This window comes from Giraffa tippelskirchi, chromosome 9 (assembly GCF_054371585.1).
Source record: "Giraffa tippelskirchi isolate mGirTip1 chromosome 9, T2T-mGirTip1v1.2.pri, whole genome shotgun sequence".
NCBI lineage: Eukaryota > Metazoa > Chordata > Mammalia > Artiodactyla > Giraffidae > Giraffa > Giraffa tippelskirchi.
The window spans coordinates 119,989,297-120,061,385 of NC_137283.1; the positions used below are offsets into that span (position 1 = coordinate 119,989,297).

At 35.7% G+C, this 72,089-nt stretch overlaps 1 long non-coding RNA gene across 1 annotated transcript; it reads left to right on the forward strand.

Annotated features, from left to right (window-relative positions):
* Positions 1 to 8,348: 8,348 nt before the first annotated feature.
* LOC145521825 (uncharacterized) lies at positions 8,349 to 49,269 on the forward strand. The gene is made up of 3 exons (XR_014065719.1): positions 8,349 to 8,494; positions 31,719 to 31,955; positions 47,503 to 49,269. It is a non-coding gene; the product is annotated as an uncharacterized LOC145521825 (long non-coding RNA).
* Positions 49,270 to 72,089: the final 22,820 nt, after the last annotated feature.

Consider the following 72,089-nt stretch of genomic DNA (forward strand, 5'->3'; position numbering starts at 1 on the left):
GAAATATGTGGTAGTTAAAAGAACAAACTACTGATAGACTCTACATGAATGAAATACATAATTAAAAAAAAAAACTCTGCTGGGTGAAAGAAGTCAGGAACAAAAAATTCATCCTATTATAATGATTCCTGTTGAATGAAATTCTAGGAAATGCAAAACTAATTTATATAGTCAGAAATCTCTTCAGTGTTTGGGAGGACAGAGCTTGAGGGATTGGTTGGGAAGAGGGACCAAGGGACTTTTTGTGGTGATGAGACTATACTTAATTGTACTGGTGCTTATATTTGTCAAAACTTACTGAACACGATACTTAAAAATGGCAATTTTTTTTTTTTTTTTTTTTTTATAAATTTATTTATTTTAGTTGGGGGCCAATCACTTCACAACATTGCAATAGTTTTTGCCATACATTGACATGAATCAGCCATGGGTTTACATGTGTTCCCCCTCCTGGACCCCCCACCCACCTCCCTCCCCATCCCATCCTTCTGGGTCATCCCATTGCCCCGGCCCTGAGCCCTTGTCTCATGCATCGAACATGGAATGGTGTTCTGTTTCACATATGATAATATACATGTTTCAATGCTATTCTCCCAGAACGTCCCACCCTCACCTTCTCCCTCAGAGTCCATAAAATTGTTCCATGCATCTGTGTCTCTTATTCTGTCTCGCATATAGGGTTATCGTTACCATCTTTCAAATTCCATATATATGCATTAGTATACTGTATTGTTGTTTTTCTTTCTGGCTCACTTCACTCTGTATAATGGGCTCCAGTTTCATCCATCTCAGTAGAACCGATTCAAATGTATTTTTTTTAATGGCTGAGTAATATTCCATTGTGTATATGTACCACAGCTTCCTTATCCATTCGTCTGCTGATGGACATCTAGGTTGCTTCCATGTCCTGGCTATTGTAAACAGTGCTGCGATGAACATTGGGGTACACGCGTCTCTTTCAATTCTGGTTTCCTCGGTGTATATGCCCAGCAGTGGGATTGCTGGGTCATATGGCAGTTCTATTCCCAGTTTTTTAAGGAATCTCCACACTGTTCTCCATAGTGGCTGTACTAGTTTGCATTCCCACCAACAGTGTAAGAGGGTTCCCTTTTCTCCACACCCTCTCCAGCATTTATTGCTTGTAGACTTTTGGATAGCAGCCATTCTGACTGGTGTGAAATGATACCTCATTGTGGTTTTGATTTGCATTTCTCTAATAATGAGTGATGTTGAGCATCTTTTCATGTGTTTGTTAGCCATCTGTATGTCTTCTTTGGAGAAATGTCTGTTTAGTTCTTTGGCCCATTTTAAAAATGGCAATTTTTATTTTGGAAATTATACCTCAGTAAATTTGAGTTTTAAAACTGTATGGTTAGTAAAAAAAAAAGTTAAAAACACTTAAGATGAAAATGATACATATAGAACAATAGAAATTCCTTCTTTGATTTGAATTCTTAACATTATGGTGTTCATTTTCATAAACAGTGTAATAAAATGTCTAGCTATAGAGTCATTATTTTTTAATGGACATACTCAGGATTTCTGGCATTGTCTCAAAGCTGTCACTGAGAAGGTTGTTGGGTGTTTTGATAGTAAGCTAGAAAACTGGAAATTAGGTTGGAAATGAACTCAAGTATAATTGAAAAACACATTGCAGGGATTTGGATTATTGATAAGGGCTGCTTTTCACATAGAATTTAACAACAATGCACAGTATTTGCTATTTTTATGAAGTATTTTGCCTATCTAGATTTATACTTAAAATGGTAAGTTTAGGTGTGGCGTCTTACTTTCAAATTTCCATCCCCTTGGCTCTGTATATTTTTAGGAAAGTTGGATGAGGTAGATTATCTAAGAGCAACTTTCTGATCAACAGGGAAATTAACAGGGTTGAAAACCATTAAAAACTTAATTAGGTTTATATTCAGGTGCTGTCTGTTACAACGCTTTAGTATTCCCCAACTTGGTTACACATGCAATCACCTTAAAAAACCTACACCTGAATCTCATACCTATTTCTTTTTGATTGTCCATGAAGTAAAATTTTAAAAATAGTTCCAGTTGATTCACATGTGAAACCAATGTCCCTAAATGACTGGGTAACTTTCCATGGTTGCCATATGAATATATATGTATGTATGTATGTATGAATGTGTGGGCATTCAGTCGTGTCCAACTCTTGTGACCCCATGGACTGTAGCTCACCAGGCTCCTCTGCTCAGGTTCAAACCTGAGTCTCCTGCATTGGCAGGTAGATTCCTTACCACTAGCACCACCTGGGAAGCCTGACATATAATTGATAATCTGTAATAAATTGGGAAGTCATGGTTTCATGACTCTGGTTGACTCTAGTCTTCACCTGTGAATCAATTAGTTTCTGTGGATGAAGGACACCTTGAGTTTTCTGCTATTCAAATTACCACCTTTACAACACTTTGTCTGAAGCTTCTACTTTGAAGTTATAGAGATGTGGAAATGGTTACTTTAGAGATAAAGCATTACCAGTTAAAAAGTTAAAAGAAAGTATTCCAGTACTGTGAATTTCTAAACTACATTCTTGTTCAGTATAAAAGCCTCCAGTTCAATTTATCATAAAGGATTTAGAAGTGTGTAATAGAATTCATAGTTTTAAAAATTTTAGTTGTATGTTATCCATTCTTAACTAATCACTTTCTAGATTAGTTTTGTTATAGATTGGATTGTGTTTTTGCCAAATTCACATATTGACATCTTAAAACCCAGTACCTTAGAACATAACTCCATTTGGAGGTAGACACTTCTTCTTAACTTAATTAATTGGCTACGTGGAGTCTTATTTGCAGCTCTCAGGATCTTTCTTGTGTGAGTTCTTTTGTTGTGTCACACGGGCTCCAGAACACGCAGGCTCAGTAGTTACTGCACAGGTTTAGTTGCTCTGCAGCTTGTGGGATCTTAGTTCCCCAACCAGGGATGGAACTTGAGTTTTCGGCATTATAAGGTGATTTCTTTACTACTGGACCATCAGGGAAGGTCCTGGAGTGAGGTTGCCAGGGTGGGCCCTAATCTAGCATGAGTGGTCTTCTTATAAGAAGAGATAAGGACAGAGGTGCACAAAGGAAAGACCAGATGAAGGTATAGGGAGAAGATGATTAGCTACAAGCCAAGGAAAGAAACCTCAGAAAAAAAAGACTCGCTGACACCTTGATCTCAGACTTCTAGGGTAAGTATTTTGAGAACACACATGTTTGTTTAAGACATCTAGTCTGTGGTGCTTTGTTATGGAAGCCGTAGAAAACTAACACATTCCTTTTCAACATCAGCTGGTCAGCAGAACCACCTGTAGCTACAAGGAAAATTAAAAAATGATGTGCATACCAATTAAATTATAGTTAGAGGGGAGAAAATGTAGGGTGAGTGAACATAGATTTTTTTTTTTCGTAAGGTCTCCATGTGATGCTTTTGGTCACTGAGGACAGGTTTACATTTAACTAAGTTCTTTCGATAACAATCTGCTGCAAAGCTGCTTAGTAAGACTAACTTGAAACCTGATAAACAAGTCATAAATTTTTTACAGTCTACCCAGGTTCTATTTGTTATTTTGACAAGTATGTTCCTTAAATTATTTAGTATTTGTTCCTTGTGAGATATAAAGCAAAAGTAAATGAGTTTAAATTTTTGTTATCTGTAATGAAAATAAATTCCTTCTTGTGTGGCTTATGCAGAGAGATGTTATTTATTCTATTGTAATATTTCCCTTAAGATTCAGATCTCAATATGTTCCTGTTTTCTCTATGTGATATCATAACCCCATAGAAAATATAAATGCCAAGATTTTAAGCCATTTCATGAGTATTTTGAGGATAAATTTTTAAATTACAGCTTCTAAAATTCTTTGGTTTTATTTCTTCAGAGAGAATATGCTTTATCACAGGTAAAGAAAGGGAAAAAAATTCCTGAAACTGGAAAGAATACAAATAAGAAAACTGCAGTAAATAACCATTGCAGAAACTGTTTTCAGAAATGTCGCTTAAAATTTAGTTCTTTCCAGACTCTTTCCAAACAAGTTCTGTTGCTTACTAAGCTAAAAATAGTTACCACCTATTAATAATTATCTGCACATGGGGATTTTCCAGGAACTGACCTCTATAATTTGGGATAAAAATCACCTGGAGACCTCTGGTTGCTTCTGATAATCCGTTCTGACACAAAGTCAGAACTTAAGATTAGAAAATTAAGTGCTAGAATACATGGTCTGTACTCAAATCCTAGCTTTTCTCTTTCTTGGCTTTGTAACCTTGGGTAATTTTTTTTTTAATTTTTAATCTTTTTTTGGCTTATTTTGCCACAGAGACTTTGTGTGTGTGTGTGTGTCCATTTATTTAAGGCAGTACTAAACAATGTTAATTTATATCAGAAATCATCTATTACAATTATGTACAAATCCTTGCATCCTTCTCTATCTTCCTTCATACTTTAGTAGTTGATGAATATTTTTCTATTCTGTCTTATTTCTCTCTTCTCACTGTCTTTTACACTGGTAATTTATGTTCCATTTGTTGCTATTCTGTATCAACCACACAACAGTATGGTTCTATCTTAGTCTTCATGAGAAATTACTTCGTTGGTAATATCTTGAAAAGAAGCTCTTGCTATTGTCAATCACACTTATCTTACTTGTCATCCCCTACATCACCTTACAAGGAAAAGATAACTCTGAGATGATTGGTTGTTAAGGTAAAAGAGGAAAATTGAAGATGGTAGTGTCAAAATATCTCAATAGATCAGAGCAAAAAGTCCCTGCTTATTAAAGAAACTTCCTTTTTACTAACTTTACCCACTCAGGCAGTTCACCCTAATAAGCCTTCAGTTTTTCTCATTAGGTCATCACTTGATTCATCATCTCATGAAGCAGGGACACTAGAACCCTACCCTAGACTAACACCAATGCTGCTGCTGCTAAGTCACTTCAGTCGTGTCCGACTCTGTGCGATCCCATAGACGGCAGCCCACCAGGCTCTCCCGTCCCTGGGATTCTCCAGGCAAGAACACTGGAGTGGGTTGCCATTTCCTTCTCCAATGCATGAAAGTGAAAAGTGAAAGTGAAGTCGCTCAGTCGTGTCTGACTCTTTGCGACCTCATGGACTGCAGCCTACTGGGCTCCTCCATCCATGGGATTTTCCAGGCAAGAGTACTGGAGTGGGTTGCCATTGCCTTCTCCGACTAACACCAATGTCAGCTGCTTAATTGCTGTAAATCATAATCTCTCTTAGTTTTTAGCTCCTTTGACTATCTTGTTATTCATACTTGCTTCTGAACTTTAATATTCCTGACTTTCGATTATCCTTTTTAAAACCTGTAACATGCTTAACACTTGAGTATCTTACATGTGGAACATAATGTTATATAATCATTTGTTTTGCACACAGCTGTTGCAGTTATGTCTTTTATTTCTCAGTTTGTGTACTCTTGAGGGAAGAGACTATACTTTTTATATATCATTAAAAGTCATTTATGAATATTAAAACCATTAGATGAAAGATACTGGAGAGCAGAACATCCCTGTAGTGTTCATAAAACAATTGACCCTTGAATAACGTGGGGGTTAGGGGCACCACTGTCCTTTCAGCAGAAAGTCCTCACATGACTTGACAGTCAGCTCTCCAGATAAGCAGTTCCTCCATGAATGTGGTTTCAATTCTGTGGATTCAATCAACCACAGATCATGTAGTACTGTAACAGTACCTATTTAATGAAAAAAGTCTCTGTGTAAGTAGGTCCGAGCTGTTCAACCCCTGTTGTTCAAGGATCCACTCTAACTGAACAGGCAAAAAAACACATACTTTTACCATTAACAATTTGGGGAGGTTTCTACCTTAAATGATCAAAATTAACATTTAAAATAATGGAGCAATATGATATTGGGACATGTCATTTTGTGTCACCTGATTTGACCCAGAATGAAGTGTACAGCATCACCTACATACTATTACTGGAAAGAAATGTATGAATTTCATCAAGGAGATAGATGTAATTTCCAATTTACAGGAAATGTATGAGCTAGAGGAAATCATTAAATGATGCCACAAGGAAACATTCAACCAAGTGCAGAGTGTGTGACATTTTATAAAAATACTGACCTAATCTTTTAAAAAATCCAGTATCATGGGAGAAAATAAGGTAGGAGGATTGTCCTACACTAAGACTACAGACACATATTTAAAAGTAAGGCATAAATTTAGACTACTTTATGATTTTGAAAAGTAACAAGCATTTAAGCAGAATTGGAAAAATCTGATTATAATCTGGATGATATATAATATTAAGAAATTGTTAATTTTATTCAAAGTGTGTGTTATTATTGCAATATACATAAATGTCCTTATTCTAAGGATCTGTGCTCTAAAGGGTTTAGGAATAAAGCATCATGTTGTCTGTAACTTACTTTAATTGCTTATGAAATATTATTTTATTTATGTGTTTATATACATAGTAAGGAGAGAATGCATATTTGAAAAGTGCTAACATTTATACAATTTTTTGAATACTTCTTCACTGTATTGTACTTTCAAACTTCTGTTTATAATTTTTATAATAAAAATTGGAGAAATGTATAGTTTTGTAAAAAGGCAATTGCAGCTGTAAAAATGGTACAATTTTTTATTTCAATCTTTATTCATTAAACACTTACAAGAGTCACACAGATTCCAGCATTCAAACTATAGTCAACTATTGTACACTGTTAGTGGTAATGTAAATTGGTGCACCCACTGGGGGAAAATGGTATGATGGTTTGTTGAAAAACTAAAAACAGAATTCCAATATAACCCAGGAATTCCGTTTCTGGGTTTTCATCTGAAAGAAAAAGAAAAAACCTAAAAACACTAATTTGAAAAGGTACATGCACCCAAATAGTCATACCAGCATTATTTACAATTGCCAAGATATTGAATAAACCTGTGTCCATCAACAAATGAATGGATAAAGAAAATGTGGTACATGCATACACAATGGAATATTACTCAGCCATAAAAAGGAACAATATTTTGCCATTTGCAGCAAGATGTATGGACTTGGAGGGTATTGTGCTTATGAAGTAAGTCAGGCATAAAAAAACAAATACACTATGATTTCACTTATACATAGAATGTGAAAAATACAACAAACTCATGGATATAACAAAAAAGAAGCAGACTCACAGATATAGAGAATGCATTAGTGGTTATTACCAGCGAGAGGTATGCAATACAGGAATGGAGAAGTGGAAGGCCCAAACTATTGGGTGTAAGATAGGATCATGGAGGTATTGTACAATATGAGGAATCTAACCAAAATTTTCTAATAACTGCAAGTGGAAAGCAACTTTTAAAATTGTATAAAAATATTTTTAAAAGTTTTTGCAATACATTTTTTTAAGTTTGGTTAAATCCATGAAAATTGCATTAAAACAAGCAAATTACATCCCAGAGGAATAAAGAATGTAATATGACATAAAGTAATAAAGTATACATCTATAAAATAATATGGACTTCAAAGGAATACAAGATTATTTACCTTTAAGAAGCAAGTTTAAGGAAATCTTTCTATAGTAAGTAAGATTAATCTAAACACAGGAAAAAGTGAAAGTCTTTCAAGGTCACTAGAAATTCTATTTAAATAATAAAGAATATTTAATAATTAAGCAACTCCTAGAAGTGCTTCCTGTTTAGATATTGTTTTAGGCAGCCAGTACACTCTATAGTTTTTGTACAGCATAAAATTTTATGGTCTTGTTAAAGGGAAAAGAGGTGACATAAGAGCAGGAACTTGTAGTCAAAGGGATCTAGGCCATTTAACTTTTAGTAGTGGCAATTCCTTTCATTTTTATAGTGCTTTAGTTTTTTTCTAAAGGGCTTTGCCCCGCATTGTCTCAATTTTTGTTTCACAATACTCCTGTGGGTTAAAGGTGTGAATATCACGATTCTCTATACTATGCAAGGGGCTTCCCAGGTGGCGCTAGTGGTAAACAACCTGCCTGCCAATGCAGGAGACATGAGATGTGGGTTTGATCCCTGGCTCAGGAAGATTCCCTGGAGGAGGGCCTGGCAATCCACTCCAACATTCTTGCCTGGAGAATCCCATTGACAGAGGAGCCTGGTGGGTTATAGTGCATAGGGTCACAAAGAGTTGGACAAGACTGAAGCTACTTAGCACACAGGCACATACTAGCAAAAATCAAACAACTGAGAGATCTTTAGGTTGTGCCTTGCAGAAATATTAACTTCTTTTATGTAATGGAAATACTAAGAATAGTGCCTATCACATGCTAGATAATCAATAGAATTCTAAATAAATGAATCAATAGGAGAATGAATGAGCAAATTCTAGAATGTTTGAGTTAGTTGGGGAAAAATGTAGGAACTCTGTTCCACAAATCTCTCCACTTGTCTGCCCTTAAGGAGTGGTTTATTTTCTACGTAGGTCAAGAGAGTTTTATGAATGAGTGAAATATTTCTGTTCTGGAAAGACAAGTGGCCATGTAAGTTGTTCTTATTTAATTGTACATAGAAGGAAAGATTCAAATTTAAGTAAAAATTTCCCAACAATGCTTTCAGACCATAGGGCAGGAGTTTAAAATAGTGCTGACATATTTTAAAATTTAAATTGAGTAGGGACATTATCTAAAGACTAAAGAAGAAGTAAAAACTGGTAAGCTTCTATTTATGCAGGAAATCTTTCCAGTGTAATCACCTTAGAAAACTTCTTCTTTCATCAAAAGGCACCTTTACAAACACATTTTAATGCAATGGTTATATTTATTTTTGAATGGGGCTCAGAATTAATTTTACTTCTTTGCTATGTAATGGCTCATTTCTCAGCTTGCTTATAAAAATTATAGTTTTTAGGTAGGTGCAAATGCAAAAGTATTGTTATAGAAGCTGTCATGAATCACATCACTAAATGAAAGACACATTGAAGGATTATTGCTGTCTTTTTTAATGGTCTTTCCCATTAACAACTTACTAAAATTTTATGGCATCTTGAATTCTGTTATCCTCAGAAATTTGTTTTCAAGAAATATAGCTACATTATTTTCAACTCAGTTATTCTAGTACCTCAGAAAAAACTGAGAAGTTCTTTTCTTCTTTTAATTTGCTTATATCCACAATATAAAGCAACTGTAAATTTATGAAAGTATTTTTAATTAAAGGAAGAAATGAAGCATATATAGTGGAAAGTTCATAAATGTCCTATATACCCCCAGCCTCACAAATCATAGTCTCCATCATAATCAACATCCCCACCAGAGTGATAAATGTATTTTTCTACTTCGACACATTGTTATTACCCAAAGCCCATAGGCTCTGGATTTATACTCTTGGTGTAGTATATTCTGTGGGTTTGGAAACACAGACTAGTATTTGCCATTATGGTGCCATGCAGAATAGTTTCACTGCCCTAAAAAATCCCTCTGTGCTCTACCTATTTATCATTCTCACTCCCCTAACCCATAGCAATAACTAAACTTTATGCTATCTCCATAGTTTTTATTTTTTCAGAATACCATATAGTTGGAATCATACAATATGTAGCCTTTTCAGACTAGTGTCTTTCATGTAATATGTATTGAAGATGCCTCCTTAGCAATCAATAATATTCAGTTGTCTGGATGCATCACAGTTTGTTTATCCATTCACCTATTGAAGGACATCTTGGTTGCTTCTAAGTTTTGGCAATTATGAGCAAAGCTGCTGTAATCATATATGTTCACATTTTTGTGTGGATATAAATATTCAGGCATGTGTATTCAGTTGCTCGGTTGTGTTCGACTCTTTGTGATCCCATGGACTGTAGCAGGTCAAGTACCTCTGTCCATGGGATTTTCCAGGCAAGAAGCTGGAGTTAGTTGCCATTTCCCTCCCCGCGGGGTCTTCTCGACCCAGGGATCAAACCCATATCTCCTGATTGGCATATGGATTCTTTACCACTGAGCCATCTGGGAAGCCCGTAATTTTTCAACTCATGGGTAAATACCAAGGAACAAATTTCCAGATCGTATGATCAGAGTAAATTTCGCTTTGTAAGAAAGAGTCAAGCTGTCTTACAAAGTGGCTATACTGTTTTGCATTCCCACCAGCAATGAATAAGTGTTCCTGTTACTTCACAGCCTTGCTATTATTAGCATCTGGAGTTGTTGTTTTGGATATTGAACATTCTAATAAGCATGTGGTAGTAACTCATTGTTCTAATTTGCATTTCCCTGATGATATGTGGTGTGGAGCATCTTTTCCTATGCCTATTTGACATTTGTATATCTTCTTTCATGAGGTATCTCCTAAGGTCTTTGGTCCATTTCTCAATTGGTTGGTTGTTTACTTATTAATGACTTTTAAGAGTTCATTGTATATTTTGGATAACAATACTTTCAAACACTACTTTCAAATCAATACTTTTCAAATGATTCTTCTGCAAGCATTTACTTCTAGTCTCTGGTTTGTCTTTTTATCCCCTTGACAGTGTCTTTCCCAGAGCAGAAAATTTCATTTTTATAACATCCAGCTTATCAATTCTTCCTTTCATGGATTATGCCCTTGGTGTTCTATCTAGAAAGTCATCACCATACCCAAGATCATCTAGATTTTCTCCTATGTTATCTTATAGGAGTTTTACACTCTTGCAATTTATGTTTAGGTCTGTGATTCATTTTAAGTTAATTTGTGTGAAAGGGGTAGGGTCTGTATCTGGGTTCACTTTTTTACATGTCAATATCCATTTGTCTAGCATCATTTATTAAAAACACTGTCTTTGCTCCACTGTGCTGCCTTTCCTCCTTTATTGAAGATCAATTGACTGTATCTATGTGGATCTATTTCTGGGCTCTCTATTCTGTTCCTTTAATATGTTTTCTGTTCTTTCTTCAACACAACAATGTCTTGATTATTGTAGCCTTATAGCAAGTTTTAAAATTGGGTATTGTAAATCCTCCAACTTTGTTCTTCAATATTCTGTTGGCTATTCTGAGTCTCTTGCCTGTCCATGTGAATTTTAGAATCAGTTTGTTACTATTCATGAAATAATATTAGAATTTTGATTGAGATTGCATTGAATATATAGAGCAAGTTGCAAAGAATTAACATCTTGGCAACACTGAGCCTTCCTATGCTTTGACATGAAATATCTATGCATTTGCTTTGTCCTTTTTTGTATTTGTTCATTGTAGTTTTGTAGCTTTCTTCTTATAGACTATACATATTTAAATTCATATCTATTTCATTTTACTGAATAAAGTGTAATCAATATTGATTTTGAATTCTACTTGTTTATTGCTTACGCATAGAAAAGCAATTGACTTTTGTATATTAACCTTGTATCTTGCAACCTTGCTATAATCACTTAGTTCCAGGAATTTTTTTCAATTCTTTTCAGATTTTTTACATAGGTAACCATGTCTTCTGTGAACAAAACCCATTTTATTTCTTCTTAATTTGTATACCTTTCATATACTTTTCTTGTCCTCTTCATTAGCTAGAACTTCTGGTACAAGTTTACAAGCATTTGTGAAAGGGAATTTTTTTTCCTGATGTTAGAAGGAAGGCTTTGAGTTTCTCATTATTAAATATGATGCTAGTTGTAGGTTTTTTGGTATTCTTTATTAATTTGATGAGGTTCCTATTTATTCCTAGTTTACTGAGTGTCTTTATGATGAATAGGTATTGGAGTTTATCAAATGGGTTTTTTGCATTTATTAATGTGATTATGTGATTTTTCCCTTTTGTTTGTTGATGTGATAAATTACATTGGTTACTTTTCAAATATTGAACTAGTCTTTTATACCTTGCATAAACCTCTTTTTGGCCATGGTATATAATGTTTTTCACACTGTCAGATTTGATTTGCTGACATTTTGTTGATAATTTTTGCATCTATGTTAATGAAAGATAGTGGTCTGTAGTTTTCTTGTCATATATTTATATGCTTTAGTTTTAGGCTAATGCTGGGCTCAGAGTTAGAAAGTATTCCATTTGCTTCTCTATTCTAAAAGAGACTGTAAACAATTCATATAATTTCTTCCTTAAATATTTAGTAGAATTCACCAGTGAACACTTACGGCTTGGTGTTTTCTGTTGTATTCATTAATGATTCAATCATGCAGATTTTCTATTTCATCTTGTGTAAGTTTGGGAAGACTGTACCTCTCAGGGAATTGATCTTTTTCATTTGCATTATCAAATTTGTGGGAACAAGTTTGTTCATCATATTTTTTAATAAAATTTTAATGTTCAGGGGATCTGCTGTGATAATCTCATTTTATTTCTGATCTTAGCAATTTATGCTCTTTCTCTTTTTTTTCCTTAGTTAGCTTAGCTGGAGTCTTATTACTTATTTTGCTAATCTTTTCAAAGAAATAGCTTTTGCATTCACTAATTTTCTCTATTGATTTCTGCTCTAATTCTTTTCTGCATCCCATAAATTTTAGGTTGTGCTTTCATTTCCATTGAGTTCAAAATATATTTTAACTTCTCTTAAGATTTCTTCTTTGACTGAGTATTGTTTAGAATGTGTTTAATCTCCAAATATTTTAGACTTTTCAGCTTTATGTTATTGATTTCTAGTTTAATTCCACTGTTGTATGAGAGCAGATGTCATAAGAATTCTCATCAAACATTTGCTTGTTTGATAGTGCAGAATGTGGTGTATTTTGGGGAGTAATCTGTTGCACTGTTGTTGGATAAAGTAGTTTGTAGATATCTATTATATCCCATTGATTGATGGTATTACTGAGTCAACTATGTGCTTACTGCTTTTCTGTCAGCTGAATCTCTCAATTTCTGATAGAGTGTTAAAATCTCCAGCTGCAATAGCAGATTCATTTATTTCTTTTTCTGGTCTTTTCACTTACTGCTTCACACAGTGTATGGTCTGTTGGGCACACCACACATTGAGAATTGTCATGTCTTCTATGAGGGTTGATGCCTTTATTATTATGTAATATCCCTCATTAGTCCTGATAACTTTCCTTGCTCCAAAGTTGACTCTGTTTGAAATTAATATAGCTGCTCATGCATTCTTTGATTAGTGTTAGCATAGTATATCTCAATCTATTTACTTTTAATCTATATTACATTTAGACTATTAACATTTAACATAACTGTGGATATAATTTGTATTGATATATACTATATTTGTTGCTGTTTTCTACTTGCTGGTCTTGTTCTTTGTTCCAATTTTCATATTCCAATCATTTCCTGCATTTTGTGTTTTTAATTGAGCATTTTATATGATTCCATTCTCTCTTATTTTAGCATATCAGTTACATTTCATTTAAAATGTGTTTTAGTTACTGCTGTGGAGATTGTAATACACCTTTGCAACTAACACAGGTATACTTTCAAATAGCACTATATCACTTCATGGATAGTACCTTATTATTACAAAATAATTCTGATTCCTCCCTCTAACACATTTATTTTGCTGTCATTCATTTTACTTGTCTGTAAGTATATATATATGTGTGTGTGTGTGTGTGTGTGTTTGTGTGTGTATGTGTATTTAAATACACTGTTACTCTTTTATTTTGAAGAAAGTATTCTGTTAGATCAAATAGAATAAGAAAAATAAATTTTTATCTTCACTTATTTCTTCTTTGATGCTCCTACTTACTTCAGGCATCTTATCTATATTGTTTTCCTCCTCTCTAAAAATCTTCCTCAAGCATTTCTTGCAAGACAGGTCTACTGGCAATACATTTTCTCAATTTTTCTTTTCCTTAGGAAGTCTTTCTCTTTCACTTTTGAAAGATAATTTTATAGGGTGCAGAATTCTAGTTTTTCTCTCTCTCTGCACTTAAAACATTTCACTATACATATATATATATATGTATATATATATATATATATATATATAGGCATGGATTCTGAGAAGTTACAAATATTTCTTAGCTTTTTTCCTACATATGTAAGGTTTTTTTCCTTTCGGTTTCTTTCAGGACTTTTTCAGTATCTTTTATTTCCTTTAGTCTGAAAATGATATGCCTAGGTTTAATATTTTAGTTTTATCCAGCATGGTGTTCTCTTGGCTTCCTGGATTTGTAGTTTGGTGTCTGACATTAGTTTGGGAAAATTCTCAGTCTTTTGGATGGAGCTGTGTGCTCAGTCATTTAGTATTGTCTGACCCTTTGTGATCCCATGAACTGTAACCCTTCAGGCTCCTCTGTTCATGAGATTTTCCCAGCAAAAATACTCGAGTGGGTTGCCATTTCCTTCTCCAGAGGATCTTCCTACCCAGGGATAGAACCCACATCTCCTGCATTGGCAGATGGATTCTTTACCACTGAGCCACCTGGAAATCCCAGGGGCTTTACACTTTGTTGTGATTTTTTCTTGATATCTGTACATGAAGAATTGGGTAAAAGAAATTGCTGTAAATAGACCTTTAGTAATGTGGCAGTATGCTGTGGGGGAAGGCAGGCATTCTATAATCCTATGTTTAGGTGTCAGTCTTTTAAGAAGCCTGTGCCTCTGCACTGTGAACTTCACAAGTACTTCTCAGTAACCCCCTTTAAAATGGGCTGGAGTTGTGTGTTTTTGTTCTTTTTCATGGAAGCTGGAGGAGACTGGTATTTCTCATTTTCTTTTCTCCATGCAGTAGGCTAGAGCCAACTGGAGTTGGCTATTTTCCTTTGCCGGGTTACTTAGGCTCATAATAACATCCCACCTGGTTAGGCTCTCGTTAATGAGTTTCCATTGACAGCAGATCTTATTAAGAATCATGGATTGCTCTACTGTATTTCAAAATGGCTGTTTTCCTCTCCTCATGTGGAAAGCACAAGGGTAGTTTTCTCTGGGATTCACTGTGAGAAACTAGTTAAGCTCCACATCCACAAAATGTGGGGACCTCCCTGTGAGTTGGTCACAGTGAAGATTTTACTTCTCAGAATTTCCACCCTGAGCCTCCAACAATTCTTCAGCTAGAATTAAGGTTTTCTTACCCCACACTATTTTCCACGGAGGTTTCAGCTCATGATTTTCTTTTCTGGTAAGTTGTGATTTCCTTTCTCTTTTTTAAAAAGTATTTGTTTATCTGTTTGGCTTCACTGGGTCTTAGTTGTGGTACATGGGTTCTTCAGTCTTCCATGCGGCATGCGGGCTCCTTAGTTGCAGTCTGCAATACATAGGTAAGAAAGTTTCCCCAGAGTAATGAAGTGAGTACGCCAATCAGTATCTGTCCGAAGGAATGAGAACTAGAACTTGACTGGAGGGAAAAAATACTTGAACAACAACAAAAAAAACTTGAGGGGAAGGGATTATACAGACCTGACCCAATGAGAAGAAGAGAAAGGGAGTGGGGAATTTTTTCTTGTGGTGCTAAAATTTTGGACAAAGGTTAAAACAAATCCACACATGCAAATGTAGGTTTCAAACTAATAAAATAGAGAAAACTTAATCTCCACAGTTACTTATGATTTTTTCACAATTCCCAGGGCAAACAGACAGTTGTGAATACAACTCACATCATACAAGAAATTAAACCCTTGGGATGGGATTGGAGAGCATTGACCTCTAAACATAATCAGTACTTGTGATTTCAATTCAGTTATAACACTACATGGATCACTATAAAAATTTGTATAAACCTGGGAAATCTATTCCCAGGAGTTTCATATATAGTTAATATAACAACTACCTTGAGCCTAAAGGATTAAAGTAATTCAAAGTATATTAATCCCTCCTGAGCCATGCAAAGCTTTGGTTTACCCCAGAATCACCAGAGCTTTCTTGAGCTTTCAGAATATTCATTGGTAGTTGAATATAGTTCCTCATCTTTTTTCTTTTGGGAGGCATCCAAGATTTTATAAAACATTGAAATTAAAAGATTCATCAATATTTACTATTTATTTCATAATTCTAAAATATTATTATTTTAAAAGTTTAGCAATTCCATTAGAAATAATTCTCCTCCCACTTCTATGTCTCCCCCACTGTGTGTACCACATAGCTTCAAAATAAAAGAAATGAAGCAAAACAGAAATAAATCTCTTAACAAGTATAATAATAAATATGCAAAATAAATCATCTTACAAACATCAGAGCAGCATGTTCTTAACTCAGATGTGAATTTTTTTTATGAAACCTGATAGTCTTGGTACAAAAGATTTGATTAGAGAGTAATTCAAAACGGAAAATATTGATAAAATGACTTTTTAAATATATGTCTCTACATCAAAAACAAGAATATATTTGTTTTAGTACTTGAAATTCTGTAATTTTTGCTTTTTGAGCTCATGGCTATGTTCTTACACATTAAACTTTCCAGAAAAATAAAAGATCATGCTTACTGGCAATTTCTAATTCCTCTTGAACTGTTGTATGAAAACTATCATACACCTCTGCTCATACCCTGAAGAAAAAGAATATTATTGATATATCAAGCTGTTAGAAACCTTTTAACTGGGGCCCTCAGGATATAAAGTTTTAATGAAATGTCAGAAAATGATATGATTTAACAAAATATTATTTTAATAGTTTTTTTTTTCTGTTTGGGTTTGATAAGGCCAACATGTCAGAAGATAACTGCCATTGAATAGATAGTTTATACTCTCAGATTCAAGAGAGGGAGAACATATCACATCACATCATGAGGGGCTACACTGGGAATCACCTGTGGTCAACTGAAGGGCGAACCATTAGCGAGAGCCTATATTGTGGATTCCAAGAGAAAAGCAGGCAAGACAGGGCAAGCAGGCTTAGTAGAATTGGCTAAGTTTGAATAATTTTAGTGGCTTTAAAGAGTAGAGTCTGTCCATGGTTGCTTAGTACCTGGCCCTGGGTTAATTAAGGTAGGTGGATATTCGTCCAGGATATAAGAGTCCAATAGGCAAGGAAGTGGTGGGTATGGACTAAACAGGCTGCTCAAGAAAGCGGCTTGGGCAGACTCTTGCCAGGAATTCAATATTGGGTCAAAACAGCATTATAAAAGTGAAAGTCACTCAGTAATATCCGACTCTTTGTGACCCCATGGTCTGTACAGTGGAATTCTCCAGGCCAGAATACTGGAGTGGGTAGCATTTCCCTTCTCCAGGGGATTTTCCCAACCCAGAGTTTGAGCCCAGGTCTTCTGCATTGCAGGTGGATTCTTTACCAGTGAGCCATAAAATCTATGTTACAATTGTTTCCTCAATATCTTAACACTAGTTTGAACTTGTTTTTGCGGGTATTTGAGTGGCCTGAATAGTAGGAGACACCTTCAAAGAGTAGGACGTAGTTGACCTAAACAGCATAGAAAACATTATGAGAGAAAAAGGAAAGAAACAAATAGAAGTATAAAGGGTCCTTATAGGCTGCTCATAACTTCAGTTTCTCATTAGGTGAAATTAGCCAAGAAAACAGATCTGAAATTTCTGTGGTATCTGATAGTATCTCCATGGTATTATAGTGTGATAAAAGTATTGACGCTATGCCCCATAGAGTTAAAAAACATATTTTGAAACCACACCCCAAAGGGTGAACAGAAACTGATGACTAATAGAAATCCTTGAGCTTGTCTTACAGTTTGTTAAAACCCCCTTCACCTTGGCCTACCTTCACTGAGCAAGCTCACCTTAATTATTTTGTTGCAAATTGCATACCCTCCAAGCTTCATGTAACCTAAACAGTAAGGTGTTTTTCACAGTTGTTTTCCGGGAACTTGAATCAGCTCTGTCTAGTTCAAGCTTGAGCAGGCTGAGGCTGGCTGGGACCACCAACCTTAAAACTGGACCTGTGCAGGTTCCAATAAATAACCTTTTGACATTAGAGGGCCCCAAACTCTACCCTCAGATCATGCTAAACCCCACCATTTTTGAACACATATCGCATACAGAAGCAGTGTAACTGAGACTTCACAGAATACTGATTACTTCACCTTTTCTCTGCCTCCAATGGTCTTTCCCCATGCCTAAGACCACCTGCTTCTGTATCCCATAAATAGCTTAAGCCCCTTACTTTCAGGGAGGAAGATCTGAGACTGGCTTTCCCATCTCCTTGCTTAGCTGCCTTGTGAATATACCCTTTCTTTGCTGCAAACCTTGGTGTCTCTGTTTTGGCTTGCTGCACATCAAGCAAATGAAACTGGTTCAGCAATAGTGTGTGTTATGTATTTTTTTGATGATATTTTGGTGTATCCTTGTATGGAAACAGTGACAGACTTTACTTTTGGGGGCTCCAAAATCACTGCAGATGATGACTGCAGCCATGAAATTAAAAGACACTTGTTCCTTGGAAGAAAAGCTATGACCAACCTAGACAGCATATTAAAAAGCAGAGACACTACTTTTCCAACAAAGGTCCATCTAGTCAAAGCTAGGGTTTTTCCAGTAGTCATGTATGGATGTGAGTGTTGGACTCTAAAGAAAGCTGAGTGCCAAAGAATTGATGCTTTTGAACTGTGGTGTTGGAGAAGACTCTTGAGAGTCCCTTGGACTGCAAGGAGATCCAACCAGTCCACCCTAAAGGAGATCAGTCCTGAGTGTTCATTGGAAGAATGGATGCTGAAGCTGAAACTTCAATACTTAGGCCACTTGATGCAAAGAACTGACTTATTTGAAAAGACCCTGATGCTGGAAAGGATTTGGCAGCAGGAGGAGAATGGGACAACAGAGGATGAGATGGCTGGATGGCATCACCAGCTCAATGGACATGAGTTTGGGTAAACTCTGGGAGTTGGTGATGGACAGGGAGGCCTGGCATGCTGCGATTCATGGGGTCACAAAGAGTTGGACACGACTGAGCGACTGAAATGAACTGATAGTTGAATTATAGTATTATGTTAATTTCAGGTGTACAATAAAATGATTCAGGAGTATATGCATATATATTTCAGACTATTGTCCATTGTTATTATGCGATACTGAATAGTTCGCTGTGCCATACATAAATCCTTACTGCTTATTTAATGTATAGTAGTTTATATCTGTTAATTCCTAATTTATCCATCTTCCCTCTAATCATTACCCCTTGGTAACCATTAGTTTGTTTTCTGTGTTTATGGATTCTCTGTTTTATATACAGATTCACTTGTATTAGTTTTTAGATTCCATGTGCAAGTGAAATCATATGGTATTTGTCTTTCTCTGACATACTTGACTATGTATAATATTCTCCAGGTTCATCTATGTTGCTGCAGATGGCAGTGTTTCATTTTTTTATGCCTAAGTAATATTTGATTATGTTTATACCACATCTTAAGTTAGTCATCTGTTGATGGGCACTTGGGTTATTTATATGGCTTAGCTATTATAAATACCATGGCTATGATCATTGGGGGTGCATGCATCTTTTTGAATTAGAGTTTTAATCATTTCTGGATATATGCCCAGAAGTGGGATTGGTGGATCATCTGGTAGTACTATTTTTATTTTTTTAAGGAACCTCCATACTGTTTTCCATAGTTGCTACACCAACTTTCATTCTCACCAACAGTGTAGGAGGATTCCCTTTTCTCTCCAGTTTGTATCTCTTGACTTTTTTGGTGATGGCCATTCTTATCAGTGTGAGGTGATACTTCATTGTAGTTATTATTCATTTTTCTCTAGTAATTAGTGATGTGGAACATCTTTTGGCCATCTGCATGTCTTCTTTTGCAGAAGGAAATGGCAACTCACTCCAGTATTCTTGCCTGGAGAATTCCATGGTCGGAGGAGCCTGATGGGCTACAGTCCTTGCAGTCACAAAGAATTGGACTTGACTGAGTGACTAACACACACGCTATGTCTTCTTTGGAGAAATGTCTAATTTGGGTCTTCCTCTCATTTTTGATTGCATTGTTTGTTTTTTGAATATTGAGTTATATGGATTGCCACATATTTTGGAAATTAACCCCATCTCAGTTGCATCACTTGCAAATATTTTCTATCATTCTGTAGGTCTTTTCATTTTGTTGGTGGTTTCTTTTGCTGTGCAAAAGCGTTTAAGTTTGATTAGATTCCTTTATTTATTCTTGCTTTATTTCTATTGCCTCAGGAGACTGATCTAAGAAAATATTGCTATAATTTATGTCCAAGAATGTTTTGCCTATGTTTTCTTCTGTGAGTTTTATGGTGTCATGTCTTATATTTATGTCTATAAGTCATTTTGAGTTTATTTTTGTGTATGGTGTGAAGGAGTGCTCTAATTTCATTGGCTTATGTATAGCTGTCTGGCTTTCCTAACACCAGTTTTTTGTTTGTTTTTTTTTAAATTTGCTGCTTTGAGTCTTATGAGTTAAGCTGTTTTGTTTTTTTAAGAGACTGTTTTTCTCCACTGTATATTTTTGCCTCCTTTGTCATAGATTAATTGATTATAGGTGTCTGAGTTTATTTCTGGGCTCTCTGTTCTGTTTATTGATCTATATGTCCTGTGTCAATACCACACTATTTTGATTACTATAGCTTTGTAGTATTTGTCTGAAGTCTGAAAGGTTTATGCCTCAAGTTTTGTTCTTTTTCTTTGGGATTGCTTCAGCAATCCTGGATCTTTGGTGGTTTCATATAAATTTTAGTATAATTTGTTATAGTTCTGTGAAAAATGTTATGGATATTTGATATGGATTATATTAAATCTGTATATTACTTTGGGTAGTATGGCCATTTGAACAATATTAATTTTTCCAACTCAAGAGCATGGACTATCTTTCTATTTCTTTGAGCCATCTTCAGTTTCATCAATGTTTTACAGTTTTCAACATATAGGTCTTTCACCTCCCTGGTTAAGTTTATTCCTAGGTATTTTTTAAATGCAATTTAAATGGACTTTTTTTTGCTTTCTCTTTCTGATATTTCATTTCATTTTTAGTGTAAAGAAATACAAAAATTTATGTATATTTATCTTGTATTCCTTTACCTTGCTGGCTTCATTTATTCAAATAGCTTTGGTGTGGAGACTTAAGGATTCTTTTTAGAGAGTATCATGTCATCTACAAATAGTGAGTTTCATCTCTTCCTTCTGATTTGGGTGTCTTTTATTTCTTTTTCTTACTGCAGTGCTCTGGATAGGACTTCAAATAGTATGTTGAATAGAAGTGATGAGAGTGAGCATACTCATCTTCTTCCTAGTGGGAAGGCTTCTGTCTTTTCACTGTTAAATATTATGCTAGCTGTAGGCTAGTAATAAGTGGCTTTTATTATGTTGAAATAATTTTCCTTCTATACCCACTTTGCCAAGGGTTTTTAACAATAACTGATGTTGAATTTTATAAAATGTTTTTTCTGCATCCATTGAGATGATTATGTGATTTTTGTCTTGTCTTTTGTTGTGGTGTATCATAATGATTGAATTGCATATGTTGAACCAGTATTACAAACCTGGAATGAATCCAACTTGACCATGGCATATGATCCTTCTTATGTATTGTTGGATTAGGCTTGCTAATATTTTGTTGAGGATTTTTGCATCTGTATTCATCAAAGCTATTGGTCTATAATTTTCTTTTTCAGACCCACTTTTAATAATGATCTTCCACTTGAACATATTATTATTATTAGACCCCAAGATATTGAAAATAATGTTTTATCCTAAGCCTCAGCTTACCTTGAAAAATAGCTACTGGGCCTAATCCAGGCTCTCTCACTTAGAGATCCTGGGCTGCTTTCCTTCTTTTCTAGCTCTTTATCATCTGTGCAAATGCTAAATACAAATCAGACCAGATAGACTTAAAAGATGAAATATTATTCCTTAAAGGAAACCTGAAAACATTTACGTTGACTTCTTTATTTTATAACTCAAGTTACAGGCCAACTCAACTCACTCTTGGAAGTATAGGACTCTGACTAAAGTCATACCACTTGACAGTGGGGACCAAGCAGAGATTAACTTAATTCTCTGGATCCTAATCTAGCCTTTCTTTTCTTAATCCAAATTCTTTTTAACCAGTCTCCCCAGGCTATAGTGGCTAGGTATCTACTGCATGATTCCACTTGTGCATGCGCTGCTGTAAAGAAAACAATATTTTGTTTCAGATCTGAAAAGCTGTTCAAATGAGATAAATAAAAGAGAGTTAGTGAATTTACCTAAATGCAGCTGAATATAATAGAAAATGAAAAACCAATTCATAATCACAGACGTGGTTTGTAAGTTACAGAAGAAATTATCCTGAGCCTTCACTGTACCTTCACTGTGCCCGTAGGAGAAGTATCGTACAATACCGACTGCAGTGCTGTGCTCACGTGCTTCAGTAGTGTCTGACTCTGTGATCCCGTGCACCATTGTCTGCCAGGCCCCTCTGCACAGGGTATTTTTCTCAGCAAGAATACTAGAGCAGGTTGCTATGCCCTCCTCCAGAGATCTTCCAGACTCAGGGATCAAATCCATGTCTCCTGTACTGGAAGATTATTTACAGCTGAGCTGCCAGGAAAGCCCACAATACTGACTGAACACATATTTTACAATGGGTACTATTCAGTCTATAAAACTAATCATTATCTCCACATACCAACAATTTGTCTCATCCCCCTAAATTAATTACAGGTGCAGATTAAGCTGTTAACCTTGTCAGATCCCTGCAGAGCACAAATTTTGTGAACTATGTTTTCGTGGTAGAACATCAAGATCCAGATAAACTTAGATCTAGACTGAATTATGTTTATTAATAAATGAGAAACATTCCAAGATCATCTCTGAGAGTGACAGATTCCATTAACACCTAAGAAGAAATTTATTTTCTCTAATCAACTCTTAAGCATGCATAAGCTTCCACTTGAACTGTAGTAACCCAATCTAAAGTCTTTAGTTCTTCTTAAGCATAAGCTTTGGGCATTAGGATCATTAATCAAATTTATCTTCCTTTCCACAAATACCAACAAATTAGAGTAAAATGAGAATAACAATATTACTTCAATTTTGCAGTTTTTACTAAAAGCCTATATGTGAAACAAAATTCTTATTATTCTTTGAGTAAGTCAATTTCTGCCTCTAGCCTACCATATGCTCACCCACTTAAATCTAGACTTTATTTGGGCAGAAATGCTTTTAAGCATAGTCTACCTGAAAATATCTGAGTATAAACGTAGGCATAAAGTTTATGAATTCAGCAGGAAGTCCAGGTGTGCACATTGTAAGAAGTTGTTCTTGAATTTCTTAAAATCTATTTTCCAACTGCTCCTTAAGTATTATAGGTCTTATCATTCTTGGCCAGACGCTAATTTTCCAGATCAGTGAACCTGAGGTCAATACCAGAAATACAAGTAGACCTAGTCTTCAATTTATTTTTTATTATTTCTGATGAGATTTCTCTAAGAATGTCAAATATTACATTAAATGTTTCACGTTTTGTAGCAGTTAGCATGTGCTTAAGCCCTTTCCTACATTCAGAGCCTCTTTTAAACTTGCAAAACTGGTGAGAAGGAACACAGGTTAAAAAATTTTTAAATTCACCCTTTATTTGAATTAAACATTGATGTTGAAAGTTGAAGGCATAGTACCAACTTTATTTATATCAGATATTTAAAAAGTTGCTGATGAGTCAAATAAAAAAAATTGAAACTTAAACTTCTCAAAGAAATTTAATGTGGAAAAGATATACATTTCAAAGTTTGTATCTACTTCTACATATTGAACATTGGAAGGTATGATTTTTAGTGAACATTTTACTGAATAGAACTTTTATTAAGATTAAAGTAGATAGCAGTCAGCAAAGTTAGTAGGAAAACACATAAAATTTAGGAAGCCTGGCAGATTCATGAGTGCGGATGTGTATAATTTTCTAAAGAAAGATTTCACTCAAAGAAGAACTTAACTTGAGTATGACCTTCAGAAAGCATCATATCCAGTTCCTCCATTTGAAAAGCCATAGGGATTCAGACTGAGGGAAAATACGCCCTGAATGATGTGAAGATAAAGCAGACTTGATAGATTCATTGTTTTCAATATAAATACTCCATGGCTTTGAAATTGGGAATTTTTCTAAACTTTACTCATTCATTTGGTATCTAATTTTGATAAATTTAAGAACTATAAGTTTGTTTTTGTACATAATACCCTCTATAAAACATGTTTAAAATGATTTTTATTTGGTCTCACTTGGTGAAGATGCACATGCATACAGATATACACATACATAGACATACACAAATTTTAAAGAGAAGACAACTTTTTGTTATGGAGAAAATATAATCAATTCTTATACCCTACTTAATATAATGTGGGCATCATCCTAAGTTTTTTTTAAATTGTCCAACTCATTAATGATTGTGAAAATCAGTTTGGAGATGTATAGTGAGTTCTTATCTTTCTTTCAAGAATCATACATATATGACATATATATTTAAAGTTTCCTTTTTGTATATTTACGTATGCTAAAATAATTACTTATATAAGAAGCCAGGGAAGGACCTGGGAGAATAAGAACCACGGACTACTAACTTTTAAAGTAACAAGTCATAACTATTTACTTCAGTCTTACAAATAGTGACATTTCTATTAGAGTTATGATGTATATTTTGAAAAATGTTGAAAAGCATTCCTTTGATAGCCATTTGCAACTTCCAAGCTTTCCACAACATGGAAACATCGGCCCCGTCTTAAACTTGAATCATCAGCAGGCTTCACTCCTCATATTGTTCTTCCTGATTTGAAAATATCTCCTTGAGCCCCATTAGCTTTCTTCTTTCGAGAAAGCCTTACTATGAAGCCATTTTACAGAAATTTAGCCACTCAACTCAAGAGTGACTATCATCAGAATGAACACAAATAACAAGGATGGCAAGGATGTGGAGAAAGTGAACCCTTGTACACTATTGGTGGGAGTATAAGTTGGTGCAGCCTCTATGGAAAAGAGTATGGATGTTTCTTGAAAAATTAAAAATAGAACTATCGTATGACATAGCAATTCTACTCCTGAGTACATATCTAAAAAAAAAAACCCAAAATAATAATTTGAAAAGGTACATTCTCCAGTGTTCGCAGGAGCATTATTTCCCATTGCCAAGATACAAAAGCTACCTAAGTGTAGGTAGCTTTATCATAGATAAATGGATAAAGCAGCTGTGGCAGAAGAAGACAAATACTGCATTATATCACTTACATGTAGAATCTAAAAATACAGCAAACTAGTGAATGTAACAAAAAAGAAATAGACTCAAGGCATAGAGGACAAACTACCAGTGGAAACAGGGAAGGAAGGAGGGACAAGATAAAGGTAGGGGATTAAGAATTAAAAACTATTATGTATAAAATAAGCTATAAGGATACATTATACAACATGAAATGTGAAGTGAAGTGAAAGTCACTCAGTCATGTCCAGCTCTCCAGTATTTTATAATAATTATCAGGATCAAAGAGCTTCCCAGTTGGTTCAGACAGTAAAGAATCTGCCAGCAATGTGTGATACACAGTTTCATTCCCTGGATTGGGAAGATTCCTGGTGAAAGGAATGGCTACCCACTCCGTATTCTTGCCTGGAGAATTCCATGGACAGAGGCGCCTGGCGGGCTACAGCCCACGGGGCTGCAAAGAGTTGGACACAACTGAGCGGCTAACACACACACAGAGGGATCAAACCCTGGTTTCTTGTACTGCAAGCAGATTCTTTACCACCTAAACCACCAGGGAAGTCCTTTTTTCACTTTCATATATTCACCTATCTCTTTGAAAAGTACTAGTAGGTCAGTAAATTCTGATTTGTGTCTTGTATAAATGAAAGATTAGAGTTTGAAGATGATGTGTTACATAAGATACCTGGTAGTGCTTAGGATTCAAAGGATTATGTATTTATGTATATATATATATCTCCAGTTGCTAACAGAAGTAAAATGCTTAGATCAATTCAAGTTTATGAATCTCTTCAAACTACCATAGACTCTGAGTTTATATATTTTGTGATTTCTTTTGGGTGGTTGATCTTTTCTAATGAAGTGAAATCCACAATGAAATATCTACATTTTAAATCCAGACAGGAATTTAAAGCACTATCTGACAATAAGCCAAGTGCATATTTTATCCTTTTTTGCATGACATGATGTCATATAATCCACATACTTGACAATGTCTCCATCTATTACATTTATTTAAAAATGAATCATTTAACCATGAATAAAAGTGACTGCTTACACTGCTGCTATTATATTATCATTTCCTAATTTTATTATTTATAAGCCACTGACCACAATTATCTTTTCAAGCTTGAATTGTGTTCATTGATGTTCCTTTTCAATATTTCTCTTAATAAATTTGTGTACACATTAAAGCAAAATCTTTTGAAACAAGTGAAATATTTATATTTGAAAATGAATAGCAATGGCAATAATTTCTTCCCAGATTTTATTTCCTTTGCAATAATGTTTACCACTGTTTATTGGAATTCATCTGTAAAATTACAATGAATACCAAAAAAAGAGCCTTATAGATTTTTGGTGTTGAAGTGTAAATAAACTGTTATTTAAGGTTTAAGATGACAATGGAGAAATTTAAGGTCATCTAAAAATTACTTTGTGGAATTATCCAGAATGAGTAGGTATGATGTCACAACTTCATTGACTTTATCCTCATCTTTTCTTGGGTTAAAGAGGAGTTTCTCTGCAACATGATATCCAGTATTTATGGACTTAAAACATATACACACACTCACACATCCACTCAAAAGACTTAATCGCTCTCCAACTTCATGTTTCAAGATAGTCCCACATATACTGAATTCTTTTTAATTACATAATGATCATAGCCCTTTCAAATTTTAGATTTTAACTTCAAAGTAATTGTATGCATAAACAAAATGATGAAAGTTCTAGAAATATATACTGTTTCTTCAAATGGTGAAAGCTGGAATAGTTTAGATTTGAAGAAAAAAAATGCTGTGATATGACTGAACAACTGAAGCAGGGGAAAGGAATGCACACATGGTGATGCCATTGGATGAAGAGACAGTTCTCATTTTAAGCTTTTGGCTCATTTGCCAAAATCACAATAATGAGGCCTTAGAACCCTGAGCTTTCTGTGTCCTCACCTGGAGGTCTGGCAATGTACATAGCTTAAAATGACATGGAGAAATGACTAATTCCATAATGTTTTGCTTTCCATACTATGTTTGCCAATATGAATATTTTAGAGCCCACGACACCATTCCATTGTGCCACAAGATGGTAGCTCAAGATTTGGAGACAGAGACCAGAAGGCTGATAAGTTATCTCAATGGTTGCATCAAAATTACTCTTCACTTTACCCAAAATATTCTAGGAATTTATTACTTTAAAAATATCTGAATACTAACATAAAGATGACATCATGATCTTATTTTGCCTCCCTCAAGTTGTGTGATGTATGAAATTTTTAAAAAGTTGCTGATTCATTGAAGACTGAACAAGTGAAATGAATTATAGATAAGGTAGATAATTTTTTTTAAACTAAAAGGCCCAAGACAAATAGTTCAGACATATTACATGTACAGATTTTTCAGGGTCTCTTAGACTTTCTTGTCTCCTTCTTTAACTCTCACATTAATGAAACAATTTTTACTTCATCTTCTAGTAAATAAATAAAATCTAAGAGTTCATTATATCCTGCTGATTGATGGTAACACTAGAAACAACAGACAGCTGAAAAATCCCCAACAACACGGAGATTAAACAACACACTTTCAAATAGTACACGGGTCAAAGAAGAAATCGCAAGTTAAAATATATTTTGAAATGAAAGAAAGTAAAAACATAAAATCAAATATTGTGGAATTCAGCAAAAGTCAGGCTTAGAAGAAAATTTATAGCATTGAATGTATGACCTAGCAAAGAAGAAAGATCTCAAACTAATTACCTAAACTTCTGCATTAGGAAACTAGAAAAACAAGATGAAATGAATCCAAGGTAAGCAGAAGAAAATAAATATTAATCAGAGCAGAAATCAATACAATTGAAAACAGGAAATCAATAGAGAAAATCAATGAAACCAAAGCTGGTTCTTTGAAAAGAGCAACAAATTCAGTAAGCTAAGGAAAAAAGGGAGAAATACTATTAGAAATACTATTAGAAATAAAATACTATTAGAAATAAAAAGAGGGTTATCAGGGTAGATACCATAAATATTAAAGGAAAACTGAACAATTCTATGCCCATGAATTTGATGAAATGGACTGGTCCCTTGAATGACAATATGCCAAAACTCACACAAGAAGAAATCGACAATCTGAATAGGCTGATAACTAATAAAGAAATTGAATAATTAATATTCAAAACAGCACCAGGCATACAGGGATTCACTATTGAATTCTACCAAACTTTTAAGGAATAGATTATACAATTCTCTACAGTGTCTTCAAAAAGAGAGAAGCGGAGAGAATACTTTCTAACTAATTTTATGAGCCCAGCATTACTCTTTAGGAAGGACTGGTTGGATCTCCTTGTAGCCCAAAGGACTCTCAAGAGTCCTCTCCAACACAACTGTTCAAAAGCATCAATTCTTCAGTGCTCAGCTTTCTTTAGAGTCCAACTCCCACATCCATACATGACTACAGGAAAAATCATAGCCTTGACTAGATGGACCTTTGCTGGGAAAGTAATGTCTCTGCTTTTTTTAAAAAATTTATTTATTTATCTATTTTTTTCTCTGCTTTTCAATATGCTGTCTTAGTTGTTCATAACTTTTCTTCCAAGGAGCAAGCATCTTTTAATTTAATGGTTGCAGTCACCTTCTGCAGTGATTTGGGAGCCCCCCAAAATAAAGTCAGCCACTGTTTCCCCATCTATTTGCCATGAAGTGATGTGACCAGATGCCATGATCTTAATTTTCTGAATGTTGAGCTTTAAGCCAACTTTTTTACTCTCTTTCACTTTCATCAAGAGGCTCTTTAGTTCTTCTTTGCTTTCTGTCATAAGGGTGGTGTCATCTGCATACCTGAGGTTATTGATGTTTCTCCCAGCAAGACTGATTCCTGCTTGTGCTTCTTCTAGCCTGGCATTTTGCATGATGTATTCTGTATATAAGTTAAATAAGCAGGGTGACAATATACAGCCTTGACGTACTCCTTTCCCTATTTGGAACCACTCTGTTGTTCCATGTCCAGTTCTAACTGGTGCTTCCTGACCTGCATACAGATTTCTCAACAGGCAGGTCAGATGGTCTGGTATTCCCATCTCTTTCAGAATTTTCGACAGTTTATTGTGACCCACACAGTCAAAGGCTTTGGCATAGTCAATAAAGCAGAAGTAGATGTTTTTCTGGAACTCTCTTGCTTTTTCGATGATCTGGTGGATGCTGGCAATTTGATCTCTGGTTCCTCTGCCTTTTCTAAATCCAGCTTGAATATCTGGAAGTTCACAGTTCATGTACTATTGAAGCCTGGCTTGGAGAATTTTGAGCATTACTTTACTAGCATGTGAGATGAGTGAAATTGTGTGGTAGTTTGAGCATTCTTTGGCATTACTTTTCTTTGGGATTGGAATGAAAACTGACCTTTTCCAGTCCTGTAATCACTGCTGAGTTTTCCAAATTTGCTGACATATTGAGTGCAGCACTTTCACAGCATCATCTTTCAGGATTTGAAATAGCTCAAATGGAATTCCATCACCTCCACTAGCTTTGTTCATAGTGATGCTTCCTAAGGCCATACCATACATTATTTAAACAATATGCTACTAAGAAAACTTTAATTGTGATTTAAAAAAAAAGACAGAAAAATTATCTTGTACTTACATTTCAATGTGTTATTTCTGATTTTTTAATGTTAAATCCTAAAATTGGGTTAAAAAAAAAAACAAGAATTGTTTGAGGACTTTAAATACATATTACAGCTCTGTCCATGAAAGCCTTACCACGTTGCATATCTACCTGTACAACATTAGTATGAGCCTGCCTGGTCACTCTGCCAGTGGTTCACAACCTGGCAGCTCATTAGTATTGTCTGGGTGACTGTACAAAAGCAAAAAGGTGATAGCTTAACTCATGACCAGAAAATCAAGGGCCTGAATTAATTGGGAAGTGTTCCTTTCTCTTCTGTTTTCTGAGTTTGTTTAGCTTTGCTATCACTTCTTCCTGCAGAGTTTGGTAAAATTCACTAGTGAAACTATCTGATCCTGGTGTTCTCTTAGTTGGAAGGTTTTAACTAAAATTTTCAGTTTCTTTAATACATATAGAACTGCTTAGATTTCTGATTATTCTTTCTTGAGATTTGATGATTTGTGTCTTTCAAGAAATTAGTCCATTTTACTGAAGTTGCTGAGTCTATGGCATCACCTTGTTTACAATATTTCCATGTTATGTTTTGATATCTACAAGTCTATAGTGATACTCTATATTAATTTCTAATATACATTTTAAAATTAATGTCATTTATATTTTTTCTTGATAAGTCTGCTTAATTTCCTCTACTTGTTCCATGGTTATTATTCTATTTCTGTGTGGTTTTTATTCTACTTTCTAGGCTAACAATTTATCAGTTGATTTATATCTTCTGTTTCCTTGTTATTCTCTGATGTATCTATTATTTTTATCATTTGTTTTTGTCTTTTTAAAAATGTCTAGTTGGTCTTTTATATTTAATCTTTTCTCAAAAGAACCTACTTGTTAATTCATTATTTCTATATGTTTTCCTTATTCACAAATACATGATTTTTCTTTCTTTTTCTCTCCAAGCTTCTCTCTTTATTAAGTCTATCCCAGACAAGGGAAGGGAGACAAACCATGGTTACTGTGATGCCCTCTACCCTTGCCCCAGGACATAAGGAATCTCTTCTGTCTTTTCCCTACCTCTTCCCCCTGCCCAATAAATAAAGGCGGACAAGGAAATACAGGGTAATGGAGGTATGCTTTTCTTTGTTAAGTATTTTGTTACCAAACCAAGTTTGGTCAGTTCATCCAGTGGACAACAAAGCCAAATTATTGACACCAGGCTGTGGTGAAGGAAAGTATGGTTTATTGAAGGCACACAGTGTCAGGACAAACAAGGTGAATGAGGCCAGTGTTCCATGTGAGCTTGAAAATTATGTGTATTCTGTGGCTGTTGGATGAGGTAATCTACAGATGTTAATTATATCCTGCTGATTGATGGTATTATTGAGTTCAACTCTGCCCTTTCTGATTTTTTTTCCCTGCTGAATCTCTCCATTTTTGATAAAAGAGTGATGAAGTCCCAATTGTAAAGTTGGTTCATTTATTTCTGTTTGGAGTTCTACCAGTTTTTGCTTCACAGAATTTGACACTCTTGTATACAAAAAAGTGCGTACACAATGAGAATTGTTATGTCTTCTAGGAGAATTGACCCCTTTATCATTATGTAATGCCCCTCCTTATCCCTGATATTTTCTTATTCTGAAGGGTGCATGATCCAGAACCCAATATAGCTAGCTACCCTCACATTTTCTGAAAACCTATTATACCTTTCTTCATCCTATTACCTTTAATCTGTAAGTGTTCTTGATATTTAAAGTATAGGGAATATATAGTTGTGTCTTACTTTTTGATCCATTCTGACATCTGTCTTTTGAGTTATTTAAATTATTGATATTCAAAGTGGTTATTAATATATTAATTAATAATATATTTAATATATATTTGTGCTTTAATATAGGTAATATATTTGCAATGTACACTTACAACTAATCCAGGTATACTTTAAAATAACCTATACCACCTCACAGTTAGTGCAGTACCTTACAATAACAAAATGATCTTAATTCCTCCAATTTGCCCCTTGTACACTGCTGTTATTCATGTTGCTTATTCACATTAATTTTTGTTATTTTTATTTTGAATAAATTGTTATGTGTACAATCTAGAAAAATTAAGATTTCTATTTTATCTTCACTTATTCCTTCTCTGTACCCACTCCAGTATTCATGGGCTTCCCTGGTGTCTCAGACTGTAAAGAACCCACCTGCAGTGCAGGAGACCTGGGTTGGGAAGATCCCCTGGAGAAGAAAATGGCAACCCACTCCAGTATTCTTGCCTGGAGAATCCCCACGGATGGAGGAGAATGGCGGGCTACAGTCCATGGAGCTGCAAAGAGTTGGACACAACTGAGTGACTAAGCATAGCACAACATCCCTTTCTCTGATACTCTTCTTTTATGTAGGTCCAAGTTTCATACCTATGTAATTTCCTCCTTACTAAAGAACTTCTTTCAACATCTCTTGGAAGGCAGTCTACTAGTAATAAATTCCCTCATTTTGCATTTTTCAATGGCAGTCTTTATCTTTCATTTCTGCAAGATATTTTTGCAAGGTACAGAATTCTAAGGTGGTGGGGTATTTTTCCTCAACATTTTCAATATTTTCTCCATGGTAATCATCTTTGCATATTTTCTTAGGAGAAGTAAAATATAATTACTTCTACGGAAGTATCCATCTCTCAGCTTCTTTCCTTTCAAGATTTTTTTCCTTTGTCCTTTATTTTTCTGTAATTTAAATATAACATATATAGGTGAAGTTTTTGGCATTTACCTTGCTTGTTGTTCTCAAAGCTTCCTGGATGTGTGGTTTGGTGTTTGGGATAATTATCAGTCATTACTATTTCAAATATTGTTTCTAATCCTTTCTCTCTTGTTTTTCCTTCTATTATTCTTATTGTCCATATGTCACATATTCTGTAGTTGTCCCACAGCTCTTGGATATTTTGGTTTTTTATTTCCCTAAGGCTTTTTGCCGTTTGCTTTTTGCAGTTTAGGAGATTACTAGTTAGATATCCTCAAGTTCAGAAATTCTTTCCTCAGCTGTGTCCTGTCTGCTAATAAGCTCATCAAAGGTATTCTTTCTGTTACAGAGTTTTTGATCTTAAGCATTTCTTTCTGGGTCCCTCTTACAAGTTTCATCTCCAGTCTTATATCACCCATGTGTTCATGCATGCTCTCTACTTTTTCCACTGGATCCCTGAGCCTACTAATCCTGGTTATTTTAAATTCCTGGTCTGATAATTCCAACATCATTGCCATTTTGGGGTCTGGTTCTGATGCATTCTCTGTCTTATGCATGTTTTGTCTTTTATCTATGTTTTTGCCTTTGAATATGTGTTGGTTTTATTTTTGGTAGTTGGACAAGACATACTGGATAAAAGAAACTTCTGTAAGTAGGCTTGCAGTACTGTGGTGGTGAGTTGTGGAGGGAGAGGAAGCTGTAGGATAGTGCTATGGTTAGATCTCAGTACTTTAGTCTGCGCATGCCTCTGGACTGTGAACTGCACCAGTGCTTCTCATCCCCAGCCTCCTAAGGGATAGCTAAAGTGAACTGGCATTAGGTCTTTTTGTCTCTCCAAGGAGAAAATTGGAGCCAGCAGTGCTGCATATTTCTTTTTCCCCAGATTACTTAGGCTCTAATAATCCCCAGCAGTTTAGAATCTGGTTAACTAGTTTCCTCTGAGTGCAGGCCTTATTAAGCAAAACAAAATGCACTGGTGCATTTTAACATGGCTCCTCTTCCTTTTTGCCTGCCTGAAGCCCGAGTGGAATTTTCTCTGGTATTCGCTGTGAAGACTTGGTCAGGTTCCTGGAGGTAAATCTCACCAAATTGTGGAGGCTCCTCTCTGACTAGATTTTTTGGAGGTTTTAACTCTCAAATTTGTCCACAGTGGGCTTCTAGAAATGCATCAGTAATAGTTCAGGCTTTCCTGTTTCAACTAGTTGTTGTGGAAGTTTCAGCTTATGGTTTTCTGCTCAAGTATGTTGTAATTCTCTGTATTTACCTTTGAATAGCTCCAATTTGGGAACAATAATTTGTCCTTTGGTGCCACCACTACCCCGTGAGGGATCTTAGAAGAGTTGTTGCTGTTTTTGGTTATTGAGTGTTTTTTTTTTTTTTTCCATTGTTAGGATGGAGTGGTAGCTTCTAAGCTTCTAACAGGCTGAAAAAGAAACTGAAAGTCCTGCTCATAATACTTCCTGTTTCAGTGAGCCCTTGCCAGTTACAGATTCAGCAATTTAGAAATTTAAGAACCATTTTTTTCTTAGATTTCTGAAGTGTGTTTTCCCATTTTTCCTTTTTTTGTACCAGAGCTATGTAAACTTTTAAGTGGATCTATAGTTAATTTACAATATTAGTTTCAGGTGTACAGCAAAGTTATTCAGTATTTTTACAGATTATACACCATTAAAAGTTATTACAAGATAATGACTACAATTCCCTGTGCTATACAATATATCCTTGCTTATTATTTGTTTTACACATAGTAGTTTGTATCTCCTAATCCCATATTTCTAATTTACTCCTCCCAGATTCTCTATCGCCGTGGTAATCATAAGTTTGTTTCCTATATCTGTGAATCTCCATTTTGCATATACAGTGATTTGTATTATTTTTAGCTTCCATATATAAGTGATATTCTACAGTATTTGTTTTTCAGTGTCTGAGTTATTTTACTAAGCATGATGTTCCTAAGGTCTATCCATGTTGCTGCAAATGCAGGGATTTCCAGGACACTGTTTTAATAAATTTCCCTCCACTGCCCTCCCTAACCCTCTTCCTTGCTTTACTTTTTCTATAGCATTTGCCACATTTCAATATACTGTATGATTTAACTTTTTGTTTGTCATCTATCTTCCATGAGTTAAAAAACTCAAGAGTATCTTGAGCAGGTATTCTTGAACCATTCTTATGACCCTGTTTTAAACTGGTAGTCATTGACGTTTACACACACTCTAAAAGATATGTATTGTTTACTCCCCTTTCCCATTTTGTGTTATGGATGTCATATTTTATATCGTCATACTTATCTCTTCATTATTTATTGTAGTTATACTCGCTTTTATACTATTTTGTCTTTTAATCTATCTTCTGGCTTATTTATCTCTAATCTTTACTACAGATTTTCCTTTCCAAGTAGGATTTTTCCTTTTCTATATGTTCTATTTTCGATTTAGAGGAGACCCTACAGCATTTATTTAGGGTAGGTATAATATTGATGAATTCTTATAGATTTTGCTTGTCTAGGAAGTTCTTTATCTCTTATTGTATACTAAACAATAATCTTGCTACCTAGAGTGTGCTAAGAGGAGGTTTTTCCCTTTCAGCACTATTCCCTTCTGGTGTGCACTTTCTGCAGAAGTATCAGCTGATAGTCTTCATGATAATTCCTTTGTATATGATTCTTTGTATTTCTCTAGGTGCCTGTAGAATTATCTCTTTATATCCTGTTATTTTTAATTTTTATATTACTTTATATGGATCTTTGGGAGGTTCACCTTATTATGATCTTCTGTGATTCCTATGAAAGTGAAAGTCACTCAGTCATGTCTGACTCTTTGTGACCCCATGGACTGTATAGTTCATGGAATTCTCCAGGACAAAATACTGGAGTGGGTAGCCTTTCCCTTCTGCAGGGGATCTTCCCAACTCAGGGATAGAATCCAGGTCTCCTGCATCACAGGCGGAGTCTTTACCAACTGAGTTATCAGGGAAGCCAATCTATTTCCTCCTTCAAGTGTGAGGCATTTCCAGCTATAATTTCTTCATATTTGATTTCACATTTTTCACATTTTTGATTCCTTACTTGCTCTCTTGGCACTTCTGTAACACTTATAATGCAAATATTGGAATGCTTAATTTAATCCTAGCCATCTCTTAAGTTGCTTTCATTTTTTAAATTGTTTTTCTGCCATCCTGATTGGGTGATTTCCATTATTCTATCATCTAGATGACATATGTGTTCTTCTACATCACTTAGTGTCCTATTCATGTCTTCTAGTGTGTGTGCATTTTCATTTTTTAAATTTCAGTTATTGAATTATTAATTTTTGACTGGGTCTTTTCTGTATTTTCTAGTTCCCTGTTAAAATGTTAAGTATTCAGATTATTTTCCCTAATTTAATTAACAGTCTATTACCAATGTTTTGAATTCTTTATCTTGTAAGTGTTTTGTTTAAATTAGGTTTCATTACTTTTTTTTTTTAATTTTTTTTTTTTATAAATTTATTTATTTTAGTTGGGGGCTAATTACTTTACAATATTGTAATAGTTTTTGCCATACATTGACATGAATCAGCCATGGGTTTACATGTGTTCCCCTTCCTGGACCCCCTACCCACCTCCCTCCCCATCCCATCCCTTTGGGTCATCCCATTGCCCCGGCCCTGAGCCCTTGTCTCATGCATCGAACATGGAATGGTGTTCTGTTTCACATATGATAATATACATGTTTCAATGCTATTCTCCCAGAACGTCCCACCCTCACCTTCTCCCTCAGAGTCCATAAAATTGTTCTATGCATCTGTGTCTCTTATTCTGTCTCGCATAAAGGGTTATTGTTACCATCTTTCAAATTCCATATATATGCATTAGTATACTGTATTGGTGTTTTTCTTTCTGGCTTACTTCACTCTGTATAATGGGCTCCAGTTTCATCCATCTCGTCAGGGGTTTTCTCTTGCTCTTTCAACTGGATGTAGTTCTTCTGCCTTAGGTTTTAACTTTCTCTTCCTCTGTGGATTTAGGTAAAACATTTACCTATTGTATTCTTGAAGGTGTACACTATTGTGGGAGTGTCCCAATGCAAACTGCATGAGCCCGAGGCTTTTGGTGGAGTGGCTGGATTTGAAGTGGATGCCAGTCACGTCTTTCCTCAGCTTGTGCTGGCAGTCGTCACCGTGGTAGCACATTGGGCTGGAGATGGAGGAGCTGGCTCCACGATAGAGGTGGAACTTCCTCTCTTCTCAGTGGCCATCACTACCCTGTGATGCGTAGGGTCTGATTCCAATTTGCTGGAGCAGAAGTGCTGAGGATCAGGCTGCAGCTGACGTTGTTCTCTTCTCTGTGTGTTTTTCCTCTACCTGCACCATGTTCTTTGCCCCAGAGGAGGGGCGTGATTAAATAAGTGGGGCTTGTGCATATGTAGAGGTCCAATGCACTGCCTGTGTAGATATCTTCAGCTGCACTCAGAGTTCATGGTTGAGTCTTGTCTCTCTTGGTCACCCTAGACTGTCTGTGATGTGGACTGAGTGGAGCCAGAGCATTTGCTTGGTCTGGGCTGGGGCACATGGTGAGGTGCTCTTAGGACACCTGGCATTCACTAGAGCAGACTTTTCTCCACTCTGCCTTGGGGCCAAGTCGCCTTTGTCTCTCATGGCTCCTCACTGACCTCAGCCTCTCCTACTTTCCCTCTGTGTGAAACTGCCCTGAAGGGGAGTATGAGGGCCGTGTTTTTTCTCTGCAAGTATCCAGGGTGAGCTGTAGCAGAGTTGCTGCCATCAGAAATCGGGGCTGCTTCTGGGACACCACTTGAGTAAGTGCCAAGAATTGCTGTCACCACCCCCCCTGGGCTTCTCCTGATACTGGGGCCCATCTGTGGGCTGAGGTCTACTCTTTTCCCTGGCTCTGCTCAGTCCAGATCCAGTGATTTACTGTGATGTGGAGTGAATGGGCCTGGAGCATTCACTCATCTTGGGCTGGGGCATGCAGCAAGAGAGTCCTGGGAAGCCCTGTAGCTGCTACAGTTGACCTCTCTCTGCCTTGCCTCAGGGGCAGCTTGTGTGTGTGTGTGTGTATATACTTCTCATGAGCAGTGTTCAGGTTTTTTTGGCCTTTCTATTTGTTTCTGAGGTCCTCCAACCATCCAGGGGTGCTTGTCTCGTCCTCACAAGACACCCCCCCCCCCCCAGTATAGGGACTCCTAGTCCACGCCTTGATTAGCTCACTCCCCAGGATGGGTGCCACCCCTGCAAACTCCCTTTTCCTCTAATCCCCTGCCAGTCTCACCGATCAGAACTGGATCTCTTTTCCTCTCTTCCTAACCAATTAAATGTATATCTTATAGCCTTGGTTGTACAGGAGTCCTTCAGCTAGATTTCAGTCAGAATATTTCCACATGTATATGTATTTTTGATGTTTTCATGAAGGGATGTGAGTTCCACGTCCTCTTACTCTGCCGTCTTGATGTCTTTCTCTCCACTTATTCTGTTCTGTTCCTAAGCATCTGTTTTATTTTTTATTTTTTTGTCTTCCTGGGTCTTTCTGTCTTTTGAAAAATTTTCATTTATTTTCCTTTTCTCAATATTCAGAAATAGCCTCCCAAATATCCTCTCAAAATAATGATTTTCTTCATGAAATTTTAATCCCATAGTTTGTTTTAATGCCTTCAGTTATATGCTTTCTGACTTTAAAAATTATACCAGGTTATTTTTCTTCTCAGGTGTAATTTTTCTCACCTTTCCTCTTGTTTTGTACTATGTCCTTTTTTCTTTTCAGATTGTAAACCCTCTGGTGTCTAGCAATGATTTCTATTTTATACACTAAATCTCCTAAAGTATGTTCTTTTATCTCTTATTGGTTATTTTTTTACCCACTGCAGAATATTTACATAGCATCCATATTATTTTTTTATTTGTGTTTGAATGAATGCAAAATATTGAGGACTCCTACTTTCCCCTTTACTCCATCTGAAAATTAAGTGGAGTTCTTCCCCTACATTTTTACATCTCTATTTGACTGTGTGCTTCTACTAGAATCTTTTTTAAAATTTATTTTGTTTACTCAACCTCTGAAGAGGTATTGTTGAAATAAATTAGCATCAGACATGCAGAAAGATTAAGGGAGAGGAGAAAAAGGAGACAAGGAGTCTTAATAGATTAACACAACTGCAGAAGTATGCTTTTTAAATGAATTTGTTGAGCCTGCTTTCTCTTCCAAGAAAATAATACTGTTGTGCTCAATACCTTTCATGGGATATCTGCCAAAAATTGGCAGAATACACATTTCTTTTTTTTTTTTTTGCAAGACAGATTTATTTATTTATTTATTTATTTTATTTTAGTTGGGGGCTAATTACTTTACAATATTGTAATAGTTTTTGCCATACATTGACATGAATCAGCCATGGGTTTACATGAGTTCCCCTTCCTGGACCCCCCACCCACCTCCCTCCCCATCCCATCCCTCTGGGTCATCCCATTGCCCCGGCCCTGAGCCCTTGTCTCATGCATCGAACATGGAATGGTGTTCTGTTTCACATATGATAATATACATGTTTCAATGCTATTCTCCCAGAACGTCCCACCCTCACCTTCTCCCTCAGAGTCCATAAAATTGTTCTATGCATCTGTGTCTCTTATTCTGTCTCGCATAAAGGGTTATTGTTACCATCTTTCAAATTCCATATATATGCATTAGTATACTGTATTGGTGTTTTTCTTTCTGGCTTACTTCACTCTGTATAATGGGCTCCAGTTTCATCCATCTCAGTAGAACCGATTCAAATGTATTTTTTTAATGGCTGAGTAATATTCCATTGTGTATATGTACCACAGCTTCCTTATCCATTCGTCTGCTGATGGACATCTAGGTTGCACATTTCTTATTTAGGAAGGGAATCATTTTATTTTAGGGAAATTCATGAATCCTCTTTGAACCAACCACACTGTGATACAGTATGACAGTGATTTTTGCTGGATTTGCTGTATGTATGCTGAAATATCTAACTGCTATTGAGGATACATTCAATGATATGTATACCTAAATATCCTTCTAAGGCTGGCTTTTTTTCCTCAATTCCACAAATTTTGATAAATTATATTTTTGTTTTCATTGACTTCAAAATACAATTTAACTTCTTTTGAGATGTTTTTCTTTGACCCAGGTGTTATATAAAAGTGTTTTGTTTAATTTCAATGTATGGGGGATTTTTCAGCTGTTATTGATTTCTAGTTTAATCCTGTTGTTGAATGAGAGCAGATGTATCAAAGTCATTCTTTTAAATTTATGTTTTATGTCCCAGAATAGGGTCTACCTTGGTCAGTGTTCCATGTGAGCTTGAAAATAACATGTATTCTACTCTTGCTGGATGAAGTAATCTATTGATGTCAATTATATCCTGTTGATTGATGGTGTTGTTGAGTTCAAATCTGCCCTTTCTGGTTTTCTGCCTGCTGGAACTCTCCATTTTTCATAGGGGGAGTGATGAAGTCCCATATCTAAACTGGGTTCATTTCTCCTTGGAATTCTATTAGATTTTGCCTTGTAAATTTGACACTCTCCTGTTAGGTGCATAAGCAATGAGAATTGTTATGTCTTATAGGAGAAATGACCCTTTTATCATAGAAAATGCCCCTCTTTATTCTTGTCACTTTCTTACTCTGAATTGTGCTCTGTGCAAAGACGAATATAGCTACCCTCCCTCACGTTTTTTTGAAAGCCTGTTACAAATTTCTTCATCCTTATACCTTTAATCTGTAAGTGTCTTAATATTTAAAAAATAGGGAACATATAGTTGTCTCTTATTTTTGATCCCTTCTGACATCTCTCTTTTAATTAAGGTATTTAGACTATTGATATTCAAAGTGATTATTGATATAGTTGGTTAATATCTACCATATGTGTTAGTACTATCTCTTGCTTTTGATCTTTGTTGCTACTTTTATCTTCCACTCTTTCTGACTTTTGTGGTTTTAATTGAGCACTTTATGATTCCATTTTCCCTGCTCACTTATTATTTCAATTTTATTTATTTTTCTGCTTTTTTACATGACCGACCTAGAGTTTGTAATGTACACTTACTTCTAGTCCAAGTATACTTTCAAATAACATTATACCCCTTCACTGGTGGTGAGAATGATCCTCCATTTAATCCCTTGTATCACTGTTATTTATGTTGTTTATTCGTATGCATTGTTGCTTTTACTATTTTTAACTAACTGTTATGTGTTAGCATAGTCCATAAAAATTAAAAATTTTCTTATACTTTCAGTTATTCATTTTGTGATACTTTTTTTGTGTAGACCCAAGTTTTATACCTACCTAAATTTTTCCTCGCTGAAAGGACTTCTTTTAACATCTCTTGCAAGAAAGTCAACAAATAACAAACTTCCTCAATTTTTGTTTGGGAAAGGCTTTATCTTTCACTTCTGAAAGATAATTTTGCAAGGTAACAGAATTCTGGTGTGGTGGGGTTTTTTCCTGAGTAATTTCCGTATTTTACTCTGCTATTGTCTTCTTTGCATGTTGTTCTAAAGAGAAATCAGTCATAATTGCTTTAATTATCTCTATGATAATGGTAAGTACTTCCTTCCCAGCTTTTTGCCTTTTGGGATTTTTTTCATTTTCCTGTTTTCTGTAATTTGAAAATAATGTGTCTAGGTGAGGGTTTTTTTCACATTTATCTTGCTTGTTGTCTCCAAGCTTCCTGGATATGTGGTTTGGTGTTTGGAGTAATTACCAGTCATTATTGTTTCAAATATTGCTTGGACCCCTTTCTCTCTTGCTTTACCTTCTGGTATTCCTATCATGTCACATCTTTGCAGTTTTCCCACAGCTCCCTGGTAGCTCAGATGGTAAAGAATCTGCCTGTAGTGTAGGAGACCAGGGTTTGATCCTTAATTCGGGAAGATCCTCAGGAGGAGAAAATGGCTACCCATTCCAGTATTCTTGCCTGGAGAATCCCCATGGATAGAGGACCCTGGCAGGTTACATTTCATGGGATCCCAAAGAGTTGGACATGACTGAGCAACTACAACTTAATCCATGCAGCTTTTGGATATTTTGTTCTTTTTTTTCTCATAGTTTAATTGATGTTTGCTCTCTGCACTTTGGGAGATTACTATTTAGATATTCCCCAGCTCAGATATTCTTTCCCCAGCTGCATCCAGCCTGCTAATAATTAGCTTGTCAAAGGTATTCTTCCCTTATAGTGCTTTCAATTGCTAGTGTTTTTTTGCGGGGAGAGTCTCACTCAGAATTTTCATCTCTATTCTTACATCACCCATCTGCTTATGCATACTATCTTCTTCAGGCATTAGCACTCTAAGATAGTTATCCTCAGTTCAGTTCAGTTGCTCAGTTGTGTCCGACTCTTTGTGACCCCATGGACTGCAGCATGCCAGGCCTCCCTGTCCATCACCAACTCCCGGAGTTTACTTAAACTCATGTCCATTGAGTTGGTGATGCCATCTAACCATCTCATCCTCTGTCGTCCCCTTCTCCTCCTGCCTTCAATCTTTCCCAACATCAGGGTCTTTTCCAATGAGTCAGCTCTTCGCATCAGGTGGCCAAAATATTGGAGCTTCAGCTTCAACATCAGTCCTTCCAATGAACACCCAGGACTGATTTCCCTTAGGATGGACTGGCTGGATCTCCTTGCAGTCCAAGGGACTCTCACGAGTCTTCTCCAACACCACAATTCAAAAGCATCAATTCTTCAGTGCTCAGCTTTCTTTAGAGTCCAACTCTCACATCCATACATGACTACTGGAAAAACCATAGCCTTGACTAGATGGACCTTTGTTGGCAAAGTAATGTCTCTGCTTTTTAATATGCTATCTAGGTTGGTCATAACTTTCCTTCCAAGGAGTAAGCATCTTTTAATTTCATGGCTGCAATCACCATCAGCAGTGATTTTGGAGCCCAAAAAAGTTTGCCACTGTTTCCACTGTTTCCCCATCTATTTCCCATGAAGTGATGGGACCAGATGCCATGATCTTAGTTTTCTGAATGTTGAGCTTTAAGCCAACTTTTTCACTCTCCTCTTTCACTTTCATCAAGAGGCTCTTTAGTTCTTCACTTTCTGCCATAAGGGTGGTGTCATCTGCATATCTGAGGTTATTGATATTTCTCCCAGCAATCCAGCAATTGTTATCCTAGCTGTTTTATATTCTTGGTCTGATTATTCCAACATCCTTGCCATTTTGGGGTCTGGTACTGATGCATGCTCTATCTGATATGTGTTTTGTCTTTAGTCTTTGTTTTGCCTCTGAATATGTCTTGTTTCTGTTCGGTAGCTGAATACAATGTACTGGATAAGAGAAACATCTGTAAGTAGGCTTGGGATACTGTAGTGGTAAGTTATGGAGGGAGAGGCAGCTCTAAGACAGTGCTATAGGTAGATATCAGTATTTCAGTCTGCCTATGCCTTTGGACTGTGAACTGCACAGTGCTTCTCATCCCCACCCTCCTTTAGGTGAGACAGAATACCTAACGTGGGCATTGAGTATTTTCTTCTCTCCAAGTAAAAAGAAAAACAGAGATAGCAGGTTTCATGTTTCTATTTCCCTGAGTCAATTAGACTCTTAATAAAACCCAGCAACTTAGACTCTGGTTAACTAGTTTTCCCTGAGGGCAGGCCTTGTAAAGAACACATGCTCTGGTGCATTTTAAAATGGCTTCAATTTCTATTTCCCTTCTGGGGTCTTTTCTGGTATTTACTGTGAATACTCACTCAAGATCCTGGAGTAAATCTGGCCAGATTGTGGAAGCTCCCCTCTGATTGGGTTTCCTAGAGTATTTAACACAAAAGGTTGTCCACCGTGGACTTCCAGTAATGCATCAATGTCAATTCAGGCTTTACTACTGCATGGCTAGTTCTTATGGAAGTTTCAGCTTGTGGTTTTCTGCTCTGGTAAGTTGTGAAGTGAAAGTTATTCAGTCGTGTCTGACTCTTTGTGACCCCATGGACTATACAGTCCATGGAATTCTCCAGGCCAGAATACTGGAGTGGGTAGCCTTTCCCTTCTCCAGGGGATCTTCCCAACCCAGGGATCAAACCCTTGTCTCCTGCATTGCAGGACAGTTGTTTACCAGCTGAGCCACCAGGGAAGCCCTGGTAACTGTAATTCTCTGTATTTACTTGTAAATATCTACAATGTGAGAATACATGGTTTCTCCTGTACTCCTGCTCCCAGCCCTCCTTTCAGAGATCTAAGTTTTGCTTTTTCAGGTTGTTCATCATTTTGATTGTTGTTAGGATGGAGTGGCAGCTTCTAAGGGGCTGAAAAGCAAAGTGGAAGTCCTGTTATAACTTTTTCATAATAATCCCTGCTTTAGTGGGCTCTTGCCAGTTAAAGATTCAGGAATTTAGTCATCTTTTTTTCTTAGATTTTTGAAATGTGTTTTTCCACTTAATCTTTTTTTTTAGTATCAAAGAATTTTTTTATGTTGATGTACAGTTAATTTACAATATTATATTAGTTTCGGGTGTTTAGCATAGTGATTTTGTATTTTTACAGATTATGCTTCATTAAAAGTAATTGTAAGGTAATGACTATAATTCCCTGTGCTGTACAATATAACCTTGCCGATCCTCTGTTGTATATATAGTAGTTTGTATCTCTTAATTCCATACCCCTAGTTTGTACTCCACCCTTTCCCTTGGTAACAATAATTTGTTTCCTATATATTTGAGTCTGTTTTTGTATATACACTCATCTGTATTACTTTTTAGGTTCCACATATAAGTGATGTTCTACAGTATTTGTCTTTCTCTGTCTGGCTTATTTCACTAAGCATAATATTCTCTAGGTCTATCCATGTTGCTGCAAATGCAGCAATTTTCAGGCCCTTGTTTTAATAAATTGCCATCCCCTGCCCTCCCAACCTGCTTCCCTATTTTATTTTTCCTATAGTATTTGTCACATCTCAGTATGCTGTAGGATTTAACTACGCATTTTGTTATCTGTCCTCCCTGAGTTAAAAAGTAAACATGCTGAGCATGTATTTCTTTGGTTGAACCAGCCTTGTGACCCTTTTTTGAAACTAGTAGTCATTTATGTTCAAACACATTCTAAAAGATCTGTATTTTTTTTTTTTACTCCCATTCCTCACAGTTTGTGTTTTGGATTACATCTTCCTACTTATCCCTCAACTGTTTGTTGTAGTTATAGTTGATTTTTACATTACTTTGTCTTTTAATCTACCTACTGGCTTATTTAAGTGATCTTTAATCTTTATACAGATTTGCCTTTCCTAGTGGTATTTTTCATTTTTTATATATTTATATAAAATATATTTATAATGTATGGCAAAACAAATACAATATTTTAAAGTTAAAAAATAGAAAATAAACTAATAAAAAAGAAAAGGCAATAAATTTGCACAAAAATAAAAAATATATTTATAAATTTATATAAAATATTTATATGTTTATATAAAATATACAAAAGTATATTTTATATATTTTGTACATTTCTTTTTTTTCTCTTCCATTTAAAGAGGATCCTGCACCATTTCTCTGAGGGTGTGTTTAATATTGATTATATTCAGTTTTTTCTTGTCTGTGGGGGGGTCTTCCTCTCTCCTCTGTACTGAACAATAATCTTGCGGGAAGAGACTCCGAGGTGCAGGTTTTCTACTTGCAGCGTTCTGAGTGTATCATGGTATCCTTTCTTCTTTAGAGGTTTTGCAGAAATATCAGGTGATAATCTTGTGGTAATTCCTTTGTATATCACTCTTTGTATTTTTCACTACCTTTAGAATTATCTCTTTTTTTCTTTCAATTTTGATACATCTTGATGTGTTTTTTGTGTGTGTGTGTGTGTGGAGGAGAGAGTTCATCTTGATCTCAGGTAGTCTTGACCTGCAGCAGCTGAAGCAGTGTTTAGGTTCCCATTCAGAGACTGAGGTAGGGTCTTGGCAGTGAGAGCTGAATCCTAGCCACTAGAGCAGTGATCAGTGACAAGGCCCTAACCCTTCGGCTTTGCAGAAAAATTTCCCACCAAGATGGAAGGTAGTCAAACGAGTAAAGTGTTCATTAGCAGGAAAAAAGAAAAAAAAAAGACTACAGTACTTATGAATAGACACAAGGGTGGGCTCTGAGAGAGAGCTGCACCTGTGTGGTAGCTTGAATCACTTTTATGGGGCATTTATTCCAGGTTTCCTTTGGCCAGTCATCTTGCTTTGCCTGGTTCTGAATCTGTATTTCTCCATGTGAAACTGCCCTATGAGGGAGTGTGAGACCCATGTGATTTCTCTGCGAGTATCCAGGGTGGGCTGTGATAGAGCTTCTGCCATTAGAAATCTGGGCTGTTTCTGGGACACCACTTGAGTAAGTGCCAAGAATTGCTGTCACTGTTCCCCCTGGGCTGCCCCTGGGACTGAGTCCCTTCTGTGACCCTAGGTCGACTCTTTTCCCTGCCCTGTTTTGACCCAGATCCAGTGATTTACTGTGATGTGGGGTGAGTGGGGCTGGAGCATTCAGCAAGAGAGTCCTGGGAAGCCTTGTAGCTGCTACAGTTGACCTTTCTCTGCCTTGCCTTGGGGGTAGCTCGTGTGTGTGTGTGTGTGTGTGTGTGTGTGTGTGTGTGTTCTCCTGTGAACAGAGTTCAGTGTTTCTTAGATTTTCTATCTGTTCTGGAGGCCCTGGGTGCTTCTTTCCTCCACATAGGTCCCTTGGCTCACTCCCTTAGGGTGGGTTTTCATGAAACCCTGTGATCTCCCTTTACCTTTGTGTCTCCTCCCAGAAGCACAGTTCCTGACTGAATATCTTTTCTTCCTTTTCTAACTAATACTTCTTATCTTTCTTACAGTCTTGACTGTATAGGAGTCCTTCTGCTAGATTCAAGTGAGAATTGTTCCATATGTAGATGTATTTTTGATATTTTCTTGAAGGGATATAAGCTCCATGTCCTCCTAGTCGGCCATCTTGATGTCTTCCTCTCCATTTAGTGTCTTCTTTTCTGAGGTATATGTTTTTTAATCTTCCTGTTGTCTTCCTTGAGTCTCTCAGTTTCTTGAACAATTCATTTTCCTTTTTTTAATATTCAGAAATAGCTTCTCAAATATTTCATCAAAATGATTTATTTTGGAATTTTCATTTAATTGTTTTGTTTGTTTCTAATGGCTTTAATTACATGGCGTCTGACTTTAACAAATAATGTCAGCTCATTTTTCATCTCAGATATAATTTTATCTCATCGTTTCTCTTTTTTGTTCTGTGTAATTTTCCTTCATATTTTAAACCACCTGGTACCTAGCAATTGTTTCTATTTTATATAGTAAATCTTCTAAAGTGTGTTCCTTATTTATCTCTTATGGTTTTCTTCTTATACGTTACAGAATATTTACATAACATTCATATTGGGTTTTTTTCATATTTGTGTTTGAATGGATGGTCTCCACCTAAAAATAAGTGGATTTTCCCTCTCCTTTTTGCACCTCCCTTTGATTGGGCACTTCTATCAGAATCTTTTTTAAAAAAATTATTTTTAGTACTGAACCTGGAAAAGATATTGTTGACATGATTTAGCATCAAATATCCAGAAGGATTAAAGTAAAAGAGAAAGAGCTGAGACTAGAAGAAGTCTTAATAGGTTAAGAGCTGTAAGAATGTGCCTTTTGAATGAATTAATTGAGCATATTTTCTCTTCCAAGAAAATAATTTTTCTGTGCTCAATACCTTTCATGTGACATCTGAATGAAAAATTGGCAGAATACACCTTTCTCACTTAGGCAGAGAATCATTTTATTTTAAGGAAATTCTTTTACCCTTCTTGAGCCAGCCACACAGCAATAAGTTGTATCAGAGATTGATTTTTGCTGGATTTGCTGTGTGTATCAGAGAAGGCAATGGCACCCCACTCCAATCCTCTTGCCTGGAAAATCCCATGGACGGAGGAGCCTGGTGGGCTGCACTCCATGGGGTTGCTAAGAGTCGGACACGACTGAGCGACTTCACTTTCACTTTTCACTTTCATGCATTGGAGAAGGAAATGGCAACCCACTCCATTGTTTTTCCCTGGAGAATCCCAGGGACTGGGGAGCCCAGTGGGCTGCCATCTATGGGATCGCACAGAGTTGGACACGACTGAAGTGACTTAGCAGCAGCTGTGTGTATGCTGAAATATCTAATTACTATTGGTTTCACAGTACAAGTACCTTAAAGCAGTCATCTCTTTTATAAAAAGCTTTCATATCTTCTCTTATTTCTCTAAATTTAGGTACAGTTATTCTCCAATCCTTGAAAATGTTCTCCACATTGGAAAAGACTCATGATTCTTCGGAAATCTACACAAACTCTGATGTATCCAAGTGGTGAGTCTTTCTGAATTTACTCGAATACTATTTGCTGGAGATGCCAAATGGCATTTCTAAATCATTGAGCCTACTTAATCTCATATCGTGGTTCCTTGTAAACTTTGATAAGAGGATGTTACAATTTACTGCATTTATTTCTCTTAAAAATGAAACTTTCTTGAGAATAGAGCTGTGATTTAATTATTGATGACTATAAAATCCATTTCCTTTGTAATATTCTAGCAGTTATGGTATTTGTTTGCTATTATGTGATATTTGGTTTAACATCCGACAACGTAAAATAATCAGGGTTCAGTTTCAGAGAAAGTAGACTCGTACATTGTAGAAAGCATCACATTTAACTAGCAACCATTTTTAAGTGTATACTTCAGTATGTTAAGTATATTTACATTGTTGTGCAACAGATCTCTAGAGCTTTTTCTTCTTGAAAAAGTGAAATTCTGTACCCACTAGAGACTAATTCTCCCTTCCCCTCCCACTGCCCCTTCACAGTTACTTTTCTATTTTGTTTTTATAATTTTGATTACTCAGATATATTTTCAATGAGTAGAATCATATAGTGTTTGTTCTTTTGTGACTGACTTACCTTGCTCAGCATGACCTTGAGGTGTATCCATGGCTTAACATTGACAAGATGTTATTTTAAGACTATGTAATATTCCATTATATGTATATGTCACATTTTATTTATTCATATATTGATGGATATTTGGGTAGCTTTTACCTTTTGGCTCTTACGAATGATGCTGCAATGAATAGGAGTGTTCACATATCTCTTTGAGATACTGCTTTGAACTGTTAGATATACACCCAGAAGTAAAATTGCCAGATCATACGGCAGTTCTATTTTTAATTTTTTGAGGAACGTCTATATGATTTTGCATAATGGCTACACCATTATATTTCCACCAGCAATCCACAAGATTCCAATTCCTCTACATCCTTGTGAGCACTCATTTCCTATTCTTGTCTTAGTGGCCATCCTAATAGATTCACAATGCTATTTCATTGTGATTTTGATTTGCATTTCTCTTATGATTAGTGATGTTGAGCACCTTTTCTTATTCTTGTTGACCATTCATATATCTTCTTTGGAAAATTATGTGCATCATTTGTCCATTTTTTAAAATAAAATTATCTGGTTTGGCTTGTTCAGTGGGAGTTTCTTATATTTTTGATGAATAAGGACATTTAGATGTTTTAAGCACAGAAAGATATGTTGCAGTGTATTTAATGGCTTTAAAAGTCATTGGTTAAGCTTAAGAAATATTTTTAGGTTAAGCTTTCAAAAGGACTTCAGTGAAGAACAGAGTTACAATGGGAAGTAATATTCTTTGACTAAGAAAATTAGAAGTCTGCCACTACATATCCCAGCTCTAGAGTCATGCTGTGCCATATAACCAAAATAAGGAGGCCACAGCAAGATCAGAAAACTTAGTCAAAAAGCCATTCTCAGAAAATCCTCATGATCAGGGAGGCACTGTTACAACTTCAGCTTCCAAAACACCTGCAAAAAGTCAATAGGAAATTGTATACCCTACACAACTCTTATAATTAATACTCATGGATCAAGTGACCACACATTAATATCTTTGTTAGTGCTGCAAAAGAAAACCAGACACCCTGTGATGGGCTTTGCAAGTAGAAATTAAAAAAAAAAAAAAAAAACAGCATAAGTAGCCTCCACATCACATTAATCTTGCGAATGTCATGACAATGTATCTGATTGGCAGAGCCAAAATCATATACAGAACTGTAGCTGCAAGAGTTTGTAGAAAAAGGCAGAATTCTAGCCTCTGAAATATGAAACCATTCCAGAAATATATTAAAATGGCTATTGGGCTCCAATCCCTTGTATCTACCTCCAATTAAAGTAATGGAATTTACTCCTTTTTGTTTTCCTCTTGTTATGGTAAGAGTGAAAGAGGTTGGGTTTAGAAGTTTTCATTTATTAAAATCATCCTGGTATGATTTTCCTAAATTCAAGTCTGATTATGTCATTCTTCTGCTTAGACTATGACATGTTAGTACAAAATACTAATTATTTGTTTTAATTATGTTCATTTGTTCTTTTTTTGATACTTCAAAAAGATGTACTCACTTATTGGCTTGCATATTGGCTCTTTTGGCAGTGAAAGAAGGTTGACTTTTGTGACTGTATTCTAAATTATATAGCATGTGTGTATGCCAACTGTAGGCAACTCTACTTTTATTTATGAACCATAATAAAGTTAATTCCAGTCACAGGTGTTATTCTGAATAATGGATGGAAATAAGCTGATAGAAATGAGAATTATTTGTAATATATAAGAAAGAATAAATGAAAGTTAGAAAACAATTGGCTTCTAAGAATATTGAACTCTCCAATAAAATTAAAACTGCTATATACATGATGAGGTAGGATAGCTTAATTGTCTAAAAATCAAATATGCAAAACCAGTTTTAGTCTGTATTTAATATGTAGACATTTGTTAGAAAAATGATCTTTTTCAGAAGGAAATATAATGGAATGTATGTGTTTCTTATAAGTCAAAATATTATACATTAGTGAAAATGTCATTCCATCTTAATCCTAAAATTACTACTCTATTTTGTCTCAAGTAATTTACAATCAAATTTAAAGACAGAAATATTGATGGAGTAAGTTTAGGAACCAAGTTTTCGTTTTCAATAAAATGACAATTTCTAAAGAATTATAATCCTTGAATAGAACTGTTAGAGATAATTTCTTCTAAAATAGCTCATGATAGGAATATTGAGATTATTAACATTTTGATTATAAAGCTGTTATGGGATGCTGTTACAGATTAAAATCTAAAAGAAAAAGTTTTCAAGAGGAATTTTGGTATGTTCCAATGTCCTTAGGAATTATAAAAATATATCACATAAGAAGCATATCACAATTTTCTTCTTGCAGAACTATGGGATTTTCATCAACCCCCAGTTATCAGTGAAGGTTATTCATTCACTGATTCATATATATTTGCTTAATGCCTACTGTGTTTCAGGCATATAGCTAAGAGATCATAAAAAGGAATAGAGAAAAAAATCTTTCCAGTGATGCTTGTATTCTAGTACAGATAGACAATAAACAAAATAAATAAGCATAATAAAGTAATAAATCAGGTATTAACAAGTGCCATGGAGAAAAATGAAGCAACAAATAAGGAGATGAAAGTCTTATGAAATTGAAAACTGGGTCAAGACCCAAAGTTGGTGAAATATAGCATTGTTTATAGGAAGAGTACTCAAGGCAAAATCAGGATTTTGTGCAAAATCTTTAGGTCAAAGCTTGCTCAGAGTGTTTGAGGAATAGTAAAGGAGGTCAATGTGCTTGGAGGAAATAATGCGGAGATGTGATTGAAGAGAAAAGGGAAAATAAAATCAGTAGTGCCTCATAGGCTATCATAATGATTTGGTTATTCTTTTAAGTCATTGGACAGCTTAAAGGAAAAAAAGTAATTGGTCAGGGAGATTATAAGGAATAAATGTGGAGCAGAGGGACAAATTTAGAGACCACTACAATAATCTAAGCAAGAAATTGTTATGGCTTGGATCATGGTATCAGAGCATGGAGGTGAAAAGAAGTAAAAAGAATGATAAAAGCCATATTTTTAAAATATTCAACAGGGGAAGAGAATTAATACACATGATTTTAGCTAGAAGTGTAGATATTTTGTCTCTAATAAAAAAAAAGGGATGGAATATATATTATTAAGTGATATGGGGACTTACTGATGTTCTAGTCCTAGAATTTTTTTCTAAGTTTGTAGCAGACTCACCAACTATGAGTGAATAAAGTGAACATATCTGGCAAATACAGCATGATTGCCATGGAACTCTATAGATTGTGTACTTTACATTGATAGTAATGTGTATAAAGTGTAAACAGCATGATGGTATATAAATTTCTGGCCATATTTAGTTATTCATGTATAGGATCAGAGGAGACAGTGAGTTAGATTTAACTAGGGTTAAGATTTTTCTAAAATGAATACAAAATATAAAAGTGGCGAGATTTAAAAATATATGGAAAGGAGTAATTTTATTGATGGGATATGGAATCAAAACTAAGGTTGAAAATGATGATGTAAGTATGGTGAGGCATGGTAGAATGGTAGTCAGATTAATAGACTATAAGTCCTAGTGGGTATGAAGGAATTAATTGGCTAAAAAAAATGGAGTTGCAGTACTAAAGGGAGTGAATTAAAGTAACTAGAGAGTGGTGTGCATGAAACTGAGATTAGAAAGAAGTTGTATTTGTTTATAATGACAGGATCCAGTGCCTGAACATAGAAGTGAAAGATTGATAAAGGGTGGAAGAAAAGTTCATAGAAAGAGAATCAGAGAAACCTAGAGAATAGGTAATAGAAGGATCATATTTACAGATAATGAAATGACTAGAAATATAAGAGTAGTGTTGAAAGAAATGGCAGTATAGAGTAACTTACATCTTCAAAGCACAGACATTATCTGTGTGCCCGATGACTGCAATTTTTCAATTGCCTGTGCTTCAAAGGTAAATGATTTTAGGAATAGAATTAGGAAAATGCCTGAAAGAATAAAGGAGAGAAAAGAGGACACAAAAAATGGCACTGGAAGTGTTAGGGAGAAAAGAATTGCCACTGAGTATCCCTCTAGGCAAGCTGTCGCTCCACTTACTTTTGTGAAGATGGACATACCTATAGGGATTGGCCACCTCTACACTAATGACTTTGTTGAAAATAATTCTGTGCAATGTCTCCTCTGCTTGTGGGCTTAAAGAAATGGGCTGGGCAGGATTGAATGCTAGTGAAATTTTAACATTCAGGATATAATTCACATCCTTCAAATTAACTCTATAAATTTTGAACCACCTGGTTATTATCTAAAATTAAACATGTGGAGAATTATATTAAAGGTTCCTCCTTAGAAATGGCTTTCCTCAATGTTGTGCTAAGACTATAATATAACTTAATTAGAGAGCTTTGCTACCTTCAGCAACTTTGTGTGTTGGAAACCAGCTATTTTAAATTACAAATTTTCTCATTAGCCATTGAATAGTCCTAGAGATAAGAAAGCTTGCATTGCTACATATTTCTCCCAAGCTGTCTTTGGAGCTGGGATTGTTGTTCTCTTGGGAGAATTTTAGACTTCAGCTCTGCTAATTACCGGGAAAGGGGAATATTACATATGAGCAATCAATTTTCACAGAAGAAATACATAAGGTAAAGGAGATTAGAGGTCATAAGAATGTCTGTTCGTAAGTGCTTTATAATCTTTATACACTTTTAAAATCTTACAGTTGTAGTAAGATGATCTTTGCTATGCTTAGAGTAAGTTACCCTAACCATCTTTTTCTTAGTTATTTTTTATGTAGCAGGAGCAAAAAAATACTCTTTTTTGAAGGGTAACATAGCAAAAATAAGAATTCACCCCATCAAAAACAAGTTGGTGGAACTCCTCAGTTGCATTGCTTGTGTAATTTTTATTTTATTTTTCCACAAGAGAAGGGTCTTAGTATTTTCATCACCTTGTTAGTTGCTCAGTTGTGTCCAGCTCTTTGCGATCTCATGTACTATAGCTTGCCCAGCTCCTCTGTCCATGGAATTCTCCAGAGTGGGTTCCCATTTCCTTCTCCAGGGGATCTTCCCAACCCAGGAATCAATCCTAGGTCTCCCAAATGGCAGGCAGATTCTTTATCATCTGAGCCACAGGGAAGTCCTTTTCATCACCTTAGTTACCATAATATTTTTTTCTAAAGACTTTTATTTCATAATCAAGACAGATGCTAAAAGTTTTTGAGGGTTTAGAATTTAAATTTCTGGAGCTACATTAAAATTACCTTTGCAATCCCATATAGTCATTTTGATGAGTAAGTATATTTTCAAGTATGCCTATTCAAGTATTCAGTTCAGTTCAGTACCTCAGTCATGTCCCGACTCTTTGCGACCCCATGAACTGCAGCACGCCAGGCCTCCCTGTGCATCACCAACTCCTGGAGTTTACTCAAACTCATACCCATTGAGTCAGTGGTGCCATCTAACCATCTCATCCTCTGTTGTCCCCTTCTCCTCTGGCCCTCAATCTTTCCCAGCATCAGGGTCTTTTCTAATGAGTCAGTTCTTTGCATCAGGTGGCCAGAGTATTGGAGTCTCAGCTTCAACATCAGTCCTTCCAATGAACACCCAGGACTGATCTCCTTTAGGATGGACTGGTTGGATCTCCTTGCATTCCAAGGGACTCTCAAGAGGCTTCTCCAACACCACAGTTCAAAAGAATAAATTCTTCGGTGCTCAGCTTTCTTTATAGTCCAACTCTCACATCCATACATGACTACTGGAAAAACCATAGCCTTGACTAGATGGACCTTTGTTGGCAAAGTAATGTCTCTGCTTTTTAATATGCTATCTAGGTTGGTCATAACTTTCCTTCCAAGGAGTAAGCGTCTTTTAATTTCATGGCTGCAATCACCATCAGCAGTGATTTTGGAGCCCCCCAAAATAAAGTCAGCCACTGTTTCCACTGTTTCCCCATCTATTTGCCATGAAGTGATGGGACCAGATGCCATGATCTTAGTTTTCTGAATGTTGAGCTTTAAGCCAACTTTTTAACTCTCTTCTTTCACTTTCATCAAGAGGTTCTTTAGTTCTTCAAGAATTAATGTGTGCTAAAAAATACAACAAACTCTTGAAAATAACCACTACAAATATATGCAACTTCTCATCAAAAGCAGCAATTAAGTGTCATGAAGGTCCATTTCATCTCTTTATTTGTTTAGAGGTAAAAATAAGACGAGTAAAATGTACAGTCTGTAGCAGTTCAAGCTCCCCATATTCAATTACCTGGTGGCAGCTGATCATTAGATTAGATACATCCTAGCACATCACAGAGGGTGAAAAGGTTCCTCTAGAGACAAAGGTGCTTTAAAGCAATTTCACTTCTCATTATGTTTCCTGTAAGATTTTGTTTGTGTCTGATTCAAAATAGGATACAATCTAGAGAGAGAAAGAAATCAAAAGATTAACATCATCTTATTATCTTGTATGAAATGGGCCTGGGCTAGGCTTATGTGATGAAAACTATAGAAATTCTCTTTTATTTAAAATGAGCGGATTGTCAGTGGATAGAAAATATGAGCAGACATATTAGTTTCGTGTTCTGGCATAGCATAAGTTAATGTCAATGACAAAAATGTTTAGCTTTCTTTCTATACACCTAAATAACATTTTTGTGTTTTTTCATTCCTGGATTGTGACCTTTGTAAAATTTTTGTTAAGTGAAATTTTAGGGCCTGCAGTAAATATTAGTCAAATTTAACTGAATTATGAAAAAAAAATGTTTCTTTTATTTATTTCATCCTCAGCATTAGAAAGCAGTAAATTTGTAAAAGCATTTTTCACACACAATGAAACTAATTCAGGTTGTGTCCTGTTGACTTAGTTTTAGACATTGTAAATTTGAAAAACATATATTCTGACCTTTTATGTGCCAATTACTTTATGTGGAATTTATGTTGGGAAGTGTTAGGAAATAAGAATTAAGATACTCTTGCATGTGCTATTGATGTTTATAGTTTTGAGTGGAAAGGAGTCTTACTACCCTGAAGCTGTTTAAAAACTAGAAAAATAGACAAAATTATGGTACTCAAAAATATATATCTTGATTCTTATTTTCCACTTTCCCCTTAACATAGTTGGTGGAAAAGTATTTTTCTATTTCTCTTGAAAACAATCCCTGTCTTTGATTTCAAAGTTCTAAAAATAGCTTTTAGATAGTAAATTGTTCTGTAGTCATATAAATTAATAGAATCTTAATTAAGAAATTAGAATGGCCAATCCTTTATACTAATCAAGTTGCTTGCAATAGCAAGTAATTCAGTGCATTGAAAATATCAGAATGTCAGTGGCTGTCAGGGAAAGTGTTTATTTCTTACTCTGAGATCTGAGAACCCAATTCCCCTGGGTTCATCTAGTTTAAGCTGTATATGAGGCTTCAGTTTAGTTTATACTTTTCTCATTTGTCTTCATCATTCTTCAACCAGCTACTACTCAGGGTATTTGCTCCTGATGGTAAATAGCAGAAGTGCAAGAGATCAAAACAAATCCTGCAAGATTTGAAACCTCTGCTTTTATTATACTCACTAAAATTCCATTGGCCATGGAAACTCACATGGCCAAGCTTAACATCAATGAGGTGAGAAATTATCTCTCACAGTGAGGTAGGTGAAGAGACAGTGGCATAGAGGGAACAAAGAAATGTTGGAAAACAGTGTAATCTACCACAGTGTCAAGTGTGATTAAATAGCAATTCCTCTCCCATTTTCCAGAAAAACCATAGTAAACTGTCAATTAGCAGTAGAGATGGCAGGTATGGTCACTCTATTCTAATCTTTCTCCCACTCAACCCCGTCCCTCTCTAATAACCAAACTAATTCATAGCTAGAGAATAGAGAGATGTTACGGGAAGGTGAACTGTTAAGAAAAGAAATCAATTAAATTTCTTGGGTTTCCCAGATGACTTGGATGGTAAAGAATCTGCCTGTAATACAGGAGACCTGGGTTTGATCTTTGGGTTGGAAAATGCCCTGGAGAAGATGAAAGACTTCTTGCTGTGTATGACTGGCTGATGTTTAAATGGAGGCAATATTGTGGGATCTGTCCTTGGTGCTGAACACATTCTCCTGATGGTACTTTCCAGGTGCAACATTCAGAACATAAGCAATACTTTTCTCTCAGTCGATGGCTTCGCTATTTCTTTCTGTTGTGTGTGTGTGTAGTTCACTCCTCATAGTCTCTAGAGTCTTGGCACACTTTTTAAACATTTCTCTTTAGTAGGACTTAAAAGAGCTCTAGGCTTACTCTCCTATATCGCTTATTTCTGTTTCAAGGAAACACTCATACATATTTTGACATATCAGTGAAAAGTAGTCCAGTTATTCCCTAGAAGTGCTCAGTTACTTGTTTCTTCCCTGCTTAAGCAGCTCTCTGAGCAACTTCTTTCACTTGCTTTCCATTTTTTTCCCAAACTGAGAAGGACATACTCCAAAATTTTCGTGAAAGGCCTTAGAAAATTTGCCTGTCTATAATTGATATGAAAGAAGTATTTTCACTCCCCCATCCTTTTCCACAAGATGAAGAAGGGGGTGAGGATTATGGAGGGTAGCAATTTTCTTTCAAATAGCCAAATGAAAAATAATTTCTTTTTATTTTATAGCATATTTTAATTGAAATAAAGATGGCATATAATATTATGTTAGTTTCAGGTGTACTACATAATGATTTGACATTGCATATGAAATGATCACCACACTAAGTCTAGTAACCATCTGACCCATATAAAGTTACCAAGGTCCTTATGCTGTATATTACATCCTCATGACATTAACTACACAACCATAGGTTTACATCTCTTAATCCCCTTCACCTACTTCACTCATCCCCTATCCTCTTCCATCTGGCAACCATTCATTTGCTCTCTATATTTATGAGTCTGTTTTCCTTGTATTTTGTTTGGTTGGTTTTTGAGACTGAACATAAAAGTGAGATCATGTGGTATTTGTCTTTCTCTGCTTGACTTATTCCACTTTGCATAGTTTCTCTAGATCCATTCATGTTGTTGCAAAAGGCAAGATTGCATTTTTGAAGGCTAATATTCCATTATATATGCATACATATATATTATATCCTTTTTATGTATTCATCTATCAACAGACACTTACGTTGCTTCTATATGTTGGCTATTGTAAATAATGCTACAATGTACATAGGGTGCACATATTTTTTCAAATTAGTGTTTTTGCTTTAAATAATTATACATAAGTAAAATTGCTGAATCAAAGGGCAATTTTATTTTTAATTTTTTGAGAAACCTCCATATTATTTTCCATAATGGCTGTACCGATTTACAATCTCATCTATAGCACACAAGGGTTTCTTTACTCCACATCTCTCTTGCTGTTGTCTTTTTGATAGCTATTCTGAAAGATGTGAGGTGATATCTTATTATGGTTTTGATTTGCATTTCCCTGATGATTAGTTATGTTGAGCATTTTTTTCATGTGCCTTTTGGCCATTTGTATGTCTTCTTTGGAAAAAAATGTCTATTCAGTTTCTATGCTTTTTTAAAAACTAGGCTGTTGGAGTTTTTGATGCTGTGTAAGTTCTATGTGTATTTTGGTTATTAACCTTTTATTAGGTTTATCAGAAATATCTTCTTCCCTTTTATAGGTGGACTTTTCATTTATTGATAGCTTCCTTTCTGTGCAAAAGCTCTTTAATTTAATGTAATCTCATTTGTTTCTTTTTGCTTTTGTTTCCCTTGCTGAGAAGATATATCCAAAGAATTTTTAAAAGACCAATGTCAAAGAGCATATTATGTTCTTTTCCAGGAGTTCTGTAGATTCAAATTTTATATTTAAATCTTTAATCCATATTGAATTAATTTTTATATGGTATGAGAAAGTAGTCCAGTTTGACTCTATTGCATGTAGCTGTCCAGTTTTCCCAATACCATTTATTAAAGAGGCTGTTTTTCCCCATGATTAACTCTTACCTCCTTTGTTGCAGTTTAATTGACTATATAAAAGCATGGGTTTATTTCTGAGCTCTCTATTCTGTTGATCTATGTGTTTTTTGTGCCAGTACCATGCTATTTTGGTTATTGTAGCTTTTTTATATTAATAATACTAATTTTCCCACTCCATTAACATAGCACACATTTCCATTCGTTTATCTTCAGTGTTCTTTGTCACTGTCTTATAGTTTCCAAGTACAGGTGTTTTACCTCCTAAGTTAGAATTTTTTCCCTTAGATATTTTATTATTTTTGATGTGATTATAAATGAGATTGTTAATTTTCCCTTCCTGATAATTGTTGTTAATGTAGAGAAACACAACAGATTTATATATATATTAATATTGTATACTGAAGTATTAGTGTATTTATTTCTTAGTTCTAATAGTTTTTTGGTGGTATTATATAGTATTATGTCATCTGCACATATTGATAGTGTTACTTCTTCCTTTCAAATTTAGATTTCTTTTATTTCTTTCCCCTGTTTATTTCTGCAGCTAGAACTTTCAATACTATGTTGAATAAAAGTGGCACAAGTGCACATTCTTGTCTTGTTTCTAATCTTAGAGACAATGCTTTTGACTTTTCAGTGTTGATTATGATATTGGCTGAGCTGGTCATGTTTAGCATTTATTAGATTGAGGTATATTTCCTCCATACCCACTTTGTTGAGAATTAACATAAATATGTTGAATTTGTGCAAAGCTTTTTCTGCATCTGTTGAGATGATATTATAATTTTTATTCTTCAATTTATTAATGAAATTTGGCATATTAGCTGATATGCAGATGTTGAAATATCCCTGCATCACTGGGATAAGTCCCACGTGACCATGTATATGATATTTTAATAAACCATTGAATTGTTTGCTAATATTTTATTGAGGATTTGCGTCTATGTTCTCAGTGATACTGACCTTTAATTTTCTTTGTTTTGTCTTCGGTTTTTGATATCAAGGTGATGTTAGCCTCATAATTTGATCTCAGAAGTGTTCCATCTTTTTCAACTTTTTGTAGAAGGATAGGTGTTAAATCTTTGTTAAATGTTCAGTAGAATTCACTTGTGAAGCTATCTGCCCCTATACTTTTTAACTGTTGACATCTTCTTTTTAAAATTACTGATTCAATTTTATTACTTGTAATTGGTCTGTTCATGTTTTATATTTCTTCCTGATTTGTTTGTTGTCCAATTTTTTGTCATATAATTGTTGGTAGTAATTGCTTATGATCCTTTGTATTTCTGTGGTGTCAGATCCTCTTCTAGTTCTGATTTTATGTTTAGGCTCCCTCTTTTTCCTGATGAGTCTGTCTAAGGATTTGCCAATTTTGTTTATCTTTTCAAAGAATCGGCTCTTCCTTTTATTGATCTTTTGGTCTATATTTTATTTATTTTTTTAAAATTTTTGCTCTGATCTTTATTTTTTTCTTTGCTTCCACAAACTTCAGATTTTTTCTTTTTCTAGTTAGTTTAGATCTAAGTTTGCTATTTATTTTAGATTTTTCTTATTTCCTGAGATGGTCTTTTATCATTTTAAACTATCCTCTTAGAATATATATCTGCATCTACAATAAATATATCTGCATCTAACTATTTCTTTCTCCACCCAACATGGTTAAATTCTAGACTTTGTGGTTTTTATCCCAACACTGCAATAACATGAATGTTTTTATAAACCTAACCATGAATCTAACCTCCCTATAGTATATTATGACTGATCTTTAAGAGACTTAAAGATTTTGTGAAAACTTAAAAACTCTTTCAGAAATTTAAGCAGTTCCATTTCTACTATAAAGCTTTTTGATTGAATATTTATTTTTTCTCTAGCCCTTTCTTAAATATGTTAATTGTTAGTAGGTAAATGGTAAAAAGGCATTTAAAAAAAAGAGTGCAGAGATTATGAAATAAACAGTAAAAAGTTTAATCTCACAATTTAAAAATGCAAATCAAGATAAAAGAGACTTTTTGTCAAATAATACTAAAACGTTTTTTTTATAAAAGAGTAGCAAAATAAGTGGTCAGATACTGTTGAGAGAAACTATTATACAATCGCTCCTTACTTGTATAACTGATTTGTTTCTTTCTTATTTGCATGCCTAATAGCTAAAAACACTGTGGTTTCAATCTAGTAGCTTTTATAGTATTTTTACCTCACCATGACACTTTGGCCTATATCAAACTTGAAAATTTTTATTAAGGCTATGAGAGAGTCAATTCCTAGGCAGGTTGATAAGAAGTCTGTGGTCCCCAAGGAGGAGAAATGGGTCCTGGGGCTCTGGAGGAGATGGTGCCTGGAGTTCTCAAGGAAGAGAAAGTGACAAATGTTTTTTCTTTAAGCCCAGAGCTGATGATTGCACAACAAAACAACTCACCACATATAAAGATGCTCAACATCACTCATTATCAGAGAAATGCAAATCAAAACCATGAGGTACCATCTCATGATGGTCAGAATGGCTGCTATCAAAGAGTCTACAAACACTAAATGCTGGAGAGGGTGTGGAGAAAAGGGAACCCTCTTACACTGTTGGTGGGAATGCAAAGTAGTACAGCCACTATGGAGAACAGTGTGGAGATTCCTTAAAAAACTGGAATCCCTAAAGAGATTCCATACGACCAGCAATCCCACTGCTGGGCATAAACACTGAGGAAGCCAGAATTGAAAGAGACACGTGTACCCCAGTGTTCATCACAGCACTGTTTACAATAGCCAGGACATGGAAGCAACCTAGATGTCTATTGGCAGATGAATCGATAAGAAAGCTGTGGTACATATACACAATGGAATATTACTCAGCCATTAAAGAGTGCATTTGAATCAGTTCTAATGAGGTGGATGAAACTGGAGCCTATTATACAGAGTGAAGTAAGTCATAAAGAAAAACACCAATACAGTATACTAATGCATATATATGGAATTTAGAAAGGTGGTAATGATGACCATATATGCAAGACAGCAAAAGAGACACAGATGTAAAGAACAGTCTTTTGGACTCTGTGGGAGAAGGCGAGGGTGGGATGATTTGAGAGAATAGCATTGAAACATGTATACTATCATATGTGAAATAGATCACCAGTCAAGGTTTGATGCATGAGATAGGGTGCTCAGGGCTGGTGCACTGGGATGACCCTGAGGGATGGGATAGGGAACGAAGTGGGAGGGGGGTTCAGGATGGGGAACACATGTACACCCATGGCTGATTCATGTCAATATATGGCAAAAACCACTACAATATGGTAAAGTAATTAGCCTCCAATTAAAATTAATTAATTAATTAAAAAATCATCTTGCTCAAGGATATGTTTTTCCTTAAACTCTGTACCAATGATTATATAAAAACAATGTATCCTGTTGGAGGACATGTTTCTCCTTCATGAGAATCTTCTGACTAATGCTGTCATCTTAAAATGTGTATTTTGGGAGTGGATCTGGTAAGACCTTTCTATTGTTAGTTCTAATCCCATTATCTTAAAATGTAAGTTGTGGGAATGGGTTTGGTAAGACCTTTACAACCTTGAGATATTCTTTTTTTTTTTTTTAATTAGTTTATTTTCTATTTTTTTAACTTTACAATATTGTATTTGTTTTGCCATACATTGACATGAATCCACCATGGGTGTACATGTTTTCTCCTTCCAGAACCCCCCTTCCACCCCATCCCATCCCTCCGAGTCATCCCAGTGCACCAGCCCCAAGCACCCTGTATTATGCATCAAACCTGGACTGGCGATTCGTTTCACATATGATAATTTACATGCTTCAATGCCATTCTCCCATATCATCCCGCCCTCGCCCTCTCCTATAGAGTCCATAATACTGTTCTATTTATCTGTGTCTCTTTTGATGTCTTGTATACAGGGTTATCTTTTCCGATTAACTAAATACCATATATGTATATTAGTATACTGTATTGGCGTTTTTCTTTCTGGCTTACTTCACTCTGTATAATAGGCTCCAGTTTCATCCACCTCATTAGAACTGATTTGAGATATTCTTTTGATTTACTGTAATAACCAATTGAAAAAGTATATAGCTCCCCTGCTAAGACTAGTAAGGGGGGGCACTCTCCATCCCCCTTCTGGTGTCTATGTCAGAAGCTTTCTCTGTCCCTTTTTCACTTTAGTAAAATTCTGCTACACAAAAGCTCTTGAGTGATCAAGGCTGGTCCCTGGTCCCAAAGCTAAATCTTCTTCTTCAGAGATCATGAATCCAACACTATTCACTGTAAGCTATCAGCTAGCCCAACTACATCTACATGTACTTTAAAAAAGGCAAAACAACAACCAATCAGCAAACTAACCAACAATAACAATAAAAACAAAAAAACTCCTTTTTTTCTTTTTCATTTGCAGTGTTTCCATTAACCACATAATACTCTAAGTAACTGGACTCAGAAATGTGTTTATAGTTACTCAGAAAGAATAAGATCATAGTTTGTGTATAGAAGGGTTTGGGATGAGGTGAAATCTAATAAGATAGAACTACCTGATATCTTACCTGAAAAAAATGTGTCCCAAGTCATAACTGTTGTAATGACTGTTGTGTCCTAAGTCATGACTGTTAGTGTAGGGGTCTACTCTTCCTTCTGGCTTCTTTTAATTTTCCCCTCAGATTTAGCTTGTCTTTCAGCCTCCCATTAATAATGGAATATCAATGGGAGGCTGAAAGACAAGCTAAATCTTTTTTATTAATTTTATTATTTATTATTAAATTTATTAATAAAATTTTTTATTAAATTTCTAATAAAATCTTTTTTATTATTATTATTATGGAAGCCAGAGTCAGCTCTGTGCTTTCATAGGGGTATTGTGTAAGATTTGCAGATGATCAAACTGAAACTCAGAAAATCACGTGCTATTAGTCATACAGTTAAAAAACTAGTAAAGTTAGAAATCTGGGATTCTAGTCTCAAACTGAAACTGTATACCTCAGATTGGGACTTGAACCCATTGGCTGGGACTCAGACCTAGTCAAAACCCTGCTTGGGACCTAAACCCACATAGTTGGGACTCAAACCCAGCCAAAACCCTGCTTGGGACTTGAAACAACGTGTCTGGGACTCAAATCCAGCCAAAACCCATGGTACCTGGTTTCAGGACCTAATGAAGATCAGGTTCTTGATGTCTCATCACTGAAAGAATCCAGTGAGAGACAAAGTGATAGGTAAGAAGTGGATTTATTCATATACAGAGAGAAGCACACCACACAAAGCATGAGGCATCACAGAGGGTGAGCATGGCTGTGAAATGTGGTGTGATTAGTTTTTATAGGCTGGGCAATTTCATATGTTAATGAGTGAGAGGATTATTCCAACTGTTTTGGGGAAGGGACAGAGATTTCCAGGATTTGGGCCACTGCTCACTCCTTGGTCTTTTAACAGTGCCTTGGAACTGTCATGGCACCTCTGGGTGTGTCATTTCACTTGCTGATTGAAGATCAGGGTCTAGTCTTGTCTGCCATCTTGGTCCCATTTGATTCTATTCGGTTTATATTGTGTTCTTGGACTATGTCATGGAGTGGTGCGCTGGAGTAGCCGTGAGGAGATACCCCATGTCCAAGGTCAGGAGCAGCATCTGTGCTTCGATCCTGCAAAGAGATCCAACCAATCCAATCTAAAGGAGAGCAGTCCTGGGTGTTCATTGAAAGGACTGATGTTGAAGCTGAAACTCCACCTGGCCACCTGATGGGAAGATCTGACTCATTTGAGAAGATCCTGATGCTTGGAAAGACTGAAGGCGGGAGGAGAAAGGGACAACAGAGGATGAGATGGTTGGATGGCATCACCGACTCAATGGACATGAGTTTGGGTAAACTCTGGGAGTTGGTGATGGACAGGGAGGCCTGGCGTGCTGCAGTCCACGGGGTCGCAAAGAGTCGGACACGACTGAAGGATTGAACCAAACAGAACTGAGCTATGTCACTCTTTCAAAAGCTGTGCCCTGCTCCTTTCCCTCCTGTTACAAAAACACTTTCTACTTTTGTTAAAGATTTAATCCTCAACCAAACAATAGAGTTGAACTCTTAGGTGAAGTATTTTCTGCTTCTAAGACTATATGATTTTCTCAATGTATATTTCCTTAATCGACAAAACTCAATTTAATTAAAGCATACTATGGTTATATAATAATCTTTAATTTTTCAGGTATTTATTCTAGAATTTGTGATAAGCCCAACATATTCCTAATATACATCTATAAATCTCTGTATCTATATTTATATGTAATACTTGTGTATTTTCCTGCAAAACATACTTTAGTTGCATTATTTAAAAATTTTTTTTGTTTGACTTTTTCTATTCCAACCTAATCAAAACTTCATTTTCATACTTTGAAAAGTAGTTCATGTATTATGTAATTCCATTGCAGAACATTATTCACCATCACATGATACAATCTATGGAGTGATTTTATGAGGACAGCTCTCTGCTTGATCTGCTTGGTTGCCATATAATGAAAAATGCTTTTTTTCCTCTTGAATTTTTCAAGTCACATCTCTCTGCACAATAATTCCTGCATACATTAAAAAGAAACACTCACACCTACAAAGTAGCATAGGTTAGGCTGCTTTGAATGCATAATTGAATTGAAGATGCTGTGCTGTAAGTAATGTTCTTGTATACACTGATATTAAGATTTGAGTTTTGGAGTAATTTGCAAACTCAGCACAACTCAGTACCCTAGTATTGATTTTGCAAATGTTTCTGATAAAAAATGGTGGGATTTATGAAGAATGCTTTCTTGGTAAATTTCTATATACCTTCTTACATATAAAAAGAATATATTTTCAAAAGAAACATGCAAATCATTTGAGGCAAAGTGATTTTTTCTGAGTTTCAGTGCAGTCACTCACACATGTCTGACTCTTTGCGGTCACGTGGACTGAAGCACGCCAGGCCTACCTGTCCATCACCAACTCCCAAGCCTACTCAAACTCAAGTCCATCGAATCGGTGATGCCATCCATCCATGTCATCCTCTGTCACCCCCTTCTTCTCCTGCCTTCAATTTTTCCCAGCATTAAGGTCTTTCCCAAACAGTCAGTTCTTTGCATCAGGTGGCCAAAGTGTTGGAGTTTTAGCTTCAGCATCAGTCCTTCCAGTGAATATTCAGGACTTATTCCCTTTAGGATACTGGTTGGATCTCCTTGCAGTCCAAGGGACTCTCAAGAGTCTTTTCCAACACCACAGTTCAAAAGCATCAATTTTTCTGCACTCAGTTTTCTTTATAGTCCAATTCTCACATCCATACATGACTACTGGAAAAACCATAGCTTTGACTAGCTGGATCTTTGTTGGCAAAGTAATGTCTCTGCTTTTTAATATGCTGTCTAGGTTGGCCATAGCTTTTCTTCCAAGGAGCAAGCATCTTTTAATTTCATGGCTGCGTTCACCATCTGCAGTGATTTTGGAGCCCCCCAAAATAAAGTCTCTCACTGTTTCCATTGTTTCCCCATTTTTTTGCCATCAAATGATGGGACTGGATGCCATGATCTTAGTTTTCAGAATGTTGAGTTTTAAGCCAACGTTTTCACTCTCCTCCTTCAGTTTCATCAAGAGGCTCTTTAGTTCTTCTTCACTTCCTGCCATAAGGGTGGTGTCTTCTGTGTATCTGAGATTATTTGTATTTCCACGGCAATCTTGATTCCAGCTTGTGCTTCTACCAGCCCAGCATTTCACATGATGTACTCTGCATATAAGTTAAATAAGCAGGGTGACAATATACAGCCTTGATGTACTCCTTTCCCAATTTAGAACCAACTGTGGTTCCATGTGCGGTTCTTACTGTTGCTTTCTAACCTGCATATAGATTTCTCAGGAGGCAGGTCAGGTGGTCTGGTATTCCCATCTCTTGAAGAATTTTCCACAGTTTTTTGGAGTCCACACAGTCAAAGTCTTTCACGTAGTCAATAAAACAGAGGTAGATGTTTTTCTAGAACTCTCTTTTTTTTACTACAATCCAAAAGATGTTGGCAACTTGATCTCTGGTTCCTCTGCCTTTTCTAAATCCAGCTCGAACACCTGAAAGTTCACAGTTCATGTGCTACTGAAGCCTGGCTTGGAGAATTTAGAGCATTACTTGGCCAGCGTGTGAGATAAGTGCAATTGTGCGGTAGTCTGAACATTCTTTAGCATTGTCTTTCTTTGGGATTGGAATGAAAACTGACCTTTTCCAGGCCTGTGGCCACTGCTAAGTTTCCAAATTTGCTGGCATATTGAGTGCAGCACTTTCACAGCATCATCTTTTAGGATATGAAAGAGCTTAACTGGAATTCCATCACCTCCACTAGCTTTGTTCATAGTGATGCTTCCTAAGGTCCACTTGACTTCACATTCCAGGATGTCTGTCTCTAGGTGAGTGATCACACCATCGTGGTTATCTGGTTCATGAAGATCTTTTTTGTACAGTTCTGTGTATTCTTGCCACCTCTTAATATCTTCTGCTTCTGTTAGGTCCATACCACTTCTGTTCTTTATTGCACTCATCTTTGCATGAAATCGTCCCTTGGTATCTCTAATTTTCTTGAGGAGATAGCTAGTTTCCCATTCTGTTTTCCTCTATTTCTTTGCATTGATCACTGAGGAAGGCTTTCTTATCTCTCCTTGCTATTCTTTGGAACTTTGCATTCAAATGGGAATATCTTTCCTTTGTTCCTTTGCCTTAGCTTCTCTTCTTTTCTCAGCTATTTGTAAGGCCTCCTCAAACAACCATTTCACTTTTTTGTATTTCTTTTTCTTGGAGATGGTCCTGATTACTTCCCCCACTCAAGGTCATGAACCTCCATCCATAGTTCTTCAGGCACTCTCTCTATCAGATCTAATCCCTTGAATCTATTTGTCCCTTCCATTGTATAATCATAAGGGATTTGATTTAGGTAATACCTGAATGGTCTAGTGGTTTTCCCTACTTTTTTCAGTTTAAGTTTGAATTTTGCAAAAAGGAGTTAATTTCATAGTAGGAAATTATATAGTTCAGTAAACAACCTATTTTGCAGAACCCTTGAAAATGATAGTTTGGTTTAAGGATGTTGAAATGGTAATGTACATTGCCCTAAAACAACAGTGGAATTAAAGGATTTCACATCCTAATGTGCTGAATTAATAAGTAGAAGAGGTGTTTAGAGTATAAAATTTGTTATATTGCTTAAGGTTGAGTTTACCTGAGCCATCATCCCATTATTGGTGAAGAATTTATTTTTTGCATAGGAATCATGGTACTAAATTATTATATCTTTTGTGTTATATCAAATATCCTCATGTTTGAATATTGATAATTCAGTTTCTATATTCATGGAAGTAGAGATCACAGGGAAAGACAACTAAGTTCTGTCCATTGACAGTCTAATGAATAAACACAAGCACACATACATGTGTGCACAAATCACAGACTCAAAATTCAAATAAAGAAAGACCTATGTAAGACTTCATTGTATTTCTTTTTAAAATCACATGAAACAAAGAAATAAAGAAGACAGTTGTACATACACACACACACACAAACACACATATATATATACGTATATACTGATGATTAGTATATGTGTATACTGATGATGGGACTAGATCTGATAGAGTGCCTGAGAAACTATGGACGGAGACTTGTGACATTGTACAGGAGACATGAATCAAGATCATCCCCAAGAAAAAGAAGTGCAAAACAGCAAAATGGCTGTCTGAGGAGGCCTTACAAATAGCTGTGAAAAGAAGAGAAGCGAAAAGCAAAGGAGAAAAGGAAAGATATACCCATTTGAGTGCAGAGTTCCAAAGAATAGCAAGGAGAGATAAGAAAGCCTTCCTCAGGGATCAGTGCAAAGAAACAGAGGAAAACAATAGAATGGGAAAGACTAGAGATCTCTTCAAGAAAATTAGATACCAAGGGAATTTTTCATGCAAAGATGGGCTCAATAAAGGACAGAAATGGTACGGACCTAACAGAAGCAGAAGATATTAAGAAGAGGTGGCAAAAATACACAGAAGAACTGTACAAAAAAGATCTCACGACCCAAATGATCATGGTGGTGTGATCACTCACACTCACATAGAGCAAGACATGCTGGAATGTGAAGTCAAGGGGGCCTTAGGAAGCATCACTACAAACAAAACTAGTGGAGGTGATGGAATTCCAGTTGAGCTAGTTCAAATCCTGAAAGATGATGCTGTGAAAGTGCTGCACTCATATGCCAGCAAATTTGGAAAACTCAGCAGGGGCCACAGGACTGGAAAAGGTCCCTTTTCATTCCAATCCCAAAGAAAGGCAATGCCAAAGAATGCTCAAACTACCATACAATTGCACTCATCTCACACGCTAGTAAAGTAATGCTCAAAATTCTCCAAGCCAGGCTTAAGCAATACGTGAACCGTGAACTTCCAGATGTTCAAGCTGGTTTTAGAAAAGGCAGAGGAACCAGAGATCAAATTGCCAACATCCTCTGGATTGTCGAAAAAGCAAGAGAGTTCCAGAAAAACATCTACTTCTGCTTTATTGACTATGCCAAAGCCCTTGACTGTGTGGATCACAATAAACTGTGGAAAATTCTGAAAGAGATGGGAATACCAGACCATCTGACCTGTCTCTTGAGAAACCTGTATGCAGGTCAGGAAGCAACAGTTAGAACTGGACATGGAACAACAGACTGGTTCCAAATAGGAAAAGGAGTATGTCAAGGCTGTATATTGTCACCCTGCTTATTTAACTTATTTGCAGAGTACATTATGAGAAATTCTAGGTGGAGGTGCAAAAGCTGGAATCAAGATTGCCGGGAGAAATATCAATAACCTCAGATATGCAGATGACATCACCCTTATGGCAGAAATCAAAGAAGAACAAAAGAGCCTCTTGATGAAAGTGAAAGAGGAGAGTGAAAAAGTTGGCTGAAAGCTCAACTTTCAGAAAACTAAGATCATGGCATCTAGTCCCATCACTTCATGGCAAATAGATGAGGAAACAGTGGCTGACTTTATTTTTTTGGGCTCCAAAATCCCTGCAGATGGTGACTGCAGCCATGAAATTAAAAGACGCTTACTCCTTGGAAGGAAAGTTATGACCAACCTAGATAGCATATTACAAAGCAGAGACATTACTTTGCCAACAAAGTTCCATCTAGTCAAGGCTATGGTTTCTCCAGTGGTCATGTATGGATGTGAGAGTTGGAATGTAAAGAAAGCTGAGTGCTGAAGAATTGATGCTTTTGAACTGTAGTGTTGGAGAAGCCTCTCGAGAGTCCCTTGGACTGCAAGGAGATCCAACCAGTCCATCCTAAAGGAGATCAGTCCTGGGTGTTCATTGAAAGGACTGATGTTGAAGCTGAAACTCCAATACTTTGGCCACCTGATGCGAAGAGCTGACTCATTTGAAAAGACCCTGATGCTGGGAATGATTGAGGGCAGGAGGAGAAGGGGATGACAGAGGATGAGATGGTTGGATGGCATCACTGACTCAATGGACATGGGTTTGGGTGGACTCCGGCAGTTGGTGGTGGACAGGGAGGTCTGGCGTGCTGCAGTTCATGGGGTCGCAGAGAATCAGACACGACTGAGCGACTAAACTGACTGATGCTGATGATATAAATGCTTGAGATAAATAAGTTCAGTTCAGTTCAGTTCAGTAAGGAGGTCCATCAAATATCAGACTTAATGCATCATTAACCAAAAGAGGAACTGAATGAAGAATGAGCTTTAAACAGACATTACCAGATACCCAGTGCTAAAATACCATATGTTAAATGTTGTGTTAAGTTTTCATAATTAATGTCTGGTAGTTGCATTAAACAGACATTACCAGATAGCCAGTGCTAAAATACCATATGTTAAATGATGTGTTAAATTTTCATAATTAGTGCCTGGTAGTTGCAAATTAGGGTGACTATGGGATCTAGAGTAATATAGATTGAACCTTGTTCTTACACTGCAGACCACTAGCCATGTCATTGTTGAAAAGTCACTAAACTTATATGAACCTCAGATTCCTCTTCTGGAAAATGTGACAAAGTGAGTGGATGATGTCTTAAATCACTTTACTCCTAAATTGCAATAATTATTCTATAGCTAGGTTGTGTTCTGTCTTTGCTTATCTCCTATCTCTAGAATGTAATTTTTCTCATTTTCATTGTTGAAATTTTATTGATTCCCAAGTAGGCATGTGCTTGAGCATGTTCATTACAACTATATTCATTTTAAGGAATAATTGAAAAGAAATTAAATAGCCATAAAACAGCTAAATTTTGGTTAAGAAACTCTGGAATTTTATTCAGATATTAAACTGAAAACATAAATAAAGTTTTTAAAACTTTATGGCTATTAAAAAGTAAAAGAAAGAATTGAATGTATGTCCTAATTGCAACTGTACAAATAGTATCAATATAAAAAGAGATTAGAAGGAAAAGGAGCCAAATATTTAACTTTTTTTCTTTTCTAAAAATCTATTTTTAATCAAAGGATAATTGTTTTTCAATACTGTGTTGGTTTCTGCCATATACCAACCTGAGTCAGCTAAACGTATACATATGTTCCTTCCCTCTTGAACCTCCCTCCCACCTCCTACCCATCCCACCCCCCTAGGTTGTCACAGAGCTTAATATTTGGAAGTACTAGAATTATAGGCCATTTTTACATTTATGTAGATATTCATGAATATGATTCAACATTGCTTATGCAATAATGCTGGTGATGATAGTTTTAAAATGTTATTCATATTTTAAGACCAAGCTTAAATGCCTCTGCCTGAATAGAAATGAATTTTATCTCAAGTATTTATATTTCACACTGTTTTACACCATTTATTAATTTAAACTTCAATATATTGTAAATGTCAGTATTCCTTAATAGACTATAAACTCTTTGAGGGAATGAATGTATTGTCAATCTCTAGATTTCTCCATAATATATAACTCTATGCTTTATCAACATTATGTGCTCAGTAAGTTTGTTCAATTCAGTTAGACTGTACATCATAGAATAAAGCAGAGTTGAAATTAATCTACTCAACATATACATTTATTGAGAGTCAGGTTCTTTCTAAACTGAGGATACCACAATAAAAATATAAACGATGTTTATGCAAAACTATATAAAACACAACCTTTCTCTCGGTTATATTGGAAGGCTTTGTAGCTGTAGAGGAGAAAAGAACAGAGAGATAGTACATAAAGTTTGAAGAGCCAAGCCAGGTATACAGGTGTTTGAGCATACAGGCTTTTGAGGTACTTGGTAAGGAGTCTGGGTTTTTATTAAAAGTAACATAGGAGGCCGCTGGAAGATTTTGAGCAGGGAGGTGACAGGAACTTATGGGATTTTTAAAAAGTTAATTTGTTTGCTGCTTTGACCTATGCTTAAAGGAGACAAGTTTGGAAAAAGGAAGACAGTTAAGGTTATGAAGAGTTTTAGTTGAAGTTGACAAAAATTTTGATGGCAAGTATATCAGAGATGGTAGGATAAGTCAGGTCTCTCAATTTTAGGTTGTATACATTGCTTATCTTGGTCACCCATATCCAGTTAAGGTACTTCATATCCAGTTAAGGTACTAAACTAGACTGTCAATTTTATCTGTTTATTAAATTAATTTTGACAATTACTAGATTTATGCTACATGCTTATATAAAAGAAATCTTAATATGTCCAGTTGGCTTGTTTCTTCCACTTTTTAGTTTTTTTTCCAGATAAGACATATATTTACCACTTTTAATTTTGCATTTACTAGTTCTTAGGGTAACCATATATATAGTACATTAATGGTTTCAATTTGCAAAAGAGAAACTGAATCAAAGAAAATAATTCACTAAATAGCTCAAAAAGAGAAGGCCAAGAGAAGTGAAATGAAATGAATAAGTATTTATTTTCCATCTACAATAAGACAGTTATATATTTACCATCTCATTTAATCTGCACAGAAAACCTATGAGGTAGTAATTATTTTCCTCAGTTCATAGATGAAAAACAGTAGTTTGGC